Consider the following 68,752-nt stretch of genomic DNA (forward strand, 5'->3'; position numbering starts at 1 on the left):
CTTCCCCCGTCCTCCATGATTTCTCAGAGAGAATAGACAGCGGTTCTGAGAGTTCTTCTGCCAGTTCCTTTATGACTCTAGGATGCAGTTCATCTGGCCCTGGAGATTTGAACTCATTCAAAGTAATGAGGTGTTCCTTGACCATATGCCTGTCGATCTCAAGCTGCAATCCTGCCCCTTCAGCCTGTACTTCGCCTTTGCCAGGGGGGTCATAGACCCTCTTTGGGGAGAAGACTGAGCCAAAGTAGGAATTGAGCACCTCTGCCTTTTCTTTGTCATCTGTTATCGTTTTGCCATCCTTATTTAATAGCTGAACAACCATTTCTTTCCTCTGCCTTTTACTATGAACGTAGCTGAAGAAAGCCTTTTTGTTGTTTTTAGCATCCCTCGCTAACCTCAGCTCATTCTCAGCTTTAGCCTTCCTGACGCCATTCCTGCAATTCTGTGCTATCTGCCTGTACTCTTCCTTTGTTACTTGGCCTTCTTTCCACTTCCTATATGTGTCCTTTTTTGTTTTCAGGTCATCCCTAAGCTTTTTGTGAAGTACAAGCTGGGTTTCGAAGAGGCAGAGGAACTAGAGATCAAATCGCCAACATTCGCTGGATCATGGAGAAAACAAGAGAATTCCAGAAAAGCGTCTATTTCTGCTTCATTGACTGTGCTAAAGCCTTTGATTGTGTGGATCACAACAAACTCTGGCAAATTCTTAAAGTGATGGGAGTACCAGACCACCTTACCTGTCTCCTGAGAAACCTGTACGAGGGTCAAGAAGCAACAGTAAGAACCAGACATGGAACAACCGATTGGTTCAAAATTGGGAAAGGAGTACGACAGGGCTGTATATTGTCACCCTGCTTATTTAACTTATATGCAGAGTACATCATGAGAAATGCCGGGTTGGATGAATCAGAGGTCGGAATTAAGATTGCCGGGAGAATTATCAACAACCTCCGATATGCAGACGATACCACCCTAATGGCAGAAAGCGAAGAGGATCTCAAGAGCCTCTTGTTGAGGGTGAAAGAGGAGAGTGCAAAAGCTGGTTTGAAACTCAACATTAAAAAAACTAAGATCATGGCATCTGGCCCCATCACTTCCTGGCATATAGAAGGGGAAGAAATGGAAGCAGTGACAGATTTTACTTTCTTGGGCTCCAAGATCACCGCAGACGGTGACTGTAGCCATGAAATTAAAAGACGCTTGCTCCTTGGGAGGAAAGCTATGGCCAACCTAGACAGCATAGTAAGAAGCAGAGACATCACCTTGCCGACAAAGGTCCGTCTAATCAAAGCTATGGTTTTCCCAGTAGTAATGTATGGCTGTGAGAGCTGGACTATAAGGAAGGCTGAGCGCCGAAGAATTGATGCCTTCGAAGTGTGGTGCTGGAGAAGACTCTTACGAGTCCCCTGGACTGCAAGGAGGTCAAATCAGTCCATCCTAAAGGAAATCAGCCCTGACTGCTCATTGGAAGGACAGATACTGAAGCTGAAGTATTTTGGCCACCTAATGCGAAGAGAAAACTCCCTGGAAAAGACCCTGATGCTGGGAAAGACTGAAGGCAAAAGGAGAAGGGGACGGCAGAGGATGAGATGGCTAGATAGCATGACCGATGCAATGAATATGAACTTGAGCACACTCTGGGAGAGAACGCAGGACAGGAAGGCCTGGTGTGCTGTGGTCCGTGGGGTTGCGAAGAGTCGGACACGACTGAACAACAACAACGGTTTTAAGGAGTTTAAAAAAAAATGTTTTCTTATGTTTTTATTGGTTTATGAAGTTTGGTTTCTGAATTTTTGTAAACTGCCTTGGTTGGTTGCAGAAAAACAGTACAGAAATATAGTAATAACTGTAGCTGTGCTGGAGCAGAGCAGAGGCCTGGGCCATCCAGCATTCTTTTCACACAGTGGCCACCAGATGCCCAAAGGGAAAGTCCACTAGCGGATCATGAGCACGAAAGCATCCCCCCACCCCCAGTAACTGGCGTTTGGAGGCATACTGCCTCCCAGCAATGGAGGTAGCGGGTACTCGCCGGGACTAGTAGCCACGGCCAGCCTCCTCCTCGGTGAGCCCTTGAGCAGCACGCTGTCACGGGAACCCTTGGCCTCCTGGCGCAGGCTTGACGGAGCGCTCTGCCTCTCAGAATGTTCCTGAAGTTCTACCCGACGTCTAGGAGGGGCAGGGACCACAAGCGGCTCACTCGTCGAGGCAGCCTTTACCGTTCCCGGGAACGAGGGCAGTGGCCACGCGTGTGAGGGCGGGGGCCGGTCTACCTGTCCCCCAGTGTCTGCGGTTAGTGGCGACGGAGCTGCCGCCGCGTGCAGCCCTGGACTTAAAGGGAGGCAAGCCCCGGCAGGAGAAGCTGACTGGCGGGCGCCTGCTGCGCCTGACCCCGGACGGCGCTCCCTGCTCGAGCAGGCACCGCGGGACCAGCGGGCGCTGGAAAACGAGAGGCCGGGCTCGCCCGCGCGGGCCCCCGCGTTCCGACGGGACGAGCGGCGCTCGGGCGCTGGACGAGCCCCCGGGCTTGGAAAGGGAGGGGGCGCGCGCAGGCTGGCGCCCTCGAGTAGCCTGCCCGCCGGGCGCCCTCCAGAGGGCTGGGGCTGCCGCTCCCGGCATTCCTGACCACCGGCCGTGCTGGCCGGGGCTGATGGGAGCTGGAGTCCAGATCATCGGCGGGCACCCGTTGGCGAGGGCCGCCGCGGAGGGAGGCCCGGCCTTCCTGCCGCAGTCCGGCCGCCGGAGCCGCGGGAGGCTGGGCCGGGATCGCTCGCGCAGAGCCGGGGGCGGGGCGGGGCGGGGCGGCCCCGCTCGCCGCTCGCCGCTCGCCGCTCGCCGCTCCGGGCCGCCCGCAAGGCGGGGCAGGGCAGGAGGCGCAGCGCCCCAGGGCCAGGCGCGAGGGGCGCCCGGGAGGAGGCGGCGCGCCAGAGGCGGAGCCGGAGCGCGGCTCGCCCGGCCGCTGGGGGCGCGCGCGGCCGCTCGCGTCTCGCTGGGCGCGGCTGCCTAGAGGGGCCCCGGCCGGAAGCGGGCGGGCGGGCGCGGCCCGCTTCCCGAGCTCCCGCGGCTTCCGGCGCGGCCTGCTTGAGCCCCCGCGGCTGGGGAGGGGGCTGGGCGAGGGCCTCAGGAACGGCCGGAGGATCCCTCAAGGGAGCAGGTGGGGCGCTTCGTTTGGGGAGGGACTCCTGCGGAGGGGTCGCCCGAAGGTCCGGGGGGTCGCGTGCGGGCCTTGGGGGGAGGCGTGCAGAGCGGGCCGTTGCCGTTGCCGTCCCCGCCCGCGACGCTCCCCCTCCAGCAGCCTCTGGGACTCGGAGGAGGCGATTTCCGCAGGCGCCGCTTTTCCCTCCCCAGGTGAGAAGCGGCACCTGCGGAAATTCTCTCCCCAGTCTGCGTCGCCGCGTTGAGCTTTGGCCGCGGGGGGGGGGGCGCTGTTCTGCCCCTGCGTCCTTGGCAGGGGGAAGCTCGTCCGCCAGCAGGCTCTCTGGCCGGGCAGGGGCCCTGCTGCGGCCCCACGCTGGGCTTGGCGGCCCCTCCGGGTGTCCCCCCCGGACAGTTCGTGGCCCTCGGCCCCCATGCTTGTCGAGGCTGTTCTGAGAAACGCCCCTAACAATGCAGAGCACGGCAGCATCTCTGTGGGGCACTTTGGGGCATGTGGCCTTGTTCCTTTGGAAGAGCTGTCGCATGCCCCGAAGCAACACTGAGATCTTGGCCGTTGTCAGAAAAGGGAGCCAAATATCCTTCTAGGGTGTAAATGTGGGTCAGGCCAGGAGGGGGGGGGGGTTGCTGCTGGGGCTGGATGGTAGCAGTCTATTCTTGGTCTCTGAGTCCTGCTGTTGGAATGTCTCCTTTATGACCACAGCTGTTTCATGAGGGTGTTACCTCACTGCAGGTCTTCCGTTGGTCCATCGTGGCTGTCCCTGCCTGTGTCTTCCTGGATTTTCCACAATGGTGTCTGTCACTATGGGTAAGTCTGGCTTTTGTGTAAGTTTGAAAGGGAATCCTGGCAAACAAAACAGAGAAGCCAAACAGCAGGGTGGAGGAGACGGTGTTGGTGTTGCAAAATGTGAGCTTTCTTTGTTTGTGGGTCAATTGGCAAGTTAGCTGAGCTTCAGACAAGTGGCAACAGCTGCAAATTTGAAAAAGGCCTGCCTAGCCAAGGTCCTGGAGTGGTAGTTAGAGCAGGACTGAGAAGCTAGGGAAGGCAGAAATAAATGGCAACCTTCATGCAGACTTCCGGCTCCTGCCAATACATCTGCAGGATAAAAGCAGAGCCCACTTCCTCCAAGTTAAACACAGTTCAGTTGCATTAGGCCTGAAGGCTGCTGAAGAGTTCTGTGTAACTGGAAAATGCTGCACATATGTCGGAGGCCATAAAGACCTGGTTTATATGAAATCAGATTAATGAATCTCTTTATCCCAGTGTTTTTATCCCATTGCCTCTCTGGGCAGGGGTCTTTCCTAGCATTCCTTATCTTCTCCTCTTACTGCTGGGGACCTTTTCCATTCATGTCTTCCCTGAGCTTTTGCTCCTTCTTCCAATGGTGTGTAGAATTCGTCCTGTAGATGCTTATATTCTTGGCTTTGGTACCAGTTCGGTGTTCTCTGGTGTCAGGTGAGCTGACTCTGTCTCTGGGGAAAAAGGAGCGTCCAAGAAGTCTTTTATAAAGACAGGGATAGATCTGGGTTTCCAAATAGTTATTGGTAGGCAGTAGCTTATCGGCACCATCTTGTTCTCCTTGCCGTCCAACGTTGTCTCTTGTTTACATGCTTTTGACCATCTCTCCTCTCTGCAGGATTTCTCTGTGGGTATCTGAAAGCAGTTAGAGGACTAATCAGCTGAGAGCCCTAGCCCTGGCTCAGGCACCTTGTGCTTCTAAGTTAATCTCATTCTTTGTTTGTCAGCTACATCAGAGTGGATTCAGTTCTTCAAAGAAGCTGGGATTCCCCCAGGGCCAGCTGTCAACTATGCTGTCATGTTTGTGGATAACAGGTGAGGCTGTTGAGAGAGGCAGCTGCAGTGGAACAATCCACTATTGAGCTTTCTGTGCAGCATGGGGAGTGGGACGTCTGGATCTTCCCTGCAGTGAAATCCGTGATCCCTAGAACCTGTCTCATGGGTCTCATGGCAGGAAAGCAGCAGCAGCCCTGCTGTCTATGTAACAGGCAGAGCAGAGCGCAGGAAAGAACATTGACACCATCGGCTGCTTTCTGTGCAGCTGTCCAAAAGAGAAGTGGCTGCAAGTGTTCCTTTAGCAGATAGCCTGGTTGGGGTGGCAGGATGGGTTATTAGCCCAGGCACATTACACAGTAGTGCACAAAATCTTTCTGCATGCAGCTCTGAAATGTTAAATTATTTAAATCTTGAAATACAAAATGGTATACAACCCAAGGTAATCTTTCAAATGTTTGCCTTCCTGAGATTAAAAACCCAAGATGTACTGTGTTTCTTAGCATGAATGTGTGAAGATACATGGCTCAACAACACTACAAGTGAGAAGGATCTTGGAATTGTTGTCGATCACAAGCTGAATATGAGCCAACAATGGGATGTGTTTCCATTCCAACAATGGAGAGCCAGTGTGGTGTAGTGGCAAGAGTGTTGGACTAGGAGCTGGGAGATCCGGGTTCTAGTCCCCACTCGGCCATGGAAGCTCACTGGGTGACTTTGGGCCAGTCACAGACTCTCAGCCCAACCCACCTCACAGGGTTGTTGTTGTGAGGATAAAATGGAGAGGAGGAGGATAATGTAAGCCGCCTTGGGTTCCTTGCAAGAGGAAAATAGGCGGGGTATAAATGCAATCAATCAATCAATAAATGTGGCTGCAAAAAAGGCCAATGCTCTTTTGGGCTGCATTCATAGAAGCATAGCTTCCAAATCCCAGGAAGTACTAGTTCCCCTCTACTCAGCACTGGTTAGGCCTCATCTGGAGTACTGTGTCCAGATGCAGACAAAACTGGAGAGGGTTCAGAGGAGGGCAACAGAGATGATCAGGGGACTGGAAACAAAGCCCTATGAAGAGAGACTCAAAGAACTGGGCATGTTTAGCCTTGAGAAGACTGAGGGGAGATAAGATAGCGCTCTTCAAGTCCTTGAAAGGTTGTCACAGAGAGGAAGGCCAGGATCTCTTCTCGATCATCCCAGAGTGCCGGACACGGAATCATGGGCTCAAGTGACAGGAAGCCAGATTCCGGCTGAACATCAGGAAAAACGTCCTGACTGTTAGAGCAATACGACAATGGCACCAATTCCCTAGGGAGGTCATGGGCTCTCCCACCCTGGAGGAGTTCAAGTTGAGGCTGGACAGCCATCTGTCAGGGATGCTCTGACTTGGATTCCTGCATTGAGCAGGGGGTTGGACTCAATGGCCTTGTAGGCCCCTTCCAACCCTACTATTCTATGATTCTATAGGAATATTTTTAAATGTCTTTAGAATTGTAAGTCTGTGCTTAAAGAATAAAGCTGAGTTTGTGTTAATGATATTGGGAAAAATAGATGGTTGAAATCTTTTTCACTCTGAAGTCTTTTAAAAAAGAGAGTTGACCCATTAGCCAGTTCCCTCTTGTGGCAGGAGCCTCTCAGTTCCAAACGCTGCTTCCTTCCCCACCAATGAGCAACCCCACCCCCTTCCTTGTGTCAGGTGGTAGCACACCCTGTTCAGACTGTTTGGGTTTGTAAAGGGTGTAGTCCATGACTTGCCATCATAGACCTTGTCCCCTTCAGGATCCAGAAGAACATGTTGATGGACCTGAACAAGGAGATCATGAACGAGCTGGGCATCACCATTGTCGGGGATATCATTGCTATCCTCAAACATGCCAAAGTGGTGTACAGGCAGGTGGGTGTTCTTGGAGTTGTTCCCTATTTTCTTCCATGATTTAAATTAAAATGGGGTGATGCTGGCCCCTAACGTGTTGCCAGCCTCCTGGCATTCTGGGCAGGATCTTTCGGTCTGTGAGGCAAAAGGATCTCTCTGGGGGAGAGGAGAGCGGTTGGCCAGTAAAACCTCTACTTAAGGAGCTGTCATGAATATTGCTGCAGCTCGGGGAGTTGCTGCGAGCAACTCATGCTTCTGTGGGCAGCAGAGTGGCCCTGGCCCAGTGCGAGGTGGCTGGGCGGAGGGAAGCATGGGAAGACTCTGGGGCCAGCAAAGAGGTCAGTCCCCTTTGCTGATTTAGCTCAGCCATCCGAGGCAAAGGATCTGGCCTGCGTTGTGTGGTGGGACATTCAGAGGATGCAAAGTTCTTCCCCAAGGAGAATGAAGGAGCAGGAAGTCCCAGAGACCCTTGATGATGCCCAGGCCAGATCCCTGTATGAGGAGCTGCAGTTCTCTAGGGCTGGCCCTTCCGGGGTTCATGCTCCAGGGCCCAGCAGCTGAATCTGGTGGTTTGGTGTGTTTCTCAAATCTGGTGGGCCTCTGTGGGCCTGCCATGTTATTTGGTGCATTGGTAGGAAGACAAGTGGCCAAACCAGGGGAATTATCCCCATTTGCTCCTCACCACTGTGTCATGGCGTTCTGTCTCTAGGAAATGTGCAAGGCTGCTACAGAGTCGGTGGCCTCCAGCCAAACCACCCTGCAGTCCGAACTCCGCAGGAACGCCAACAGCGGTGAGTAGGGGTGACGTGACCGGCTGGCTGCTGAGCAGAGGCCGTTGGCGGAGGCTAAGCCTTCCCTCCAGGTTGTCCGTCACGCTGGATGTTCTTCACAGAAGCGTTTTCACTCATGAATAATGTGGTGATGCTAATACACTCAACAATATCTTTATCCTTCCATTCTTTCATATAAAAAAGTAAAATCCACCCATCCCACAATGTAGTTCTTCTACTACGCCTTTGCATTCCTCTGTGGGTCTTGTGAATGATGCTGTGCCCAGGGCCCTGGGGTCAGGCCAGATCCAAGCCTGGTGCCGATGTTGCACAGAGGGTGAGGCAGCTGCCAACAGACAAATCCTTCCTGGAAGGTCTCGTCCTCCATTTTGTACGGTTGTCTGTGTTAGGTGGTGGTTGGAGCGGTAAGAAGCTCATCATCTCACCTTCTGAGGTGGCTGCCAGGAATAGGGGCTTTTCAGTGATGGCCCCTCCGCACTGGGAGTTCTTGCTTGGTGCCAAATCTGGTGATTTTTAGATGCCAGGTAAAACTTATCTCATTCTTTATTGGTTTTTGTTTGTTTATTGAAAACATTTTTATCTGGCTGTTCAGCTGAAAAGCTTCCCAGGGTGGCTTATAGATCAATAAAAAAAGAAGAAAGCCCTGCCCGCAGGCTCAGTCTAAAGATTAAGATAGTTTTTTAGCTCTTATTGTAATTGCTGCTGGTCTTTTAAAAAAACCTATTTGATTCTGAAAAATAAATTCATTTGGCACCTAGGGATTCACTTTTAAGAACTTCTTTATTACAAAATGTGCCATTTTATAATGAAATGCTTCTTAACAGTCAGTGTCAAGGTGCCATAAAACATATTTCTTTTTCTTATAAAAGGCAACATAGCTGTCAAATAATACTGTTCAATTATGTTTTTATTGTTGCTCATAATCTCTGTGTTAGCTTCCTTGAGTATATTGTATTGACAGAAAGATAAAAGTGTGATGAACAGATCAACCCCCATCCCGCAGGCGCAATTTTGCTCTGCTCACCGACTCTGCTTGCTGTCTCTGCAGCTGCCACCCGAATGATTGCAAACAGCCTGAGCCGAGACTCTCCACCTTCTACCCCTGTTCGGAGACCCGACACGAGTGCCTCCAAAATCTCCATTACCGTGTCCAACAAAATGGCGGCAAAGAATGCCAAAGCAGGTGATTGGGGGGGTGAGGACAGTGGCAGGTGTTGGGTCATCTTCTCTGACCATGTTGCACCGCTGTATGCCTTTGTGTGCTTGGTTCAAAGCTGCTGTTCTTTGGTTTTGCTCTCTGCCTTGCCTCAGTGCTGGTTGGGGCTTGACCAAGCTTGGGTGCCACGGTTTTCTTTCTGGAATGTGTGGCTTGCATTTATTTATTTATTTCATTTCTATACTGTGCAATAGCCGAAGCTCTCTGGGCGGTTATGTAGTCTGTGCTTCCCAGCATAGCTCTCAAAATGTATTTATTTTGCACTTACAAAAAAAATGAATATCCCACCATTCTGGTGTTTATGCACCAGTTGGGGTGGTTAACAACAATTAAAACCAATCATAAAATACAATGAAACATGTAGGTGAGCAGAGAAGTAAATGCTGCTGCATCTCCTGGTAGAACTGCCCCAAAGGTAGCAGCGGCAGGGTGCTGAACTGTTCCTCCTCAGCAGGCAAGCCTCCCACAGCAAGTTGTCTCCATGGTGGCGCATATTTTCTCTGTTCCCTGCTGTCTTTTAGATGGAATAAATAGAGTTACTGAAGCCCAATATTTAGGAGCCTGCGGCTTCCCTCTACTTCTGAGGAGCAGAGGTAGCAAAGGCAATATGAATTCTGCCAACTCCTGCAGCTAGTGAGGAGGGGACCAAACACTTGAGAGAAGGAGGGGGGTGAACTTGGGTGAAGCTTCTCAAGTGCCCTGGACAAAGCTACTCCTCATGATCCTCCGTCTTTCATTTGTAAAGGGGGAATATTACCGGTCTACTTTGCAGGAGCAGCGGGACGGTGAATGAGCCAAGAGTTGGAAGCGCTCTGTATGATGAGCGAGAGATGGGTATTGAAAATATTCCTTAACCATCCTTCACGGAAAAGATTCCATGACAGTGCACACAAGATATGAGGTGTACTTATCACGATAATAAGCACTCTCATATGGTGACTTAGAGTATTGGGGTTCAAGGATGCTGAGCGAGTAAAATCTTTTGGAGGTGGATGGAAGGGTGGGGTACACTAACAGCAGCAATGTCGTGTTGCCATCTGCCCTCTTCAAAGCTACAGTAGCTGGAGAAGATGCTCACATTCATTTTGTCTGCTTGCAGGGGCGGTGGGGGGTGGGGAGGAAGTGTGCTTAAAAAATTAAGAATCTGCAAAACTGGCCCATTGGTGGAAATGTGGGAAGAGTCCACTTAAATAAATAAAGAAATGCCCTTGTTTGATGAAATGTCAGAATGAATGGCTCCTTCCCAAGTTCTCCATAGCATTGCTCTTTGCTCCTTCCTAGTGGTTAAATCACTGATGTTGGTATCTGTATTGCTTCTGAATGTGCTTAGTTGGGTTTCTCAACTGGAGGGCTTGGGAACTGAGCACAGGGCTGGGCCCAGCCTCCCTCACATCCACAGTGGGTATGGCAGATGCTGGGAGAGGAAGCTGTCGTTGCTTACCTCTCCTCACCTCTGAAAAGCTGGAAGCCAAAGATTGGTGGGATCAGAAGGGTGCTGCGGCCTTTGCGTTGTCTGGGCTGCAGGCATCTGAGCTGCACAGAGCTCGCCATAAGTGCCACCCCACAGGGCATCCAAGCGCTTGCAGAGTCCTGCTCTATTGTCCTGATAAACATACTTGCTTGGGCTCATGAGCAGTGGATGCGGAAACCCGTTTCTGCAGCACTGCTCTGGTGGGAGAATTTGCCCTGAGCTGTATCTTCTCGCTTTTGCCGCTGTAGCTCTCTGTAGTTCTGAGGTTGAGAATTCCACGGTCCCAGTGAAAAGACGCCGTGTTACAGCAGAGATGGAAGGGAAGTACATTGTCCATATGCCAAAAGGAACCACGCCCAGGACCAAGAAGATCCTGGAGCAGCAGGCGGCAAAAGGTACCTTGTCCGCATCTGGAGTGGGTGGGGGTGGCGTCCTTCAATTACAATTAGGAAAATGGGGGCGGGGGCATCTGGGTGGCTCCTAGCAGACATATGGTCATGGCCATGTAAACTCTGCCCTTGGAGAAAAAATGACGTGTTGAGTAAAAGAGACAAACGGCTCATTCAGCCGGCAGCCAATGTTCTGGCTACAGCTGATCTCGTGGAGCCAGCAGCAGCTCCTCTTTTCGATATCAGCTTCGCTGAGCCCTTTTTCCAGGCCCAGGATTGAAATGTTTAAACTTAAATATTTTAAAATGTTCATGGAGAGAAACAAAATTAGAAATATACAATAACCATTACACTCCCCCAAGCAGTGGAGTTTTTGTTCAGTGCCCACACAACACTTGCAAGATTACCTTTTCAGCCATAATGGGAATAAGCTTGCTTTACCCCTTTAATTAAGAGCTGATATTTTCCGGATGCTAAATCGTGTGTCAGTGATGATAAAGGTAGGAGGGAGGTCATGACTCTACCAGCTGCTCTCTTCCGTTGCCACCACCTCCTCAGGGCTCCTTACACCTGAGACTAGGAGGAACCCCTCAGGTACCCCAACACTCACAGCCACTTATTCTGGTACAGCAGCCCTCTAGATTTAGTACTCGACCCAACCACAAGAACTAGCAGCACGGAATGTTGAGGTAGGAAGTTTATTTACAGGTTCGGGGTAAGGGAAATGGGAAGAGTAATAGAAAGAAATACAGAAAAATACCCAAGAACCAATCCCTTGCTTGGAAACCCAATATAAGCAAAACAATAAAACTACCTGGCTAATGCCTTACTCCTAAGTAGGATTCTGTGTCTTATGCCAGCAACCAAGACACCACCACGCCAGATGGAAAATCTCCAAGCTCTGTAGCAGTTCCCCCAGCTCTCCAATCCCCCCGCCCCCACACACACACACACACCCCGTTCAAGGGAGGAGGTGGCAACTTCACACCCCACCAGCTAAGTCCACCCCCCTGGCCAGCCAAGATGGTTCACGGCCTTGAGTCACAGTGAGCATTCTTGCTGGCGCCAGCAGCCTTGAGAAAGCCCCAGCTCCCTTCCTCCCCAGAGTCCCAAGGTTGCAAACCCTCCCTGCCAGATCCCACTAGGTTGGGCTATGAGGCAATAACATCCTAGCGAAAAGAAACGCCCCCTTCTGTTAACCCTGAGCGCTCTCAGGGATGCGAGCGGAGCAGGGCAGTCTGCCTTGCTGTTCTTCACAGTGATGGGTTCCCGGTCGTGGATGGCGGCACGTGCACCTGCTGCTGTGCTGTGGCTAGGCTTCGGGTTGGGACCGCGCCTCAGTGATGACCCAACAGTCTTGTTCTGAGTGAGACTGGTGCGCTTTGGCCAGAACTCAGCAGCTGCTGGTTCACATGGCATGAGACATCCCAGGCAGGCCAGTCCTTCCTTGCCCAGAGAGCAGCTAAGGTTTTGCTGCCTAAACTGCAGAGGGCGAGGCAGCCTGCTGGGCTTCAGAAGCTTGGTACCGCTGGACCAGGGAGGAGAAGCATTTGGCAACAATGGGCCCCTATGCAGCAGTGTTTTTCATTTTTGTGCCTGTTTTTATTTTTGGATGCTGCTTCAAAGGCTTTTTGGTGAAAGGCATCTTTATAGAAATAATATAGATCTTTGGCCCCTGTCACCTCTTTGAAAACCCCATCCACCATTTTCATTTTGTGCAGTGTCTGATGGAAATCCGCCTGTGTGTTTCCCTCTCCATCTTTGATGACAGGTTTACAGAGAACCTCAGTATTTGACCGGCTTGGTGCAGAAACCAGTGCAGACACCACTACTGGAAGCAAGGTAAGACAGGGATACTGGTGCCTGTTTGCCCTTGGAGCTGTTCTTTTGAGCTTGCACCAGGCCCCACCCACCCCCGCCTTGGATCCCTCAAATGGGGGCCACTTGAAAAGGCAGTGCCAAAGTGTGGTGTTCCCCCACTTACTCTGGCCCATGAGTGAAGGGTGGTGCTGTTCCTTTCCCTGCATGGGGTGGAGGTGTGTAGGGCGGGGGGGGGGGGCACTTTTGTCAAGCAGGCCCGTAGGACTCTGCCTAGGCTAGGCCTCCCTTAGAGTTCACCTGCAGAGTGCAACTGCAGGCAATTCCTCTGGAGGAGGGGCTACAATCCATCTGGCATCTCCATCTGGCTGCCACCTCTCTTCCTTCTCTGGCAGGTCTCTCAGGGCCTGGCCATTCATCTCTTGGCTGTGACTATGGTCTTCTCACAGCTCTGAATGGCAGTCCCTGCCCTTTCCCCCTCACTTGGAGAAAGAGGCAAGTAGCGCCCCAGTGCTTCTGGCAGGAACTGCAATCATTTGGAGGCTGCAGGAGTTCATAGAATCATAGAATAGTAGGGGTGGAAGGGGCCTACAAGGCCATCGAGACCAACCCCTGCTCAATGCAGGAATCCAAGTCAGAGCATCCCTGACAGAGGGCTGTCCAGCCTTGTCTTGAACGCCTCCAGTGTGGGAGAGCCCGCCACCTCCCTAGGGAGTTGGTGCCATTGTCGTATTGATCTAACAGTCAGGAAGTTTTTCCTGATGTTCAGCCGGAATCTGTCTTCCTGTAACTTGAGCCCATTATTCCGTGTCCTGCATTCTGGGATGATCGAGAAGAGATCCTGGCCTTCCTCTCTGTGACAACCTTTCAAGTACTTGAAGAGCGCTATCATATCTCCCCTCAGTCTTCTCTGCTCTAGGCTAAACATGCCCAGTTCTTTCAGTCTCTCCTCATAGGGCTTTGTTTCCAGTCCCCTGATCATCTTTGTTGCCCTCCTCTGAACCCTCTCCAGTTTGACTGCAACCTTCTTAAAGTGCGGTGCCCAGAACTGGACACAGTACTCCATATGAGGCCTAAGCGGTGCTGAGTGGAGGAGAACTAGTACTTCATGTGATTTGGAAGCTATACTTCTATTAATGCAGCCTAAAATAGCATTTGCCTCTTTTGCAGCCACATCACATTGTTGGCTCATGTTCATCTTGTGATCTACCACAATTCCCAGATCCTTCTCGCTTGTAGTGTGGTTGAGCCACATATCCCCCATCTTGTAACTGTGCATTTGGTTTCTTTTTCCTAGGTGCAGAACTTGCCATTTATCCCTATGAAATGTCATTCTGTTGTTTTCTGCTCAGCGCTCCAGTCTATCCAGATCACTTTGATTTTGTTTCTGTCTTCCAAAGTATTAGCTATCCTGCCCAACTTTGTGTCATCTGAAATTTGATCAGCATTCCCTGCACCTCCTCCTCCAAGTCATGAATAAAAATGTTGAAGAGCACTGGGCCCAGAACTGAGCCCTGCGGTACCCCACTTGTTACCTCTCCCCAGTTGGAGAAGATCCCATTGATAAGCACTCTTTGAGTGTGATTCTGTAGCCAACTGTGGATCCACCAGATCGTTGTTTCATCTAGCCCACTTTTAGCTAGTTTGCTCATCGGAATATCATGGGGCACTTGGTCGAAAGTGTTGCTGAAGTCGAGGTATATGATGTCTACAGCATTCCCACAGTCCACAAGGGAGGTTACTTGATCAAAAAATGAGATCAGATTCATTTGGCAGGATTTGTTCTTGACAAATCCATGTTGGCTTTGAATAATCACTGCATTGTTTTCAAGGTGCTTCCAGACAGATTGCTTTATCATGTGCTCCAGAATTTTCCCAGGGATTGATGTCAGACTGACTGGTCTGTAGTTCCCATGTTCCTCCTTTTTGCCCTTTTTGAAGATGGGGACAACATTAGCCTTCCTCCAGTCATCTGGCACTTCCCCCGTCCTCCATGATTTCTCAAAGAGAATAGACAGTGGTTCTGAGAGTTCTTCTGCCAGTTCCTTTATAACTCTAGGATGCAGTTCATCTGGCCCTGGAGATTTGAACTCATTTAAAGTAATTAGGTGTTACTTGACCATATGCCTATCAATCTCAAGCTGTAATCCTGCTCCTTCAGCCTGTACTTTGGCTTTGCTAGCGGGGTCATAAATCCTCTTTCAGGAGAAGACTAAGCCAAAGTAGGAATTGAGCACTTCTGCCTTTTCTTTGTCTTCTGTTTTCATTTTGCCATCCTTATTTGATAGCTGAACCATCATTTCTTTCCTCTGCCTTTTACTGTGCACGTAGCTGAAGAAAACCTTTTTGTTTTTTAGCATCCCTGCTAACCTCAGCCTGTTGTCAGCTTTAGTCTTCCTGATGTCATCCCTGCAATTCTGTGCTACCTGCCTGTACTCTTCCTTTGTTACTTGGCCTTCCTTCCACTTCCTATATGTGTTAGCATATAGTTAGCATGAATTCATAAAATCATAGAATAGTAGGGGTGGAAGGGGCCTGTAGGACCATGGAGTCCAACCCCCTGTTCAATGCAGGAATCCAAGTCAGAGCATCCCTGACAGATGGCTGTCCAGCCTCGTCTTGAACGCCTCCAGTGTGGGAGAGCCCACCACCTCCCTAGGGAATTGGTGCCATTGTCGTCTTGCTCTAACGGTCAGGAAATTTTTCCTGATGTTCAGCCGGAACCTGGCTTCCTGTCACTTGAGCCCATGATTCCATGTCCTGCACTCTGGGATGATCGAGAAGAGATCCTGGTCTTCCTCTCTGTGACAACTTTTCAAGTACTTGAAGAGTGCTACCATATCTCTCCTCAGTCTTCTCAAGGCTAAACATGCCCAGTTCTTTCAGTCTCTCCTCAAACGGCTTTGTTTCCAGACCCCTGATCATCTTTGTTGCCCTCCTCTGAACCCTCTCCAGTTTGTCTGCATCCTTCTTAAAATGCGGTGCCCAGAACTGGACACGGTACTCCAGATGAGGCCTAACCAGTGCTGAGTAGAGGGGAACTAGTACTTCCCGGGATTTGGAAGCTACGCTTCTATGAATGCAGCCCCAAAGAGCATTGGCCTTTTTTGCAGCCACATCCCATTGTTGGCTCATATTCTGCTTGTGATCGACAACAATTCCAGGATCCTTCTCGCTTGCAGTGTCATTGAGCCACGTATCCCCCATCTTGTAAATGTGCATTTGGTTTCTTTTTCCTAGGTGCAGAACTTGGCATTTATCCCTATGAAATGTCATTCTATTGTTTTCTGCCCAGCACTCCAGTCTATCCAGATCACTTTGAATTTTGTTTCTGTCCTCCAAAGTCTTAGCTATCCCACCCCATTTTGTGTCATCTGCAGATTTGATCGGCATTCCCTGCACCTCCTCCTCCAAGTCATTCATAAAAATGTTGAAGAGCACTGGGCCCAGGACTGAGCCCTGCGGTACCCTGCTTGTTACCTCTCCCCAGTTTGAGAAGACCCTATTGATAAGCACTCTTTGAGTCCAGTTCTGTAGCCAACTGTGGATCCACCTGATAGTTGTTTCATCTAGCCCGCTTTTAGCTAGTTTGCTAATTAGGAGATCATGGGGCACTTTGTCGAAAGCTTTGCTGAAATTGAGGTATCTTATGTCCTCTGCATTCCCACAGTCCGCATGGGAGGTTACCTGATCAAAAATGAGATCAGATTTGTCTGGCAGGATTTGTTCTTGACAAATCCATGTTGGCTTTGAATAATCACTGCATTGTTTTCAAGGTGCTTCCAGATAGATTGTTTTGTAATCCGCTCCAGAATTTTCCCAGGGATTGATGTCAGACTGACTGGTCTGTAGTTCCCATGTTCCTTTTTCCCCCTTTTGAAGATGGGGACATTAGCCCTCCTCCAGTTGTATGGGGGGTGGGGGGGGGCAATAGCAAGCCCATCCCCATACAGTCATCTCTGCCATATGCTTTCTCCCCCCACCCCACCCACACAAACATTCTAGATCCATTGTTGTAGCCCCTGTGGATCTTGAGAGAGGCCTGCTTTGCATAGGAGCAGGAGCCCCAGGGCATCCTGCGGTGCCTGCTTCCCCACCTCTGACCTGCTGTGGTGTCTTGGCAGCCCACAGGAGTGTTCAGTCGCCTGGGGGACATGCAGGAGGCTGAGGAGGAGAAAGCGGCTGAGAGCGACGATGGTGATGACAGCTCCGTCCTGCAGTATGCTGGGGTGCTGAAGAAACTCTTCAAGCCCTCCAAGGCAAAGGAGAGCTGCAAAGCTGGGGTGACAGTCAAAGCAAAAGCCACCAGCTCTGAGCCCAAGTTGGTGGTGGCACCCCCTGTTCCAACCCAGCGACTGGGGAGCAAGAGCCCAGCAGGCCCTGTGGCTCCCGTCAAAGGAAAGCGACAGGAGCTGTCCCCGCAAGGCCATGTTGCTAAGAGGCTGGGCAAGCGCTGCCTGCCCATGGAAGCCCAGGACAGCAGCATCACCAGCTCCCGGAACAAGCCTGACTCTGAGTTCCAGGTCACCATAAAGAGAACTTTGGGGAGCACCAAGGTAAGCAGCACCACGGAGGCCCCCAGTGCCCAGATGGACAACACGGGGACAGTCAGTGTTTTTGAGAGGTTGGGCAGAAAGGCCGTGTGAGCCTGGCCCGGCGCATCTTCACAGGCATGCAGGGGACCCTCTTTGGAAGGGGCTCCAGACAACTTGGACTCGTGTTTTTCACACACACCCCTTGCAAGATGAGTGGTTACTGCGCTACTTCTGGGCTGATCGGTCTTGGTGAAGACTGCTTCTGTGAAGCACCTTGTTGGTTATCCCAGCTGTTTTCACAGGTCCACGGGGGGTGAGGTTAGCCCCTTCTGTGCATGCAAGTTGGGTTTCTCGTGTGGCTGGATGATCCATGTCAAAGCAGTAACCGCCAGTGGCTTGGCACCAAACTGAGCAGGGCCCAGGTCGGGGGTGAGAGGACGTGAGGAAAGGACCTTGGCAAGGAAGCGAGGGCTCCTGGGGATTGTTGCAGGTCTTTGGAGCAGCTTGACAGCGCACTGAACACATCTTTCTGTTATTTTCTCTCTGCAGGTCCTTGCTCTTTCCTAGGAAGTAGTGTCTTGAGGGGCTCCATAAAAGAGAGACAGACAGGCACTGGGCTTGAGAGGTGCAGGAGGTTCATTTCCCCTGCTTTCCCTCCCTCCCTCCCTCCCCTCCTTCCTTCCTTCCCTCCCTTTCCTGAGTTTTCATCTGCCGCGTTCTGGTACAACCTGGTACAACCAGGTATCCCGGGAATGGCAATGGAACAGTTACCAGAAATTCCTGTTGCTGGATACTGGAGCCATGCAGTTGACAAGCAGGGTCCCAGTACCACAGTACCACATTTTGTCCCATGCTGAAAGTAGGAGAATTCTAGCTTCTCTTTCGGTTCCAGTTTCCTTGGACTGGCTGAGAAATCCCTTCTTGGCTGGCTTTGGCTGTTGTATGTTGTGAAAGGTGCACTGTTCAGTGTGGTCACAGCTTCACATGTCAGAAAGCCTCCCTGGGTTGCCTCCATTTCTCCTGCTCAGACTCCCAAAACCTGGTGCTCTGTCAGGGTGGGAAGGGGCAGGTGTACTCCTCCCCCCCCTTTTCCTTCTCAGATCAGTTTCAGTCCTTCCCTAAGCAAACCAGCAACACAATTAGATCGGAGTGAACAGCTGTTGTCTTGAGACCCTGGAGAAGAAGGAGCCCCCACCCTGCAGAGGGATGCACATTTTCTGTTTCTAGATTTCTAGCAGCACTGATGGAACAAGGTGGTTGGGATTTTGCACTTAGGTTAGTGGATTCTGCCCAGCCTCTTATCAAATACTTATTAAATAGGACACCCCTTGTCTAAATATCCAAAGTGCTTAAAGCCAGGCATTTGGTGGGAATTGCTGTGGACCTGGCTTTTCAAGCCCTTCACTCTCCCAGTGCCTCAGGCCTGGTGGGCGTGTGCATCGGTGCTTGCATGGTTGGGAACAGAGTCATGTGAGGGTGGGCAGCCTGGAGGGGCCACCCCCCCACCCTCTTACTTGCTTCCGTGAGCCCGGCCTCTGGTCCCCTTTGTCATGGGGCTTCCTACCCGCCAGAGCAGGACACCAATGAAGATCCATCTTGCATGGAACTGTGAGGTGGGGGAACGAGCTTCCTGCCCCATCTGCTGCCCTGTGCTTCTGTTTGGGGGGGCCCTGGTGCCCCATTTCCAAGCTGCCGCCATGCTTCCTATGACGCTGCCCAAATGGACGCATCCGCACGCGCACGTCACTGTGAGGACACTTGGGGCACCGAGAGAGGGAAGGGAAAACGCTCCGCTCAAGGGGCGCCCTACCTCGCTTCTGGGCGCCCTATTCTCGCCCTACCCTCAGCTTGCCTTCAGGCGGTGGGGCAGCAGAAAGGCTGCATTTGGAATCAGGAAGGAGTGCATTACTGGGGGCTTGGTCGGCTGTCACTGGAACCTTGACCTGAAGTTGAGAGGGTCGCATATGTGATTCAAGTGCCTCGGAGGCTCTTGTGATACCTGGGCTGTGTGCTTTTCCTGTAGAAAGATCAGCTGTTGCATCCAGTTGTTTGCCTGTTTTGTCTGGATTGCAGCCTCATTTCCAGAACACCAGTGAAGCCTCCTTTGTGTGCATGCCCCCCCCCTCCCGGGCACTCGGGGAGGGCATCCTCTGGCCACCATGGAATGCCACCAGTGCTGGCTCTACCTGAGTGAAGCGTGTGCAGCCACCCACCTATTAGCACAGATGTGGGGGAGGAGGACACCTGCCCTTTGGGGGAGAGGGAAATGGAGCCTTTCTTGCAGAGGTGGTGAACCAGATGTGGGTCAGGCCTGCAGCCTGTGTAATCCTCCGTGACCAGCAAGAGACATTGGAAGCCCTCGGGGAGATTGGGATGGCATGGGCCAATTGTTCCTGGGGAAGTGTGTGGCCACCCTTTTCCTCTTAGCCCTGGTCTCCCTTGGCTGACGCGCTCTATCTCAGCATGCACTGTTGGGCAGTCTCCCTAGAATTCACCTCTAATTGGCCCCAACCATCAGGCCACTCCATTCCTGCGCCCTGCAGTGCCTTCCTGCTTGTTCCGTGTTCCAAATTGAGCATTTGCTACCATGGAGCGAATTCTGCCATAAACAGTTAAAGGGGATGTGTTTCTTTTCCCCTTAAAAATAAGGCAGCAGCCATGTTGGACTAATATTTTTAAAGAGTTTTATTGACTAAATTTAGGGGGAGCTGGAAGAGTTACACAATGACTGTTAATGGTTTTTAGGTTGAGAAGCCCCTCATAGTAAATGTAAGTTAAGGTAATTTGGGCATAGCCTTGCATTTTGTAGTTTACCATATGATGATGGGTCGGGGGCTTCTCGACACTGTTCTCTTAGCTTGTCAGGGCCCCTCCTGCACATGGAAAGATGTGAGTGTTCTCTTGCAATAAAGCATGTCTCCTCTTAGCTTGTGTTTCAGCTCAAACATCTCTCTTGTGTTCCTCACAAAGGGGGCAGTGGCATCTTTCTTACCCTCACCCAGGGCAAGGCAGCCCTACTCAATATGTTGGCAATAGCATGTGCTTACACCTGGAACTGGAGAAGAAATTCCAAGCCCTGCCACTGTAGATTTACACTGTGTACATTTACACCCACACAAAATAAGGTTGTAAATTGGATGTAACTATTGCAGGAGGCCCATTAAACAGTATTTTCAAGTATTTGTGAGCGACTGAGCGCCGCCATTGAAGGAGGTATGTTGACTGTTCTGGCATAAGCAAGCACAAATAGGCTACAGAGCGCCTTTGGGATATGCTTTCCTCCCTTTTTTTGGTTTCATTGCTTGCAGGACTTCTAGCCCACCTCATTTCTGGGTCTTGACACCGCACATATAAAATACCTGCCAGTGTTTTATATGAGCGTTAAGTTAGGGAGTCGTGGAGTGTGGCTCGGGGCCTCTTGATGAAAGCAGCTTTGCTGAAGTTGGTTGGTGATTGGATAGGAAATAGCCTGGGGTCAGAAATCCTTTTTTGGATGTTGCTTTGAGCTCCTTGGAATAAAAATATAAAATGTTTTATGCATTTCAAAATCTAATAAATGGTATTGTTTATAATACAAATATGGATGAAATCGGAAGGACACTAGCTCAACAGCAAAGGATTTGTACGCAGGAAGCACTGGGTTCAGATAAAGAAAGCAACAAGGTTGGGAAGGACACCCTGCCCCACTGCTGCCCCCTCGGCCTGAGACCTTGGAGAACTGCTTCCACCCAGAACAGAAAGATGGTTTGACTCTACCAAAGATGGCTTCATCGGTGGTCTGCAAATTCATGTGGAGCTGAAGAGGGGTGTGGGGAAGCCTGCTAATAAGCTCTGGGGAGGGTCATCATGCCTGACCTGAGAGCCTTTGACCCAATGTGATGTCAGGACTTCATGCCAAGTAGGGAGAGGGGCAGCATGTTTTGGCTCTCTCCCTTGGCCTGGCCACATGTTTGGATGGCTGAAGGCTCAGCGAGGAAGGTGGCCCAGATTAACTTCATATGAAATTAATCTGGGCCGTCTTCCCTGCTGGGCCAGTCTATAGTGTTCCCCAAAGTGTCTCCCATCTTTATAGAGTCCATCTCTCTTTCTCCCTACTCTGGTCACCAGCTAGTATGATCAAGTGATGTGGTTGAACTTTGGCCAGAGCTTCCAAAATTGAATTTGGAGCTTCATAAATGGGCACAAAACCTGGATGCTTTTCATGCTGGTAACCTTGGTCTAGGTATTGTACTGCTAGCATAGTGAATTGTACTACAGAAGGAGCCATAGCTCACTGGTAGAGCACACGTTTTGCAGGCAGAAGCGCCCCCCCCCCCCCCAGTTAAAGCATCACAGGTAGCTGGGCCAGAAAAGGCCTCTCAGAGGAGGCAATACTGGGCTAGATCTGAGCAGCATCTGCATTTGCACCTCAGGTGTCGTCGTTTCCTCTTTCCAGCATACATTATGTACTAGGTTGGCCTCTGAAAATAAAACCTTTGTATGGGGCACCAGCCTGGCCTAGCTCATAAAGGAGAGCTCTGGCTTTGTGGGTACCAGAAGCAGAGCACTAGGGTGGCTGGGCTGTGATGGCCTCAATTCAGTCTTCACCATAAGCTGAAATGGTGGCCTTGGTTTTACAGCTCTTACCAAGGGAGAGTGTGAGGAGCACCAGGTTCAAGTCCCCACTGGGTGCAGATTTTGGGCAGTTGCTCTCAGCCAAGCCTGCCCTGCCCCAACATCAGGGAAGATAAAAGAGGGCGGGCAGGGGAAGGGATGTGGACCACCACCACTGAGCTCCTTAAAAGAAGGGTGGGATACACATGAAAAATAACTGACAGTAATACTGTTTTGTGTATTCTGTGTTCAAGGACTACTTGGCCAAAATGGGAGTTGTATGTGGGACACGGCACAGCTGCTGTTTTGTTCTCCCAGCAGCCCATGGAGCAACCTGAGTAAGCTGGGCCTAGGTCAGCCTTCCTCAACCCGGTGCTCTCCCAATGTGGCAGATTGCAACTCCCATCATTCCCAGCCAGCACAGCTTGTGCCCGGCCCCTGCTCGATCACTGCACCGCAAAGATCTTGTAGAGCTGAGAAACGGGCAACTAGAGCGATCGCGGGGCTGGCGCAAGTCCTGTGCGGGGAGGCTACGACAGCTGGGCCTGTTCAGCTTAGGAACAGGGCGGGTGAGGGGAGACGAGAGAGGTCGGCAAAACGGCGCGCGGGGCGGGAACGCGGGCAGGGAGCCTTTTTCCTCGCCGCCCGCGACACCAGGATCCGGGGGCCATCCAGGGCGCTCAGCGGGGGAGGCGTGGGCCGACGGACGGGCTCCCCGCCGCGCGCCCTGGGCGGCTTCGGCCGCGTTCCCGGACGAGGCGGCCACCCGCGGCGACCAGGCCTGAGGGGCGGTTGCCGCCGCCAGGGCCCGAGGAGCGGGCGGCGGGAGGGCGCCGCCATCGGGCTCGCGGGCTTCCCGGGTCCAGGCGAGGGGCGCCCCGCGCGAGTCCGGCTGAGCGCGGGCCCCGGCCCCGGCCCCGGCCGGGAAGCTGCGCTTCAGCCACAGCCGTCGCGGCTGCTTCGAAGCGCGGGCCTCGGCGGACGCCTGCGCCGGCAGGCTGGCGCCGCTTCCTCGGCCACGCGCCGGCGAGCCCCGAGCCCGCCTCAGCCCGGGGGCGCCGGCCCTGGCCGGAGGGCGCGGTCGCTCGGCCGCGCACGCGGAGAGGCGGCCTGCCGCCGCCCCCGTTCCGGGGAGCGCTCCGGCGCGCGCCCCGAGCTCCTCCGGGCCTCGTCCCGCGCAGGCGCCGTGATGGCTTCGCGGCGGGCCTGCGCCTGCGCCCTGCGGGTGGTCTCCGCGCCTGCGCACAGGCACCGAGGTGCGGCGGGGTGCTGCTGCTCGTCCCTCCCGCCGCAGACGCGCGGACGCGCCCCGCCCGCCGCGCCGCCGCCGCCCTTCCTGCGTGCGTGGGCCCGGCGGGGCGGGTTTCCGGGAGCGCGGGCGCCGTCGGGCCTGACACGGCGGCCGCGGCGCGGAGGATGGCCCTGCGGGGACGCCGGTAGCAGCGCCCGCGGCAGCGGCAGGTGAGCGGGGAGCGGGCGCGCGGGCGGGCGCTGCGGGAGGCCGCGCGGGAGCTGCAGGCCGGGCGGGGCGCTGCTCGCTCGTTTGCTTCGCCCTCCGCGCGCGGGGAGGCCGCTGCCCCGAGGGGCTCGCGCCAAGCGCCGGTCGCGGGCCCGCCGGGGAAGCGGGCGGCGAGAGGCAGCCGGAGGGCTCCAGGCTGGCGGCCCGGGCGAGCCGGGCCTCTTCCCAGCCTCCCGAGCGCTGGGAGCCGCCGCCTCCCCTCCTCCTCGCGCCCTTCCCCTCCTCCTCCTCCTCCTCGCTGCTTTCCGCTCAGCACGTGCTGCCCTGGCATCACCCGAACGAATGCCCTGCTGAAGGGCTCCGACGCCTCGCATCTCCTGGATCGTGGCCCTCCAGGTTCGTGGCCTACAACTCCCATCAGCATTAGCCAGCAGAGCAAGTGAGGAGGCATTATGGGAGTTGTAGGCCATCGCTGGCCCACCCCTGCCTTATGCCACGATGGATGCTCTTCCTTCCTTCTTCCCACTAAGGCTTGGTTGCAGCCGGCCCGGCCCGGCCATGCCAGGCAGGAAGGTGAGGCGACCTGCTTCTATAGGTGACACTATGAAGGGAAGCGGGGCAGATGAAGCAGAACTTGATGGTGTCTGAATGGTGCTCTTGAGACTTGTTGAAGCATTAAGAACAGAAGAGCAGTCATGCTGGATCAGACCAAGGGGCCATCTAGTCCAGCGTTCTGTTTATAGTGGCCAACCAGCTGCCCATGGGAAGCCCACAAGCAGGACATGTGTGCAACAGCACCCTCCTGCCCATATTCCCCATCAACTGGTGCACATAGACATACTGCCTCTGATACTGGGGGTAGCATACAGCTATCAGGATAGTAGCCATTGATAGCCTTCTTCTCCAGGAATTTGTTTACCCCCTTTTAAAGCCATCCAAATTGGCAGCCATCAGCACGTCTTGTGGTAGCAAATTCCATAGTTTGACTCTGTGATCTCTGAAGAAGGATTTCCTTTTATCAATCCCTGACAGGTGCAGAGCCCCATTTGGTCTCCATTTCAGGCAGTGCTGGGTGCAGTTGGGGACAGGGATTGGTTTGCTTGCCGATGAATAATGTTTGCATCCTGCTGTCCTCCCAAAGTGCTGCCTTTGGCTGCGACTGCACTTGGGAATTGTGTCTATGTCGCCCTCCCAATAACCCTGCAAGGTCAGTGAGAGTGAGCAGACCGGCTGGGCTGTGGCCACCCAGTGACCTCCGTGGCTGAGCGAGGGTCTTTACCCGGGGATTTTGCTCTCTGTCAGCTCATTCATGGGTTCACATGCGTACCTCAGGTGGGGGTGCTGGAGGTGGGGAAAACAGGTGGGCAAAAGAAAACCACTGACCCATACCCTGCTGTTGGCCAGCTGTTTTTGGAAATGGAACAGGAGGCTGGACCAGGGACAGGCAATCTGCAGACCATGACCTAGTGTCAATGATCCTCTGTAAGTGATCAGTTCAGACCTCAGGCAAGAATGACATGCCCTTCCCTGACAGCCTGCTGAGTGTAGATGGAGAGGGAAGGGGGGCAGTAAGGAAGGAAGAGGGGTGGCCCTGCCTACCTTTACTTCTGGTAGGTAGTACTACCTTCTAGTAACTAGTAAAGGTAGTACCTACCTTTACTTCTGGTAGGCTCTTCAAGTACTTGAAAGGTTGTCACAGAGAGGAAGGCCAGGATCTCTTCTTGATCATCCCAGAGCGCAGAACACGGAATCATGGGCTCAAGTGACAGGAAGCCCGATTCCGGCTGAACATCAGGAAAAACGTCCTGACTGTTAGAGCAATACAACAATGGAACCAATTCCCTAGGGAGGTGGTGGGCTCTCCCACCCGGGAGGCGTTCAAGACAAGGCTGGACAGCCATCTGTCAGGGATGCTCTGCCTTGGATTCCTGCATTGAGCAGGGAGTTGGACTCGATGGCCTTGTAGGCCCCTTCCAACCCTATTATTCTATGATTCTATAATTCTGGCCCCACCTACTGCTGGCAGTGCAGCTCTTGATGGACAGCCTCCTGGGTGAGACAGATCCCCTTAGTCTGATCCCGCAAGGTAGTGCTGAGATTTTGTATGAGGAAGTGGATGGGGCCATGCGTACAGGTGGTGGTGATTCTCCCCAGTACTTCCTTCTGTGCCAACATCACGCGAGGAGCTTTACAGCCGTGTATTCAGCTGGTCCTGCCAGATGCTGTGCTTAGTTGGCCTGGTGGGGGAGCTTTTTCTTAGAGTTGCAATTTAGCACCAAGCTATGATGGGGTGAAGCTTTGCTTTGGAAGTGGCTGGCTTCTGTGAGAGTCTTTCTCCCTATGAGCAAACCTCTGTGGGAGCACGGTGCTGCTGTTGCTGGATGCTGGCTGATGCACTAGGTGTGCCACTCTTCCAAGCATCTTGATTTGATGCCTGCCTTTCTCTCACTTGCATCTCCCCCTTGTGCTTTTTCATTCTTTTCCTTTTGGTTTGTTGGCCTTTGGTTGCTCCTCATGGGCCACAGTGTGCAGTTATGACTCATACTGGTTCCGTTCTGGTGTGTCAGCTGCATTTGAACAGAGGTTGCCCGTTTCCAGTATCTAGGCACTATGTTGGCCTTGCATGCTTGTTTGCAGGACAGTCCTGAGATGCTGCAACCTGTTGCTGCAAGATATGTGGTGGTAACAGGGTAGGAAAACTCAGAAGAGGCTCTGGGCAGCAGAGCTGTACACCAGGAAGATGGCTCATTCTGCCCTTTCCAGTGTATGACTGCCTGCTGGACCAGGCAGGATGAGATGGCTTCCTGGTATGCAGCCCTGTCACTCTATGCCTACTTCCCTAGGAGGGCTCTTGTCCCTCTGACTGAAAGCCTTGTTTGGGGGTTAGCCTTGCTTGTGAAGCTGAGCCAGGTGTGCAAAGTGCCCTCCGCTGTGATTGGCTGGCCCTTTGCCGGCTCTTTTTTTGCCTGGCATGGTGGGAGGGCAGTGGGTGTCTATTTCCCCCATGGGTGATCTCTCCAAGTCACACGATCATCATAGCTCTGGCCTTCAAATGGTTGGGAGCAGATGAGTCACTCTGTGCTGGGTCTCTTGCTCTCTCTCTGCACCACTGTGCTTGAGTGCTGCCACTGCCCTTGCAGCTACAGAGCCGGAGCCGGGCTCCCCAATTCTCTGCCAGTTGAGCCCGTTTCTGTCAACCTGACAAGGGCCCCTGAGCAGCCAGCATTTTGGAGCTGCTGTGTGTGCATTTATCTGTCTGTACTGCTGGGACACGTACAGAAAACCACCTGTCTTCCATTCCTGGGACTTGTATCTCTTCATTTGGATCCTTTGGTTGTGGGGTTTGCGTGAAGGAGTTGGGCATTTTTATAATGGCCCACTCCGAGCACTAAAAATAACTCGGAATTGCTGTTCGACATTTAGGAAATGCGCTGGCTGGCAGGCAGGTTTCTTGCTCCGGGATGGCGTGTGTGCACTTCCTCCTTTACGACTGCCCTTGGAATTTCTATGGGATGTAGCAACAGCTAGACTTGAGATTTCACTCTTGGGAGAGATTTTGAATAGGCGGCCATGGGGAGGGGTGAACCATTGGCTTCCAAAGCCTTTTTGGAAAAATGGGCATGGCTGGGGGGAGGGGGACCCTTTCCTCTCTGTAATGGTCTCTTGGCAATAGCCTGCAGAGGTTTGAAGGGGAGTGAAGAAATTAACTCCTTGGGAGCCCCGGGGTTTAGAAAAGGGTTAATTTCACAAGTGCCTTGGCCATCCCTCCCCTTCCCTTGGCCCGCTGGTGTGTTCCTGCAGGATGTGTGGTTCCAGCCCCTGGTGGTCTTTGGAGCGTGAAGATGGCATGTGTGCGGGTGGGGTGGGGGGAGACATAGCTGCTTCCGTTTGGTGCTGGTGGGATCCCGCGGAAGCTCCTCATCGCTTCTCAAGGCCCCATCCTCTGAGGAAATAGCTTTGCCCACTGTGATGAAGCAGTTTAGGTCACTTGTCTCCTCTTCTCAGCTCTTTTCTCTAGATCTTCTTGGAACCTCTGAGCCTCGAGACTCTTTGAAAACTTGTGTCTTCCAGGTAAAACAGTCCAGAGTTTGGGGAGCTTGGAACTCAATCTGCTTTGTTTAAAGTCTGAGCAGGCCCAAGTGCACCCAAAATACAAAAGCTTAAAAAACAAAACAAAAAGTGTTTCCTTTTTGACAGGTCTAAGCCATAGTGTTGGGTTAATGGGGCAGGCAGTGGGCGGTGGTAACAGCATTTCCTAAGTCCAGTTTGCCGCTTGGGAACAACACTGCCATCCCCCAGCCTCCTTGCCGAGGGCTTTCTCCACCCAGTAGTTGCTAGCCGTTAGTCTTTCTTAATAATGGTTCATGACATTTGTGTTTTTAACAGAACATGACTACTGTGTGTGAAAAGCGCAGCCTGTCTTCCTAAACATCTTCCTGATCCATCAGCAGTTTGAGCAGCACTTAATTTCTAAAGCAAGGGGTGTCCTGGGGGCCTTGGAGGGGGCTGTGCGGTGAAGGAAGGGTGCTCTGTCTGCCCTCAAAAGGGTTAACCTCGGCAGAGAAGAATCATCCTGACATGCATTTTTCTGGGAGAAATAGAGTTGGCTGCCATTAGGATCCCGTGTGTGCTTCCCTCTGAGGCTCTGTGATGGCCTTGGTGAGCATCCTTGTGAAAGGGCCAAATCATTTGTGCAGCAAGGGGCTCCTATTCCAAATAGGGGAAAGGTTCACATGCTTCCTTCCATCATCTCTATGGCTGCAGCTATCCCAGGAGATCCTAAAACACTCTGAATCACTCCATGCTCTTTTGAGAAGCTGTGGCAGTCGCCGTTGCCTCCTTCCTGTCTCCTAGTTTTCACAGGGATTATGGTGCTGTGTTGCTGTTTCCCCACCTCAGGAGTGGTGTGAGACTCCCACCTGTAAGGCAGACCCACTTCACAAAAGGCAGCTAAAATGATCAAGGTGTTGGAGGAACTCCCGTATAATGGAAGGTTAAATCAGCTGGGATTGTTTCATTTTGGAAAAAAGGCAAGGAAGGGGAAACATGGTAGAGGTGTACAAAATTATGCATGGTGTGGAGAACGTGGATAGGGAGACATTTTTCTCCCGCTCTCATAATACGAGAACCCACGGTCATCCAATGAAGCTGATGGATGGGAGATTCAGGACAGATAAAAGGAAGGACTTCTTCACACAGCGCATAATTAAACTATGGAATTCTCTACCACAGGATGTGGTGATGGCCACCAGTTTGGATGGCTTTAAAAGCGGGTTAGACAAATTTCTGGAAGAGAAGGCTACCAATGGCTACTAGTCCTGATGGCTCTATGGTACCTCCAGTATCAGAGGCGGTATGCCTATGTACACCAGATGCTGGGGAACATGGGCAGGATGGTGCTGTTGCAGTCATGTCCTGCTTGTGGGTTTCCTGTCAACAGCTGGTTGGCGGCTGTGTAAATGGAATTCTGGATTAGATGGACCCTTGGTCTGATCCAGCATGACTCTTCTTATGTTCACAAAAGAACAGTGACTGGCAGCATTTCTGGCCCCAGGTTGACAGTTTACACAGCATGAGATGGAGATTTCCAGGGCACTGCGGGAAACGGGAGGTGTGACCTGAGACTGTTCCAGGATCTCATGGCAGCTTCTAAATGGCAGCAACAGGCCCCAGAATGGTGGGCCGTGGCTGAAATTGCGTCTTGCAGTTTGTTCCTTTTTTGTTGCTAGCTGTGAGACCTACGTATTGAAGGACAAGTTCTGTTCTTGATGGTGGGGTGTGTGGGGAGAACAGGTGTTGTATTTCTGTCTCTTTTGCAGCAGTGTTTGGGAAGGGTGCAATTTGCAGCAGATAGTCTAGTGTTCTTTATTAGCAGGAAGTGGGAACATGTTTGGATGCTTTCCAGCCTGCGTTCAGGATAGGTTTGGGGACTGAAACAGCCTGGGTCACCTTGGTGGATGACCTATGCTGGGAACTATACAGAAGGAGTGTATGTATCCCTGTTGGTTCTGCTGGACCTCTCAGCAGCATTTGATATCATTAACCATAGTATCCCATTGGGGCCTTTGCCCAGTATGGAACTTGGGTGGACTGTGTTGTAGCCAGATTGCTGCAATGCAGCAGCCAAAATGCTTCTTGTGTATGCTTTGTTGCCCATATTACACCCGTCAACTTCACTGGCTGCCAAACTGTTTCCGGGCACAATTCAAGGTGCCGGGGCTTGCCTATAAAGCCCTAGATGGCTTGGAGCCAGGAGAAAAGGCCATCTCCTCCATTATGAAAAAGGAAAGGTTCCTCCTGTGCAAGCACCGGGTCATTACTGACCCCTAGAGGGATGCCGCTTGCGCTGGCGTTTTCATGGCAAACTGTAGCGGGGTGGTTTGCCATTGCCTTCCCCAGTCGTGACTACCTTTCCCCCAGCAAGCTGGGTACTCATTTTACCGGCCTCGGAAGGGTGGAAGGCTTCCTCCATTATGAACCTCCCTGTAATTTAGATCATCTTTGCATGCCCTTCTGCATGTCCCACCACCAAGAGAGACTCGGTTGCTGTCAGCACAGGATATGGCCTTCTCTGTGGCAGCACCCCGCCTGTGGAACTCTCTTCCAAAGGACATTAGGCTGGCCCCTCCACTGTTCAGTTTTAGGAGGGTAGCTTTTTAGTATTTTCAGCCTCTTGGCTCCACATTCTGTTTTAAAGATTCTCTCCCACTCTCAGTTTCTACTGTTAGTGCTGTTTTCAAGTTGTTTGTAACATCTTTGTAAAAAGTAAATCATTTTAAGTTTTAACTGTAAGCCATGTTGGGGGGTCCCATTTGGGCTGAAAGGAGACTCATACATATACTGATGATGTTGGTGATGATGCTTGGCCCTCCCCTTTTCTGCTCAAACTAAGCCTCTGGTTCACTTGGCGTGATTTCTGTGCGTCAGGCCCTTCTCGATATATGGATCGTAGCTGTGCTGGGGAAAGCACACAGCCAGATTCAGTTTTGGGTTTGTGTTGCACCTCTGGTTCTGCTAGCTGAAGGGGAAGATTGGCCTGTCTCTAAGGTTGTGTGGGATTGTCTGAGTGGGTTAAAGCCTGAGCCCTGGGGAGAGATGTGGTTCAATCCATTTGGTGCAGAGCGTGATTCCCAGGGCTGGCAGCAAAACCGGGGGGAAATCGCCTCCTGGGTGTTCCCCTGAGGCCCCCCGCCCCCTTGCCTTAACGCCACTCAGGGCAGCCTGCCCCTGTGTTTTCTTCCTCCTGGCAACAAGGCCCCCTCCCCACCCGCTCCATAGGGTCACATCCTACAGTGCATAAACAACTGTGCCGCTGGCAGTATCTGAGTCACACATGCTCCACAAGTCAACAAGCTTCCCCCTCTCCCCCCCGCCTGCCTTCCTCCCCCCACGTGGAATGAACGTGCCACTCTTGTGTGTTCAGCCATGCCTCCAGGAGAGGAGTCAGGATTTAGCTGCCTTCTCTCAAGTTGGCAGCTGTCCCCTCGTGGCTTTTGGGGTGGGGAAGTGGCTCGAACGCCTGTGCAATAGGGACAGGTGTACAAATGAGCGGGGGGGGGATGTTATGTTAGTGCCCTTGTGAGAGGCAGGATCAATGCCCCCTGCAGTCCTGTTCAGAGAGAGAGGAGGGAGAGCATGGGCCTTCCTGGGGGAGTGTCACCCAAGTATGTGTGAAGACCCTCAAGGGACCTGGGGGGTACCTACCACCAGCACCACTGTCACTTTCTCACTACTTTTGCTTGGGCAGGCTTTTCCTTCAACAATCAGGAGGGCTACGAGGATGGAGGGGTTTTTTTTACACTCCTGGGGCTGTGGATACATGCCTTGATCTTGTACCAGAGCCATGGATCCCCCCCTGCCACCCTATTGGAGTGTCAAGCCTTTCCCATGCCACTGTGCCGCCTTTGGCCCCTTCCTTCCAGACTTCCATCTCAATGTCTGCGCCATCTAGACAGCCATATCTGGGGGAATTGCAGCTCCCTGGAATGCCAGGTTCCCTCGCCTAGCCCACTTCTCTGTGGCATCCAGAGCCTTGCTTCAGGAGATCTTCCATGACACAGAGTCCATCCCTCTGCAGTTGGCCACCTAAAGCCATTTGGACATTTCCTGGCTTTTGTGCAGCGTTTCCCCCGTTCTAAAAGGCGGAAATGCCTCTCCTGAGGCTTAGTTACTGGCAGGAAGAGCTTGAAGCTGAAATGTGCTGGGGTGGGTGGGTTGCATTTGGCCCTTTTGCCTTTGGGGCCCCCACCATTGGAGTGTGGCCCCCAAGAGCTTTTGGTTCAACACACCTGACTGAAAGAAACTAGCCTAGAAACAGCAGCAGAAATAGACCTGTGATCATCATCATGGCGATCACTCGTGACCAAGTAAGATTGTCTTCCAAGAGTAGAGTCTTAACAATGGGTCCGCAGGTGGCTGTAAAGGCCAATTCTAGTTCTACACAGGCTCCCACAGTGAGGACATCGGTTTCCAGGTGGAAGGCGATCACGATGAGGGTTTGCTTGATGTGCCTTCCGCTGAGCTCGTTTCTCCCTTTCGCCCCGGACTCGTGCTTCTTCAAAGTCCACAGTGCCTTTAATATAGGCTGACCTCCAATTGGAACGCTCATGGGTTAGAGCTTCCCAGTTCTCAATGCCTGTGTTACATTTTTTTTAGATTAGCTTTGAGAACATCTTTAAATCTCTTTTGCTGTCCACCAATATTCCGTTTTCCATTCATAAGTTGGGAATAAAGTAGCTGCTTTGGGAGACGATGATCAGGCATTCAAACAACATGGCCGGTCCAGCGAAGTTGATGTTGGAGAATCATTGTTTCAACGCTGGTGGTCGTTGCTTCTTCCAGTACACTGACATTAGTCCGTCTGTCTTCCCAAGTAATTTGCAGAATTTTTCGAAGGCAGCATTGATGGAATCTTTCGAGAAGTTGGAAGTGGCGTTTAGAGATGGTCCATGTTTCACAGGCGTACAGCAAGGTCGGTAGTACAATGGCTTTGTAAACAAGCATTTTAGTCTCCCTGCGAATGTCCCAATCCTCAAACACTCTACACTTCATTCAGGAGAATGCTACAGTCGCAGAGCTCAGGCAACGCTGAATTTCAGCTTTTGTGGAGAGATGTCTGCCAAGATAAGAAAAGTGATCAACATTTTCCAGCATCACACCATTAAGCTGGATTGATGGCCCTATAGAGGGATTGGTTTGTGCTTGCTGGCAAAGCACTTTGGTTTTTTTGATGTTAAGCGAGAGGCCGAGCTTTTCATATGCTTCTGCAAAGATGTTTAGGATAGTTTGGAGATCTTCCTCTGAATGTGCACAGATTACGTTATCATCAGCATATTGAAGTTCTATGACAGAGGCTGTAATTACCTTACTTTTTGCTTTCAGCCTACTGAGATTAAAAAGTTTTCCATCTGTTCGATATATGATTTCTACACCAATGGGAAGTTTCCCTTCAACAAGGTGTAGAATCATAGCGATAAAGATAACGAATAAGGTTAGAGCTATGACGCATCCCTGTTTAACGCCTGATCCCACTTTGAATGGATCACTTTGAGAGCCATTGTTATCCAAGATTGTTACCGTCATGGAGGAGCCACAAGATGTTCACAGATTTATTAGGGCATCCGGTTTTCAGAAGGATGGTCCAGAGAGCAGTTCGGTTTACAGTGTGGAAGGCGTTAGTCAGATCAATAAACACCATATACAAAGGTTGGTTTTGCTCCCTGCATTTTTCTTGGAGCTGTCGTGCGGTGAAGATCATATCCACTGTCCCCCTGGAGGGGCAGAAGCCATTTTGGGATTCAGGGAGGATATCTTCTGAGATAGATAGAAGGCGGTCTGTGAGGTTCCTTGCCAGGATTTTGCCTGCTGTAGCTAGAAGGGAGATGCCTCAATAGTTTCCACAATCAGTTCTATCACCCTTTTTGAAGAGAGTGATAATAATGGCATCCCTGAAGTCTTCTGGGATCTCCTCCCTCATCCAGATTTTTTCGATGAGCTTGTGAAGCTGTTGTGTAGCTTCAGGCCCACCTTCTTTAAAGACTTCAACAGGGATCCCATCGGGTCCACTAGCTTTGTAATTTTTCATTTGGTTGCTGCCTTTACTGACTTCCTCCAGACTAGGGGATACTGCAGGCTCATCTCTGGTTTGTTTTTGTGGAATTTGCGAGAAAACCTCATCAGCCACAATAGAGTTACGGTTAAGGAGGTTGTGATAATGCTCTTTCCAACGCAGTGCAATAGACTCTTTGTCCTTCAGAAGTTTGGCACCATCTATTGAGCGTAAGGGGTTTGTACCATGATTTGTTGTTCCGTAGATGGCCTATGTGGCATTAAAAAAGCCCCATGCATCATGGACATCTGCAAGATGCTGGATTTCTTGAGCTTTCTTTATCCACCAGGTGTTCTTAAGTTCTCTAGTTCTTCTTTGGACCTCAGCCTTTGCACTGGCGTGGATTTTTTTCTTAGCTGCACAGTTGATGTCTTTTTGCCATATTTGGAAAGCTTTCCTTTTCTTATCAATAATATGTTCAATCTCCCTATCATTCTCATCAAACCAGTCCTGATGTTTCTTAGTTTGGTATCTGATAGTATGTTCACAGGCTGCGATAATGGAGGTCTTCAGTTTATTCCAGTGTTCCTCGACATTTTCAGGGGTTTCCATAGATTGATGTTCCTTGAGAGTTGTTTGAAAGCAGGCTCGCTTAATAGAATCTTGAGGGACTTGGGTGTTGATTTTACGTCTTAGTTTTCTGCCTTGGAGCCTACGCTGAGGGACAATCTTAATGGCCATCGTAGAACGAATTAATCGGTGGTCTGTCCAGCAGTCATCAGCTCTCGTCATGGCTCTAGTGAGGCATCATCACAACGATCTCTGGCACGGACAATTACATAGTCTAAGAGATGCCTGTGCTTCGACCGAGGATGCTTCCATGATATTTTAAATTTATTTTTCTGGCGAAAGAGTGTGTTGGTAATAACAAGATTATGTTCTGCACATTTAGTCAGAAGTAGAATTCCATTCTGGTTGCTATTGCCAACTCCTTCTTTCCCAGTGGTCCCTGGCCACAAATCAAAATCACGCCCAACTCTTGCATTGAAATCGCCCAGGAGGATAATTTTATCCTCCTTAGGTATCTCTGTAGGCCTCTTCAGTTGAAGGGTCTTGGGCAACCACACTGGGAGAGAGAGACCCTTTCCTGGAGAGCTGGGCCTGGGACCTGCTATACAGGAACTATGCTCCTTTCATCCCTTTCCACCTTGCCAGGGGCAGGGGAGTACGTGAAAACTCAGTACTTGAGCATCAGCTGCTCATAGAAAGAGAAGGGGCCCAGGACCGTTGTAGCTGGTAGCGGTTCTGGTTCCTCCGCATTTTGTTGTGCAGGCTGTGTGTTCTTATTTAAATGACACCAAACTCTGCTTTTTATTGTTTAAAGTTACATCTGATAGCTTCATCTGGCGAGCCTTACATCTAGGGAACAGGGAGACAGCGTGTGGCACTCCAGATGTTTTGGCCTACAACTCCCATCAGCCCTAGCCAGCACAGTCAATGCTGAGGAATGATGGGGGTGTAGACCGAAACGTCTGGAGTGTCACTAGCCCCCCTCCCCCCACTCTTCTATGGGATGGGAAGCATCTGCATCTCTCCTCTGCCCGCTTTATCCAGGTGAGTTGTGAGTTCACAGACCAGTCTCCATATCTCTTTGCCCATGTATCTTCACAAGTAAAGACCCCAATGGCCCAGGCCATTGAGCTTTGACACATCACCTCATTCATTTTAAAAAAAAGGTATTGGGAGAAGCAGGGGAGTGCAAAGAACAAGAAAAAAGCGCAGGTCATTTTAAAGGTTTTTTCTCGCCTCCATCTGCTCTCCTTTTCCCTCCTCCCCAGCAGCTCAGCTCCCTTCCCTCGGTCCCACTGTGAGCTTTGTCAGTGTCAATTTCTGGCTTCTTGTGGCCCTTTGGCTTAGTCGTCCCCCATTTGTCTGGCTTTTTGTCGAGGAGCAAAGCAGGGGCAGGGCGGGTGATACTTTTTGTTCTGCCTTGCAGAACTTTGCCCTTTTGCCCAAATCTCTCTGGGCTACCAGAAGCGAAGAGCATCCTGCTGGTTCGGGCATTCTGCCGGGTTCATTTGCATGCTTGCGTAAATGCCTCCAAAGGCCTGTCACAACACCATCGTCATTGTTGGTCTCAGCCTCTGTGGCAACAACAAATGCCATCGCATCTTTGCGCAAGTGTCTTCCTGGGGTAGGTTTTCGTTTGGAAACCCCCAGGGTCGGTAGCCAGGAGAAAACACAAATGGCTTCTCTCACTCTCACTGTGATTTTTCTCAGGCAGCTGGAGAGGTTGCGGGGGCCCCCTGCTCCCCCTGGCCCTCCGCTTGGTTGCTATGCAGGTACTGGAATGGTGACGAGGCCTCTGACCAGTGCTGCTGCTTCACTGTCGCAGGGAAGCTGTGCCTGTCCCATGCTGCTCGGAGGGTTCTAGGGCTCTCTCCATCCAGGGCTTCCTCCATGTGGTAGCGGTAGTCTCCTCCTGCATATGGGATTGTCCAGGGGCAGAAGAACTTCCTTGTGGGATTGGGCCAAAGCCAAGGTCCGCCTAGGCCAGCCGCCCAGCTGTGGGTGGCCAGCTGCCCACAGGCAGCCTGCAGACAGCAGGCCAGGGCAGAGGTGGCCTTTCTTGGTTTGTTTCCGGCATCTGGCCAGGTCGGGATCTTGCCGCCTCCTAGCACACAAGTTCCATCTTCACACAGGCTTGGAGTGCAGGTGGGGCCAATTGTTTCTGCCACTCCAAAGGTCCAGCCTTGCCTTCCCCAACATGCTAGTTCTCTGTGTACAAAGGTAGGGTGAGCCTTTAAACTTGTGATCACCCCCCTCCCCGCACGCGCACACACTTGCATTCCAAAGTGGCACAGACCCCGGAGGGCTGTGCCATGGGATTGTTCTGCGGGTAGCTCAGCTCTCGCCTGTTGTCTGTGACTCCTTAAGGTGTCACACAAAGGCACTCAGCAGGCAGGATGGGGTGGCTTCCTTGCCTCCTCAAGTCTTCCAGTTCTGGGCCTTTCCTACAGGGCAGTCTGTGGGGTGGTAGATAGGCCTGTGAGGTAGCAGCCAGTTAGCTTTGTTCACTGGAACTCTGAGCTTTGCGTGCTCTGTGGAACGCCTTGTGTGTTGATTGACTTTCCCCCACACCACCGTTAGCAAAAAGCAGGATGCTTGAAGCCCACCATGTTACTTCTGGCATAATTCTGCATTGCACCCCCAACTGGCCAGGGAGGCTTGTGGGCAGCTGCTCCTGCCTCTCTGGCTGGCAGTGTCTTTGGGCTAGTCTTTGACACCCCCCCCCCCAGTTAATCCCATCAGGTGCCTGGGATTAATCTTTCTCTAGCTGTTTGTTTTTGCTGCATTGGGTTCTTTGATTCGAGCCTGTGAAGCTCCTTCGAAGGCCCCTTATCTGCTGCTGCTCTGTATCGCTTCTGATAGCAAGGCAAGGCGCCAGGGCAGATAAGGCCCAAAGGGAAATTGGAAACCTTGGGGGGTGGGGGAGCATCTGCCTGGCCTGCCCTGAGATCCAGAAACCTGGGCAGAAGGGGGTGCTGCCTTCTCCACCCTGGTGGGTTGTACTGACGGCCTCTCCCTTTCGGCCCCGTGTCAGGAGGAGTGGCTCCGTAGACATGCTGGGCCCCAGGCTGTGGACTCTGCAAGAGCACTTGGAAGTGGAGAGGCCTGGGGCTGCCATGGAACCTGCCAGTCACTTATCATGGAGGCGTTTGGCCATGGCACAGTTCTTGGTGCGGTGCTCAGGGTGATGTCTGTCTTGGCTCTATCGCAGGATCGGCCATGGCTGGGCATTGAGTTCACCCTGTAGTGCTGAAAATGCCAAAAGCATAGATGGCAGGAGAGGGGCTCTCTTGGGCAAAGGGGGTCACTTGGGGGTCACGCCCAGCTTCTTGGAGCCTCTGCTCTTCCAGTTCCCTGGACAGCCCGTTTTCTCATCTCTCCTGCAGGTCACCAGTCCAGCCCCAGTTCAGCTGGCAGAATCGAGCCCCTGTCAACACCACACTGCCACGGCAACATGAACGAGGTGTCGGTTGTCAAGGAGGGATGGCTGCACAAGAGAGGTGAGCAGGGGGGCACCCCCTCCCAATGGCAGATGGGCTGAGTGGAACATGACAATGTCCTTGCATCCCTGGGAATGGCGCTCCCTTCCCTGAGGTGTCTGTCATGTGCTCTGTGTGGAGGGGCACAGCCTTGTGATGTCTGGAGGCTTCAGCAGGAGCGGTTTGCATGGCAGGTTCTTGCTCTGTGCCTGAGGCCATCGGGTTCTCTTGGAGGACTTCTTTGGGAGCTGGTGTGGCATCTCTTGCCTTCTAAGCCCATGAGTAGAGAGCTGCTTGGTCCTTTCTAGCTACGCGTCTCTAGCCGTACTGAGGGCAGCAAGGAAGTTGGCAGCATGAGTTGGGCTTGTTTGTGACAGACAAGAAGGAGTCCCATGGAATTAACCAGGAGCACACGTCACAGAAGCAGGATAGATGAGAATTCCTTCTTGGCCTGTGTGGTTTTCTTCGGCAGCTACCATGTGCTGTGCACAGCTGGTGGCCTAAACGTCTTCGCTTCTCCTTGTTAGTGTTAGGAGGATACAGGCAGGTAGCCAGTGGGGCAGCTGCCGAATCTGGATGGTCAGTGGCATCCTCCATGTTAGTAATGGGTCAGTTCATAGCAAGAGCTGTGAGTCTTGGCACAAGCCTGTCAGGTCTGAAATACCGCTTTGTCCCGCTGCAGGTCTTTTCTCCCCCCCCCCCCGCCCTGGCAGTCTCAGCTGTCCCTTGCGCCCCCCTTGGGCCGTGGCTCCAACAAATTCCTCTTCCCTGCAGACAAATATAGATGGCAGTTGGTGGTGGCATCTGGCCTGCCTAGAGGCTATTTTGGTACTTGGGGCTGGGCCTGGCTTGGCCATGCGGAGGGAGGCCCCCTTTGCTCTGTGTGTTCTGTGTTGCTGTGAGAATAATTGGGGCTTTGGTGGAGCAAAGATGCCCTGGGAGTCCTGGCATTTGTATGCGGAAGGAGAGCTTGGCTGCGGGAAATCAGCGACTGCGAGAGATCTAAGTCACCTGTGGAACTGTACTTGCCATAAGTCAAGGAAGGCAACAAATCTGGAGCCTTGTGGGGAGGGGGCAGCAGCCTGGCTGGCCCCATGTCCCTGCAAATCCCACCCAGGCCTCTGTAGTTGCTCTGTTGGGATTGCCCATGTGTTTCCAGGCTTCTCTTTCAGAAGCAGAAGATGCAGCTGGGATTCCCAGGAAGGTCCTGTACTGTACCCTGCCTGGATGCTGTACCCTGCCCTGTGGCACAGTTGTGGGCTTCAGGGCTTCCAGATTCCCCACAGCCTTGTGGGTCCCAAACAGTGTTCTTTTGGGGCCTCCTAAATGACCCCCTTGAGGAAGCAGCAAGGTGCGGTAGCAGATGAGCAGAGACCTTAACGTATCCTGTGGGTTGCCGGGTAAGGCCAAGCAAGCTGTGGAAAAGGCACTGCAGCAGCCAAAGGGCTCCCTCCACGCCCGCAGAAGAATGTGCGATTGGTGAATGGAATGGAAACGTCAGCCAGCTGCTTGAATCCTTGTCAAGTCAGGTCTGGCAATGTGGCCTCAATACAGTTTCACCACAAAGCTCTGCTCCTCCCGCCCTGCTAGTGCTTGCAGAACTGCCCGAGGACATAAGCGGGGGGACTGCTTCCAGGTCACTTGCAGAGACCATTATGGTGGGATGCGGATGTCTCAGCCTGTGTTGAACAGTCGCTGAGAGCAGAGCAAGCGACGCTTGCCAGCTGCTGAAGGGTAGTGGTGCAGGGTTGCTCCTGGGGGGTGTTGTGGTTGTGCCAGGGGGCACCAGAGGCAAATTCCAAGCAGAAACCTGGCTTGGTCAGTGGCTGTGCCAAGGGCCATTACAAAGGCAGCCTGTGTGTTGCTCTGGACCCTCTAACTTGACCCTTCTGCTTTCCAGGTGAATACATCAAGACCTGGCGGCCCAGATACTTCCTCCTGAAAAGCGACGGGTCTTTCATTGGGTACAAAGAGAAGCCTGAAATGTCAGACCACAGCCTGCCCCCTTTGAATGACTTCTCTGTGGCAGGTATGTTACATCAGCCTTGAGGCTGTCAGGTGAGGGTCAACAGGTGGTAGGTTGCTTTCCTGGAACTCCAAGCAGCCTGGAATAAGAGCTCCAAGAGATGGGAATTACCCCCTTTCTCTGTCTTCCCATCATGTTGTGCCCAGGGGTGTACCATCTCCACTTTCCTGGGTAGAGGTTGTGTGGTGCTAGAGTGTGGGAAGGGCGAGGAAGGGGCCCCCAGGTGACCATGTGAGTAAGACAGGGAACGTGGGTTTTCAGCCCCGCCCACCCACCTTGGATGCAGAGTTGGATTGCCCCATTGGTTGACATAGCCAGTCCCTCCTGTTTTGCTGGTGCATCTTGGATCTCTCCCTATAAGGGCAATTCAGGGGAGTTGTTACCCATCCAGACTGAATGATGACCTGCCACAGCAAAGGAAGGGCTCTTCTCACCCCTGTGTGCAGCAAGCTAGCTGTGCCTGGTAGGAGTGGGCAGCTGGGAGAGTCGCAAGATCTGCTCTGAGTGTAGCTCCTGAGACGGGATCCTGGGCCAGGCAAGAAGCGTTCTCTTAGAGGAGCCCCAATGCAGATAACCTCTCCTCCTCCCCCGCCTCCCAGAATGCCAGCTGATGAAAGTCGAGCGTCCCCGACCCAACACCTTCATCATCCGCTGTTTGCAATGGACAACAGTCATTGAAAGGACGTTCCATGTGGACTCTCCAGATGAGAGGTGAGTGCACCGAGCGTGGCTTCCAGGTGGCCACTCTCCGGACTCCACTGGCATCTGGTATTTTCCCATTTTGCAACTTGTTTCCACACAAAGATAGCTGGCGTTGTTGGTCTCCAGTATCTGGGAAGCAAAAGGATTTTGTCCCTGAAGTGGAAGCACTCTTGCTTTGCTGATGGGCTACCAGCCATTGACCAACCTGTGGCATTGTCTCAGCTGACTTCTGACAGCCTCTAGGCTAGTGGTGCTGTGAACCCCAGCTGTCATCCACGCTTTGCTTGAATCCTTGTTCTTTGGCTTTTGCCCATAACTGGCCTATGTTGTCCCCAGGGAGGAGTGGATACGAGCCATCCAGATGGTTGCCAACAGCTTAAAGAACCAGGAGCCAGAAGAGGACAGGATGGACTACAAATGTGGCTCCCCCAGTGACAGCATGGGGGCTGAGGAGATGGAGGTGGCAGTGTCTAAGACCCGGGCCAAGGCGGTGAGAACAGGGGATTCTCTTCCAGGAACGGGAGTGGCGGGAGGGAAATTTACAGCTCGTGTCAAGTGGTAACCGGTCTCCTGGTAATGCTGTAAACCCTGGAGGTGGACTCATAATGTTACGTCCTTTTTCATTTTGACTTTGAAGGCTCTGTGTCAACCCCGTCAGCTGACATGAACAAATTTGATCAGTGAACTCTTGTTGTTTTTATTCAAAGACCATGAATGACTTTGACTACTTGAAGCTTCTTGGTAAGGGCACTTTTGGGAAAGTCATCCTTGTGCGGGAGAAGGCCACGGGGCGCTACTATGCTATGAAGATCTTGCGTAAAGAAGTAATTATTGCCAAGGTACGGGGCTGTGCAGTGGCTTCTGGGACCGGGGAGAGGCACATCCTGAGTTGGGTGGGTGTGAATGTAGGATTTATGTTCTCCAAACTAAGAGCAGGTAATCAAAAAGACTCCTCAAAAGATTCCTTTGTGTGAAATGCTGTTGGGATTTCTCCCCACAACTGCAAATACAATGGTGATGGCCTGTAGAGCCAGGACATTCTGAGATTGAACAGGAAATAGCTGCCCGTGTTTAAATGAGTGGTTCTCAAAAGTTTTAAATCAGGGATTGGAGGCTCCCAAATTGAGTGTAGTTCCTGTGTCCTGTAGAGAGAGCAGCACATGCATGCTGAGGCTTCCAAGAACCTCCTTCCCTCTTGCAGCCTCCCCCGTGCCCCAGATTGCCTCTGAATGGTCCTCACTTCCCCAGCTGCCAGTATTTGCTGTGCTGCACACACACACACACACACACACACACACACACACACCCCGCTAGCCACTTAACTAAGACGAATTGTAATTTTTGTACCACTGATGGGCAAGCTGACCGCCCTTTGTGCTTCTCCCGTCTTCTCTCTGTGCTGCCCTACAATTTCAGGTATGCTGATTTAAAGACGGGCCGTTTGCGGGGGATGTGTGCATTGCATAGCTTTCACCTGGAAAGCAGCAGCTTATTGAAAGGTTGATGATCGGGCATCTAGCCTTGGGGGTGGGGGGAGTCTGCATTATATAGCTGGTGACATTTTCATAGTGCAGTTCGGGTGACAGTGCTTCTCTCTTTTGAAGGACGAAGTGGCCCACACGGTCACGGAGAGCCGAGTCCTGCAGAACACGAGGCATCCCTTCCTCACGGTACATACGTTGGGAAGTAGGGGGCTCTTGTCTTGCAAGGAGAAAATGCCTGCCGCTGGCCTTGATCTAGCAGGGGGCAACTCTCAGGCTAGCAGTGTTGCCAGTGAAGGTGGTTTGCTGGGTTCCTCTGAGCACTGAAATCATAGCTGCGGCCAATCCAGTGTTTGTGCCATCTGCATCACGGTTGGCAAAACGGCCCAAAAGGTGTAGAGGTGTTCCTTTCTTTGTCCTGTGCCTCTGCCTCCTGTAAGGCCAGGCAGCCGGAATGGAGCCAAGCATGCCCTCCCTCCTTCTTTTCCACTATGGGTGGGCTACAAAGCACAAGGGGCCGTGAAGCCTGGCTGGTTGGCTGGTGTAGGTCTGTCTGCTAGAATACCTTGATTCCCTTCCTTTGTCTGAGAATAGCTGGCCCGCAGTTCATCTGCATGGGAGCTGCATAGAGTGTGGGGGCTGGTGGGATACCTGCGTGGCTTGCCTGCACTGAGCAGGGGGTTGGACTCGATGGTCGTATAGGCCCCTTCCAACCCTACTATTCTAAGATTCTGTGATGCTCCCTCTTGCCTCTCCTGCTCTTGACAGGGGAGAATCCAGCTGCTGCTTCTCTTAACTTGCATTTCCAGGCACTGAAGTACGCATTCCAGACCAACGACCGTCTCTGCTTTGTCATGGAATATGCCAATGGAGGGGAGGTGAGTGTCGGCTCCAGGGAGGTACCCAGTCCAGCAGTGATCTGGGCAGGTGGATTGCTCTGAATTCCCACAGCATCTTCCCTAACCAAGATCTCCACGGGGAAGAAGGGCTTTTCCCCAAACCATTTGCCTGTAGCGTTGCTCCTTCCTAGCCAAGAATGATAACTTGCCAGAGGGAAGTGGGGGTGAGTTCTGTGTCTTCTGATAGATCACTTGACCACCCTCAGCTGGCAGGAGCCACATGGGCTGAACACAGGTGTGTCGGTAGGCTTGCGGGGCAGGGGGTGAGCACACAGTTGAGCCACGTGGCCACAGCTGCACATTGTTGCTGCCGCTCATGCCTTCCCTCCCTCTCCAGCTGTTTTTCCACCTTTCAAGAGACCGTGTCTTCACTGAGGACCGTGCCCGTTTCTATGGGGCTGAGATTGTTTCTGCCCTGGAGTATCTCCACTCCCGGGATGTCGTTTACCGTGACATCAAGGTAATGCTGCACTGAGCAACCTTTGCCACTTTGCTCATTGACCGATTGTCTGCCTATCTATCTTGAAGCAGTGTGAAGCTGCCATTGCTTCTCAGGTGTTAATGTTCATGTCTCCAGTGTGTCATTCTTAGGCAAGGTGCTGAAGCATGTGATGGTGTCTTAGCTCCAGGTGTTGGCGGTTGAGTGGGTTTTCTAGACTCATTTCAATCCAGCTTCAGGCCTGGTTATGGGATAGAGACTGCTTTGGTTACTTTCACGTATGATCTACACTGGGCACTGGACAGGGGGAGTACATCCCTGTTGATTCTGTTGGACTGCTCTGTGGCTTTCTCTACCAATGACCATGGTATCCTTCTGGACTGCTTTGCTGGGATGGGATTTGGAGCCACCATTTTATGGTCCTTTTTGGAGGGGCAGTTTCAGAAAGGGGTGTTAAATAGTGTGGGAGGAGCCCAAAGCATGGCTGCCAAGTGGTTGAGAACTGATCTCCCAGAACCACCTTCTAGAAAGGGTCCTCCAAGTAGGAATGGAACCCGTGCCGAGGGGTGCCTCCCACACCCAACCTGGACAGCCTATCCAGAAGGATACTGTGGCAATAGTATCAAAGTGCTAAGCGATCAAGGGGGCTGCACTTCCCCTCTCTTGTCTCAACGGCGGTCATCCCATGGGGCTACCAACACAGTTTCCATACCAAGCCAGGCCTGAAACCCGATTGAAATGTGGGTGGATTTGACTGGCCACTGCTCTTGATTCCCTTTGCCCACGAGGGGAATATGAGCACCTGGCCTATAGTTCTTAACATCATCCAGGTTCAGGCTAGGTTTCTTCAAGAGTGGTTGAATGATGGCTTCTTTTAAAGAAGCTGGAACCACTTCCTCAGTGAGGCATTTGCAATCTCCTCCACCCAGAACGGACATCCTCTCCCAGCTAGGTTTAATAAACCGCCAAGGGCAAGGGTCGAGCCAAACAATTGGCCCACATCCTCCGACTCCAATAGCTGAAAGCTGTCCAATGAAACTGGACCAGATGGCAGTCTGGACACCTCCACTAATGACACTACATGGATTGTAGAGGCCCAGTCATGATGGATACAAGTGGCTTTTCCCTCAAAATGTCTTACAAATGCATCACAGCGCTCTACTGATGGTTCTACTACATGACCCCATGCTCCAGCTGGAAAAGCTCTGCTAGATGATACTGAGCGGATGCCATGATGAAGGAAAAGAACCCTTTCTCCACCTCCATCACCACCACAGAGTAGTACCAGTATTGGGCTTCTACTCACATTCAGTCAGACTTGTCATGAGTTTTTATCCACCCAAGTTCCAGCTGTCTTCCCACTTCCTTCATTGGTCTCAGCTCAGGTGTCTACCAGGGAACCACACAGGCTCTCCTCCACAGAAGGGGGTGCTTGGGAGTGCTCATGTCAGGTGCCGAGTGCTCTCTCCATTCCAGAGGGCAGCCAGAGCTTAAACAGAGCACCAACCATACCAGCCGGAAAATCCCTCCAGAGTCCTCAGGAGTACATCAGAATCCAATTGCAGGACCATTTCAATTGGTGCCCCCCCCCCCCCCCAGCCCGCACAGCGGGGTAAAGCCACCAACAGTTCAGTCCTCAAAAGGAAGTGATCCGACCATGGCAAGAGCTGTACTAGATCAGACCAAGAGTCTATCTAGCCCAGCATTCTGTTTGCATAGCGGCTACCCAGATGCCCATAGGAAGCCAGCATCCAGGAGATGGGCACTATTTTAGAACCCTCCTGCTTATGTCCCCCAGAAAGGGTTTAGAGGGGGGCAACAAAGATGATCAGAGGACTGGAAACAAAGCCCTTTGAGGAGAGACTGAAAGAACTGGGCATGTTTAGCCTTGAGAAGAGAAGACTGAGGGGAGACAGGGTAGCGCTCTTCAAGTACTTGACAGGCTGTCACAGAGAGGAAGGCCAGGATCTCTTCTCGATCATCCCAGAGTGCAGGACACGGAATCATGGGCTCAAGTGACAGGAAGCCAGATTCCGGCTGAACATCAGGAAAAACTTCCTAACTGTTACAGCAATTTGACAATGGAACCAGTGACCTAGGGAGGCGGTGGGCTCTCCCATACCGGAGGCATTCAAGACGAGGCTGGACAGCCATCTGTCAGGGATGCTCTGACCTGGATTCCTGCATTGAGCAAGGGTTTGGACTCAATGGCCTTGTAGGCCCCTTCCAACCCTACTATTCTATGATTCTATGATAAGGGGCAGCCAAAATGATCAGGGGGCTGGAGCAGCTCCTTCATGAGGAGAGCTTATGTTTGGAGATGGTTAGCTCAGGAAAAGGTTGAGTAATAGGAGACGTGATAGAGGCTTATAAAATTATGCGTGGTGTGGAGAAAGTGGATAGGGAGACATTTTTCTCCCTCATAATGCTAGAACCCAGTGGAGTCATCCCATGGAGCTGAATAGTGGGAGATTCAGGACAGGCAAAAGGAAGTCCTTCACCCAGTGCATAGTTCAGCTGTGGAGTGTCGTGATGGCCACCAACATGGACGGCTTTAAAAGGGGGTAATACAAGTGCATGGAGGAAGATAAGGCTAGCAATGGCTACTAGTCAGGATGCCTCCCAGTATCAGTTGCTACTCTGATCTAGCTTCAGGGCTCTTCTTGGGTTCTTAATAATAAACATGTTTGGTGGAATAGGCCCATCAGCTACATTCTGCACCCACTGCAGAGTCCAAACTCTTCTTGAAGACAGGCCCTCATAAAGGGTATGGCCATGGTCTAGAGGGGTGTGGTCAAGCAGGGGATGTGTCGCCGCAGCCAGTTCTGCCTTCTGATGCCTGATTGGAGCGTCTTAGATTAGATGAGTGCCAATGTGTTGCTTGCTTACTCATGGGTCGCCTGGAAAGCTGCCCCAGGGACATACAGCCTGCTTGGTCTCTTCAGCCCTTTGGGGCTGGCCAGCCTGCTGCTCCCAGCTGTTTGGAGCGGGTCAGCGTTTCACCTTGGCCCTACAGTGGCCCTGATGGCGGAGGGAGCAGGATGTTATTCTCCCTTCTGTGTCCTTGACGGGCACCTGGCCCACCTTTGTGCCTTCCAGCTGGAGAATCTTATGCTGGATAAAGATGGACACATAAAAATCACGGATTTTGGGTTGTGTAAGGAAGGCATCACTGATGGCGCCACGATGAAGACCTTCTGTGGGACGCCCGAGTACCTGGCCCCTGAGGTATTGCAAACTGCCTACTTCATACGGACTACTTGCTGAAAAGCTTTCATGCCCAAACCGGAAGGGAGGGAAAATGGAGGGCCAGCTCTCCTGGGAAGAGTGAATGCCAAGAGGATGGGACAGGATGGGGCAGGCCAGCCTCTAATCTGCTTCCTTTGGATCAACTACTCACGATAGCTGTCGAGATTCCCATGGGCTACTGGGAAGAAAGGGGAAGACATTGAACATGCCCCAGAAACGAGGCTTCCCTCCTTCCCAAAATGCTGGTCACTCACCTCTTCTTCCTCCCCCCTGGCAGGTGCTGGAGGACAATGACTACGGGCGGGCTGTGGACTGGTGGGGCCTGGGCGTGGTCATGTATGAGATGATGTGCGGCCGCCTCCCCTTCTACAATCAGGACCACGAACGCCTCTTTGAGCTCATTCTCATGGAAGAGATCCGCTTCCCGCGCACTCTCAGCCCTGAAGCCAAGGCCCTGCTGGCTGGCTTGCTCAAGAAGGACCCCAAGCAGAGGTGAGCAGTGCTGGGAGACCCGTGGCTCAATAAGGCAGCTTCAGAGCAAGACATGTCAGCAGTGCTCATGCCTGACAGCTGCCTGCATTCTGCAGTTCAGCAGACTGTCACATCTAGTCAAGTACTGGTTTGGGCTGTAAAGTTTGTTGTGTTGGTTGGAATTTGGAGTGCCTGGCTGGGACTGGGATTCCTTTAGTGGTGGGCATATTCTAAGCAGAGAAGTTGATAGTGCTCTTCAAGTACTTGAAAAGCTGTCACAAAGGGGAAGGCCAAGGATCTCTTCTCGATCATGCCAGAGTGCAGGACACGGAATCATGGGTTCAAGTGGCAGGAAGCCAGATTCCGGCTGAACATCAGGAAAAACTTCCCGACTGATATAGCAGTACGACAATGGAACCAATTCCCTAGGGAGGCAGTGGGCTCTCCCATGCTGGAGGCATTCAGGATGAGGCTGGACAGCCATCTGTCGGGGATGCTCTGACTTGGATTCCTGCGCTGAGCAGGGGGTTGGACTCGACGGTCTTGTAGTTCCCTTCCAGCCCTACTATTCTATGATCTACGTTTGGGAAGGGTATGGACATTGCAGTATAGGTGTGCAAAGGAAGAGGGACAGCAGCTGAATGGAATCCTCACTCCCTTTCTTCTGTTTCAAGTCCTGGCTATTCCTGCATTGGAGTGCTGGAGCTTTCAGCAAGTTGGGCAGAGGCACTCCCTCTTGAATCTTTGGCCCCATAGCGTTCTCTCCCCCATGGCCACTTCACTCAGATTTTCAGGACAGTGGTAACTGAACCCTTTGTGCCCACAGGCTAGGGGGTGGCCCCAACGATGCCAAGGAAGTGATGGAGCACCGTTTCTTTGTTGCCATTAACTGGCAGGATGTGGTTCAAAAAAAGGTAATGTGCAGATGGTTGCATGGTCCTGTGCTGTTCCAGATGTTGCCATTTTGTGGAGCCTCTGCAACTGTCATTTTATCCTTAAGGGTAGGGCAGTGACACTGGGGGGGTGGGGATATGAGTCGTGGGGCTGTTTGTGACCAAGCTGGCCTCTTCCCTCCCAGCTCATCCCACCCTTCAAGCCCCAAGTGACGTCTGAAATTGACACTCGGTACTTCGATGATGAGTTCACGGCACAGTCAATAACCATCACACCGCCTGACCGATGTGAGTAGGATGCCACATGTCCCCCTCCTCCCACCTCCCCCTCTTAAATATGCTGACCTCTGGCACTTAGGGGGGGCGAGGGGTTAATTTTAAAACCGTTCCTCCTTGTCTGGCCCTCAGTGGGGAGTGGGGGAGTGGTCTTGCTCCCCTTTCCTTGCTTTGAAGAATGGAGGCTGACCCACCTCTGCTCCTCTTGCCCACAGATGACAGCATGGACTGCCTCGAGGCTGACCAGAGGACTCACTTCCCCCAGTTCTCCTACTCAGCAAGCATACGGGAATAGGGCAGCAGCCATCCCATGGTGCACCCACAGAAGGAGAGACAGTGGGGTTGCCAGATAGCAGAACTGTATGTCGGGGGGTGGGCCTGGCTGCCCCCCATGCAGCTGCTCCTTCAGCACTCACTGTCCCTGGCCTGCGTCACTCGGCCTCCCACAGCTGGGCAGTGAAGTGGGGCGGGGAGCAGGTGGTCTTGCATTCCCCACCATCTGGAGGCTGCTTTGACCAGTGGAGTCGCTCTTCAGCCCCCAGCAGCCCCCGCCCCGTCCCGCATCCTGGCTCCAAGCCACACAGCGTCTAAATGCAAATGGACGTAGGCACGTCAGAATAGCTCACAACAGATCGGCGCTCCACCATGGGGCTGTTTGGGGATGTTTGCTTGAAAAGCCCGTGGGCAGGAGGGATCGTGCCAGTGCCAGGACATTTGTGGAGCATTGTGAGGGAGAGCACAAACGTGGGACTGAACAAGCTCTTTACAGCAGCAAACTGACAGCGCAGCATCGCAAGGCCCGCTCTGTCTACAGCTTAGTCATGCTACACACACCCTGCGCCTGCTGAGCATGGAGCAGCCGCCTCTCCTCTGCCGGCCTCGTGCAACGCTCAAGAGGGCAAGCCCTGGATCACAGCGTCCTGAGCCTTCTTCGCCTGGCCTTGCGCAGCGGAGACGGGCCAGCTCAGCAGAGCTTCCATGTTTGCCGTGGGGTCGGGGGGCCTCTTCCTTTCTCCTGTTCCCCCCTCGCGTGCAGAGGCTGCCAGGTGGGGAGGATGCCTGCTGCTGCTGCATCTGGCCACCAGAGCAATAATGGCTTCCTTCCTGACTGCCTTAATGCAAGGGCAGCACACCCTCAGGGCCGTGCCCTTTCCTTGGGCCCAAGTCACCACTGGCATCCGTGTTCTGCGGGGCAGTTGGCCAGCAGGCCTGGGCCTCCAATGCCTCGTGGTGGCCAGGGCCACACAACAGGTGCTTTGTGGCAGTGGTGGCTGCAGGGAGCTGCCACGTGCCTGCTGTCCTCCACCACCTCCTCTGCCACTCGTGGCATGACGTGGCTGCCTGTCTCATGTGAGTGGTGATGTAGCTGCCATCGGCAGGGAGAGGCTCCTGGTGTCCTGGGAACAGCCCATGGTGGGGCGGGAGACTGGAACAGGCTCCACAGGGTGCATCTGCAGCACTTGGCCTGTGCTGCGTTCTCTCCCCTGGGAGCTGTTGGCGGCCCAGCTGGGTCTCTCGGGGGCAGCACCCTCCTGCCTTGGCCGCTGGTGCTGCGATTTGTCTACCATGCGGTGGCTGCTGCCTCTCAGGGCAGAGAAGGTGCTCTCTGGATGGCAGGCAGAAGGCTGCCTCCCCTGAGCCTTGGCAAATGGGGGGATCCGGCCAAGCGCTGTTGTGCTGGGCCTCTGGCTGCCACCCCCACCCCCCGCAGGCCTGTTCCCCACTCCTGCACTCAGCCGGCGTTTCCCCTTACGCGTCTCCCCTGGGATTGGCGCGGGGCAGCTGGCGTGCTGGGCTCTTCGGGAGCCCCAGCTCTCCCTCCTTCCCAGGCAAGGCCCTCTCCCTCTTGGCCGGGAGGGGGCAGGGCCTCCTGCTGCAGCGGCTCCCCTCCTCCCATGGGCTGTTCCCACCCAGCGTTCGAGGCTGTACGTGAGCACAGCAGGGCCTTTCCCGCCGCTGGTGTGCTGCCGCCTGTCTTGCCGTGCTGCTCCTCTTCTCTGGCTGGGCTGGGGTGGCGCGGGGTGGCTCCTGGTGCTGGGCCTGCTGAGCTCAGCTGTCATGGAGGATTCAGGAAGTCACGCCGCTAGCAGCACACACTGAGCAACGTTCCCAGGGTGCCAAGCCAAGTGAAGAGGCCCGCCGCCCGCCAGCACTTCAGGTGGTGTGGGAGAATTGCTTCTCTTCCCGCCCCGCCCTGGTTGCTTGTTCTTTCTGTCCCCTACCCTTCTCGGCCCCAGCTGTTCAAGGTTTACACACACACACACACACACACCCCAGCCATGCATGCGTTGCAAGAGAGTCGTCCGGCCTAGTGTTATGCATGTTGAGTGACGAGCGACTTCCCCCAAGCTTCAGGGGGCTTTTCCTGTATAGCGGCTGGGTTGCGGCCCAGCTTTGCAGTCTGTCTGGGGCGGGGGTGGGGGCAGTTGGCCCTCTGGCCCTCAGCAAAGACACTGCTCTGGCAGCAGCTACCTGAGAGCCGGAACAGCACCCAGGCCTTCACCAGGATCCCCTCCGCTGCTGAGAACAGGAGCGTCTCCTCTCCTTCCGCCCTGGGGAGGGAGCAGGGACTGGGGGGGGGGGGGCTCGGCCATCTCCGCGTGGCTGTGGCAGGGTGGTGCTGGCTTCTGCATGCACGTGGCTGGGCTGTGCTGGAGTCGGACCTCCCTCCCTCTCCCACTGCGACATGGGCTGTGTGGAGTGCGAGGTCTCTGCCCGGGACCAATGCCGCACGTGAGAGGAAGCTGCGCCGAGTGGGAGCATCTTGCCTGCAAGGATGCCAGTCAGGTTGCATTTCCCTTGGAGAGCCTGAGCCCCCGACGCTGGCTCCGCACATGGCCTCCCTCCCCATGATGTGTGGGAGGGGTGTGTCGCAGTCCCCTCTGCCAGAGTGGGGCTGGGGGGCTGCCACAGCATCTGCCGCTTGGTCTGGCAGGCGCTTTGAAGGGAATGGTTCCTCCAAGATGCTTTGACCACATGTGGCTGTGGCAGCTCCCTGCTGCGAGGAGCTTGCCATGGCGGGGAAGGGGCACTAGGATGTACACACACACACACCCCGTTCCTGTGACCTTGCTGGAAACTGAAGCAAAAACAGGCCAGATGCACGGGGGGCAGCGGTGAGCTGCCACCTCATGTTCTTGATGCCTTTTCGATCACTGACCGGAATCATACGAAAAGCTCTGTGGGGACTGGGGTGCCTCCTTGGGAGCTTTCCTGGTGATGCAAACAGCCGGTGTGTCAGGACCCAGTGTGGGAGGGCTGGTGCGCAAACGTCTGGTGAGTGGGAAGCCAGAGTCTCCACCCTGTGTGGTTGCCCTCCTCTGCGCTGCTCCAAGGACCTGCTGGGGCGGAAGCGAGGCATCCCAGCCATCGCAGGGGCCAGCTGCAGACCGAGGGCTCCTGGCCTCGCCAAGAGGGCTGCAGAGGCTGACCACACGACGCCCTGGTTGGTGGCGAGAGGCCGTGGCCGCCTTGTGCTCCAGGCAGCGTCTGGAACATGGAGCTGCCCGTTCTTCCCAGCACCGGGGCTGGTGTGTTCAGAGAAGCCCCAGCCCACCCCGGCTGGCTAGTGCTGCACAGCCTGGCCATGGCCTTGGCAGCTTGTCTTGGGTGGCCAGAGCAGCCGCCAAAGCACCTGGTGCTGCACATGGTGCTGGGTGCTCTGTGCAGCACAGCACGCTCTCCAGTGCCTGGGCAGAGGCTCCCACAGCTGCTGTGCCTATATGGGATGCTGCAGAATGCTCCAGTGGCGTGAGGAGGCGGCTGTGCCAGCCTGGCTCAGGGAGGGGGACAAAGGCAGCGCTAACGGGGCTGTGTTGGGGGGGGGGAGCGGCCTGCTGGTTTATTGGTCCCAGCTCCCTCCCGCGGGAGCGCAGCTGCCTTTCTGGGGTCCAGCTCCACTGCTGGCCATTTCGCCTCTACCTCCCCCTCCCCTCTTCCAGCTTTTACGGGAAACATTCCTGGGCTACTCTCGGCAGGGTCCTGGAGATCCTGGCTGGGAATCCCGCACCCTGATCTCACGCCCCGTGGCAGCGATCCGCAGAGCTCAGAGAGCTGCTGTCGCCCTTTTGGCTGTGGACCTCGGCGCGCTTCTTCCTTTTCCTGTGTCAGGAATGCAAGTGGGGAGATGCCCATCCAGATGTAAACTCTCCTCTGGCCACTCGCTCAGACACACAGGCGTGTGGCTCTAAGGGAGGCCTCAGGTGCTGGCCAGGTGGCCGCCCTTCCTGGGCTGCAGTGTGAGCTCAGGCCAGCCGTCCCACCACCCCCAGTGTGGCCCATAGGTTAGGAACCAAGGGGGAGCTGGTCTCTGGCGTGGCGCCAGCATGGGATGGCCTCCACAGCCAGCAGCCCTTGGCTATGCCTTATTGTTACAGCCTCTCCAAAGAGCAGGGTGTGCCTGGCCACGTCAGAAGCGTTTCCCACTTCCATCCCTAACCAGCCTCGCCTACCAGTGTGCCCGGCCAGGCAGAGAAGCCTGGCCTGGATTGTGAGGTTTCTCCCCGCTGGGTTCTCAGGCAGCAGGCTGCCTGCGCCTGCCCCTGCTGCTGCAGGGAGTGCCCATCGTGGGCCCCAGGGTGGCCCAGCTTCCTCGTAGGCCACCCTGCCCTGGGAAACAGGCACGTTGGGACCCCCTACCTAGGGGCTTTTAGTTCGGGTGGGCGCAGGCTGCAGCTGGCCCCAGAGCTCTGCGTGGCAATGCCGCCATCCTCTCCCAGTGGGGAGGGGGTGTGCTGAGCACAGCTGCCCAGGCCTTTGCCTGCCCGGCCTTGTGCCACACTCTCCCTTGGCCTTCCATTTCAACGCGCGCCTTCGATGCTCCTCTGGCTCCCAGGCCAGCAGTCCTAGCACTTCCGTTAGGCGCTTTATGGTTTTTATGACTCTTCAGCAGCTTTCACTCATCAGGAAACAACTTTTGGATTGTAACTACAATATATAGGAATTCTCTGATCCTAGTCCACACATTGTGAATTCAGGGGAAACCTGGATCCTTTCTTCTTTTTTTAAACACATGCACGGTGGGGGCGGGGGGTTAATAAAAGTTTTTTTTTCACCTAGTTTCTGTAGTTATGATAGCTGAGGTTTATGAACTTAACGCTGACCCTTGTTTAGCAGCTTTAGATGGAAGCTTCCTCTGCTGTGCTGTGTTTTTTGTTTTCTCTCCACCGCAGAAAACCCAAACCAACGGCACTTCTGGCCAGGGCCGGCCTTTTGTAGGCACTTGCCCAAGATCATCAATTCAGTTTGTAAAATGGGGTTTGCTTGAGAGGCGAGTACTCCAGAGCATTTTTTGTAAGTGTGGCTGATGAGCTCGAAGCCCAGAATGCTTGGTTTTTGTAATCCTCGGAGGTGCCTTCCTCTGCCTTTGGATTTGTACGGTACAAGCAATAAAAGGTTTTGTTTTCTTTCTAGGATGTGCTCTGCGGTTCTTGCTGTGATGTGCTGCTCTTTTTAAGTATATATCTTGGAAACAATAATTCACAATTTCCAAAAACAAGACAAAGCCCAAGCCCTTTAGAGCCCTTGTTAATTCTATATATCTTGTGTGTATATAATTCAGCCCCATTTAATCTTGCAATGAAGTTTGCTTTGCTTACATTTGCAACTTTCCCCAACCTGAGGCCTTCCAGATGTCCAACTCCTGTGAGCATGTGCAGAGCTCAGGAATGCTGGGAGTTGTAGTCAAAAGCATCTGGAGGGCACCAGGATGGGGAAGGCTGGTTGTGTGTCCTACATCAACTGCCTCTACACTGTATGCCTCATGCTTTGTTCTGATGAGACGCAGATGGGGGGGGCCTCCTTCAGGAGGCTATGAGCAGGATCAATGTTGCATGAAAGGAGTCTGAGCCAGTGTGGTACTTCTACTGCAATACTGAGAATTTCTGTTCTCCCCTACCCCCAAATGAAACCCGCTTCCCATCACTTTAGTTCTGCCTTCTCTAAACCTCTTAAGTTTAAAATTGCTGCCTTCCTAAGGGTGGGAAGAGGTCAGAGAGGCCTGGTGGGCTGGCCCAAACCATTGGGGACCAGCCTTTGCCTTCCTGGTGCATGCTGGAGGGTAACTCAGGTTCTCCCTGCCCCCCCAAATTGCCTTGCTGCAGTCTGTGGGTTGCTTTCCTTTTGCCCCAGGGTGGCTCATTGTGATGCATGTAGTCAGGGCTGACTGGTGGGGGCGGGGGGGGGGTGTTCCATGGGTCTGCCCTGAGAGAATGGCATGCTAGCCCTGGAGCAAACGTTGGTGCTGCCTGCCTGCATGTGATAGCTCCAAAGGGAGCGTCTTGCCTTTCTGAACCACAGCATGGCAGGGAAAGGGCCTGAGAGCAGAAGCCGGCACCAGCAGCCTGGGCTGGGCCTGCTGCTACAAGAGGAAGAGGAGGCCGTCGATGGCTGTTCCTGGGGTGGCGCGAGTGGGGGCAGCGGTGTGCCACTCGCATGCAGGTGGGTATGGTTGTGCTCGTGTCCTGCTGGTGGCCTTCCGTTGGGCATGTGATTGGCCACTGGGAACAGGATGCTGGGCTGGAGAGGCGCCTGGGCCAGATCCAGCCTTAGGACACAACTTAGATTCCAGGTAGAGAAGATAGATGTGCGTAAGTCTCCAGCATCTCCATCTGCTTTCCCCCTGAGTCCAGGGAAGGAAAAGAGCAAAATGTTTTACCAAAGCCTCATCTTTTGTGGCTGTGAAGGTGGGTGGAGGCCTGCTTTTCCAAAGGGCTAGTCACTGTAGTAGTTGTTCAGTCGTTCAGTCATGTCTGACTCTTCGTGACCCCATGGACCATAGCACGCCAGGCCTTCCTGTCCTGCGCTCTCTCCCGGAGCGTGCTCAAGTCCATATCCATTGCATCGGTGATGCTATCTCGCCATCTCATCCTCTGTTGTCCCCTTCTCCTTTCGCCTTCAATCTTTCCCAGCATCAGGGACTTTTCCAGAGAGTTTTCTCTTCGCATTAAGTGGCCAAAATATTTGAGCTTCAGCTTCAGTATCTGTCCTTCCAATGAGCAGTCAGGGTTGATTTCCTTTAGGATGGACTGATTTGACCTCCTGGCAGTCCAGGGGACTCGTAAGAGTCTTCTCCAGCATCACAGTTCGAGGGCATCAATTCCTCAGCGCTCAGCCTTCCTTATAGTCCAGCTCTCACAGCCATACATTACTACTGGGAAAACCATAGCTTTGATTAGACGGACCTTTGTCGGCAAGGTGATGTCTCTGCTTCTTACTGTGCTGTCAAGGTGTGCCATAGCTTTCCGCTCAAGGAGCAAGCGTCTTTTAATTTCATGGCTACAGTCACCGTCTGCGGTGATCTTGGAGCCCAAGAAAATTAAATCTGTCACAGCTTCCATTTCTTCCCCTTCTATATGCCAGGAAGTGATGGGGCCAGATGCCATGAGTTTTTTAATGTTGAGTTTCAAACCAGCTTTTGCACTCTCCACTTTCACCCTCAACAAGAGGCTCTTTAGATCCTCTTCGCTTTCTGCCATTAGGGTGGTATCGTCTGCATATCGGAGGTTCTTGATAATTCTCCTGGCAATCTTAATTCCGACCTGTGATTCATCCAACCCGGCGTTTCTCATGATATACTCTGCATATAAGTTAAATAAACAGGGCGACAATATGCAGCCTTGTCGTACTCCTTTCCCAATTTTGAACCACTCGGTTGTTCCATGTCTGGTTCTTACTGTTGCTTCTTGACCCTCGTACAGGTTTCTCAGGAGACAGGTAAGGTGGTCTGGTACTCCCATCACTTTAAGAATTTGCCAGAGTTTGTTGTGATCCACACAATCAAAGGCTTTAGCGTAGTCAATGAAGCAGAAATAGACGTTTTTCTGGAATTCTCTTGCTTTCTCCATTATCCAGCGAATGTTGGCGATTTGATCTCTAGTTCCTCTGCCTCTTCGAAACCCAGCTTGTACTTCTGGTAGTTCTTGGTTCGCATACTGCTGAAGCCTAGCTTGTAGGATTTTGAGCATCACCTTGCTGGCATGTGAAATGAGCGCAATTGTGCAGTAGTTTGAACACTCTTTGGCGTTCCCTTCTTTGGAATGGGAAGACCTTTTCCAGTCTTGCGGCCACTGTTGAGTGTTCCAAATTTGTTGGCATATTGAGTGCAGCACTTTAACAGCATCATCTTTTAGGATTTTAAATAGCTCAGCTGGAATACTGTCATCTCCGCTAGCTTTGTTGTTACTAATGCTTCCTAAGGCCCACTTGACTTCACTCTCGAGGATGTCCGGCTCAAGTTCAGTGACTGCATTATCATGGCTATCGGGGACATTAGAATCATAGAATAGTAGGGTTGGAAGGGGCCTACAAGGCCATCGAGTCCAACCCCCTGCTCAATGCAGGAATCCAAGTCAGAGCATCCCTGACAGGTGGCTGTCCAGCCTCGTCTTGAAGGCCTCCAGTGTGGGAGAGCCCACCACCTCCCCAGGTAATTGGTTCCATTGCCGTATTGCTCTTACAGTCAGGAAGTTTTTCCTGATGTTCAGCCGGAATCTGGCTTCCTGTCACTTGAGCCCATGATTCCGTGTCCTGCACTCTGGGATGATCAAGAAGAGATCCTGGCCTTCTTCTCTGTGACAACCTTTCAAGTACTTGAAGAGTGCTATCATATCTCCCCTCAGTCTTCTCTTCTCAAGGCTAAACATGCCCAGTTCTTTCAGTCTCCTGATCATCTTTGTTGCCCTCCTCTGAACCCTCTCCAGTGTGTCTGCATCCTTCTTAAAGTGTGGGGCCCAGGACTGGACACAGTACTCCAGATGAGGCCTAACCAGTGCTGAGTAGAGGGGAACTAGTACTTCCCGGGATTTGGAAGCGATGCTTCTATGAATGCAGCCCAAAATAGCATTTGCCTTTTTTGCAGCCACATCACATTGTTGGCTCATATTCAGCTTGTGATCGACAACAATTCCAAGATCCTTCTCGCTTGTAGTGTGGTTGAGCCACGTATCCCCCATCTTGTAAGTGTGCATTTGGTTTCTTTTTCCTAGGTGCAGAACTTGGCATTTGTCCCTATTAAATGCCATTCTGTTGTTTTCTGCCCAGCGCTCCAGTCTATCCAGATCACTTTGAATTTTGTTTCTGTCTTCCAAAGTATTAGCTATCCCGCCCAATTTTGTGTCATCTGCAAATTTGATCAGCATTCCCTGCACCTCCTCCTCCAAGTCATTCATAAAAATGTTGAAGAGCACTGAGCCCAGGAATGAGCCCTGCGGTACCCCACTCATTACCTCTCCCCAGTTGGAGAAGGTCCCATTGATAAGCACTCTTTGAGTCCGATTCTGTAGCCAACTGTGGATCCACCGGATCGTTGTTTCATCTAGCCCACTTTGAACTAGTTTGCTCATCAGGATATCATGGGGCACTTTGTCAAAAGCTTTGCTGAAGTCGAGGTATATGATGTCTACAGCATTCCCACGGTCTACAAGGGAGGTTACTTGATCAAAAAATGAGATCAGATTTGTCTGGCAGGACTTGTTTTTGACAAATCCATGTTGGCTTCGAGTAATCACGGCATTGTTGTCAAGGTGCTTCCAGATGGATTGCTTGATCATCTGCTCCAGAATTTTCCCAGGGATTGATGTCAGACTGACTGGTCTGTAGTTCCCAGGTTCCTCCTTTTTACCCTTTTTGAAGATAGGGACAACGTTAGCCCTCCTCCAGTCATCTGGCACTTCCCCCGTCCTCCATGATTTCTCAAAGAGAATAGACAGCGGTTCTGAGAGTTCTGCCAGTTCCTTTATGACTCTAGGATGCAGTTCATCTGGCCCTGGAGATTTGAACTCTTTCAAAGTAATGAGGTGTTCCTTGACCATATGCCTGTCGATCTCAAGCTGCAATCCTGCCCCTTCAGCCTGTACTTCCCCTTTGCCAGGGGGGTCATAGACCCTCTTTTGGGAGAAGACTGAGCCAAAGTAGGAATTGAGCACCTCTGCCTTTTCTTTGTCATCTGTTATCGTTTTGCCATCCTTATTTAATAGCTGAACCACCATTTCTTTCCTCTGCCTTTTGCTATGCACGGAGCTGAAGAAAGCCTTTTTGTTGTTTTTAACATCCCTCGCTAACCTCAGCTCATTCTCAGCTTTAGCCTTCCTGACGCCATCCCTGCAATTCTGTGCTACCTGCCTGTACTCTTCCTTTGTTACTTGGCCTTCTTTCCACTTCCTATATGTGTCCTTTTTTGTTTTCAGGTCATCCCTAAGCTTTTTGTGAAGCCACAATGGCTTCTTCTGTTGTCTTCCACCTTTTCTTCTTGTTGGAATTGCTTGTGATTGTGCCTTGAGAATTTCCTTTTTTAAAAGTTCCCACCCATCTTGGACTCCTTTTCTCGCTAGCATCGCTTGCCTTGGGACCTTACTGATCATTGTTCTGAGTTTATGAAAATCAGCTTTCCTAAAATCCAGGGTACGCGTTTGACTACACTCGGCTTTTGCTTCCCTTAGAACCAAGAACTCAAGTACAACATGGTCGCTTTCCCCCAGAGTTCCTGTAACTGCTACTTTATCCACTAAGTCATCTCTGTTGGTTAGGATCAAGTCAAGGATAGCCGATCCTCTAGTTCCTTCCTCTACTTTCTGTAGGAGGAAGTGATCCGCCACACAAGTCAGGAATTTCCTGGAGGGGCCATGTTTTGCAGAATTTGTCTCCCAACAAATATCGGGGAAATTGAAGTCCCCCATTACTACTACATCATGCTTCCTTAAAACATTGGCTATTTGCTTTTCAAAAGTTTCATCCTTGTCTTCTCCTTGGTTGGGTGGCCGGTAGTAGACTCCGACCACCAGGTTCCTTTTATTCTTTGCTCCATTGATTTTGATCCAGATGCTCTCGATGGGGCTACCAAGCTCCTCCTCCTGTATTTCTGTGCAGAGATATGTCTTTTTCACATACAGTGCAACCCCACCTCCCTTTCTGTTCCTCCTGTTCTTTTGGAACAAGTTATATCATTCAATTGCTGTATTCCAGTCATGAGTGTCATCCCACCAAGTCTCAGTTATACCGATCCGGTCATAATTTCCCTCTTGTATTAAGAGTTCAAGTTGGTTCTGTTTGTTTCCCATAGTCTGGGCATTAGTATATAGACATCGAAGACCATGTGCTTCATAGTCTGGCTTTCTTCCTACGTGTGTCTGAAGACTATTATTGGGCGCTATTAGAGCTGTTCTCTCCATTGCGGTGCATGAGCCTACGTCCATCTCCCTTCCCCGTAGATTCAGTTTAAAGCCCTCCTGATGAAGTTCTTCATGCTGTGGCCAAACACATTCTTCCCCTCCTTTGTGAGGTGCAACCCATCCCTAGCCAACAGCCCATCTTCCAGGAAGTATAGCCCGTGGTCCCAGAATCCAAATCTCTCTCGTCGGCACCACCTTCGTAGCCAGTCATTCACCTGGATATTTTTCGTTCCCTTTCTATCCCTCTTCTAACTACTGGAAGGATGGATGAGAAAACTATCTGGGCCCCAAAGTTCTTGAGTTTCCTTCCCAAAGCTTCAAAATCTGACGTGATCTCTTCGTAGCTCCGCTTGGCGGTATCATTTGTTCCCACATGGATGAGAAGAAAGGGATACCTGTCAGTGGGCTTTATGAGTGCAGGCAACCTTTCAGTCACGTCTCTAATCCGTCCTCCCGGGAGACAACATACGTGGCGAGTCCACGGGTCTTCGCGACATACTTGGGTCTCAATCACACGCAGCAAGGAGTCTCCCACTACTACCACTCTTCTTCTTCTTGTCGGCCTGGGTTTCATCGCCTCTGTTTGACTGATCTTCAGCGTCTTGCTCACTCTCATGCAGGTTCCCCTGTGATTCTTCCTCTGCAGGCTGAACTCCAGTCTCATCCGCAAGTACCTGGAATCGGTTCCACAGCTCCACTGCTTCCACTGGTGCAGAGTGGCGTCTAGTTCTTCTTCCCCTAACTGTCACCCTTTTCCAAGGAGTATCCTCTATTCCATTTTTCTTCTCAGCATTTCCCACTGCCTCATCTTGCTGTTGCTCTTCAAGCTTCTGGTCTGCCCTTTGCTGCTGTAGTTCCCCCATTCTGTCCAAGAACGCTTCGTGTTCTCTTATTCCCCGGAGGGTTGACAGTCGCCGCTCCAGTCCACTTTTTCCTCCAGCAGCGTGATCAACTTGCACTTGTTGCAGGTGTAGACCATGTTGTTCTCAGGCAAGAAAACAAACATGGCACACACCTTGCAGGTCACCACCACTGGAGAGTCCTGTCCTTCCATTGCCTCTTTTCCCTTTTTGTGTCTAGCCTTGTGATTGTTCTAGACTAGCCTGTGCCTGCTCCTCTACTCCCTAGAGGTTAAAAGCAGAATCCCACTGGTGTGGAAGTGTGTGTTACAAGACAAATAAATGGAAAAAAAGTTAGTTAAAATAAAAAAATAAAAACAAATGTTAGGTGCCTCCCCCGCCGAACTCCCCTGGCCAACTCCTGTTTGCTCCCCCTGGTCGCTCGCTCTGTTCGCTCGCTCTCTGGGAGCTTGCCTGCTTCTGTAGTCCCTGGACCAGCTGGAGCAGCTTGCTCTGCTCTGCTCTGCTCAGCTGGGAGGTGGGAAACAGACAGGGAAACAGATTAAGATCTTTCCTGTATAGTTCTTCCGTGTATTCTTTCCACCTCTTCTTAATCTCATCTGCTTCTGTTAAGTCCCTGCCTTCTTTGTCCTTTATCATGCCCGTCTTTGCACAAAACATTCCCTTGAGATCTCCGATTTTCTTGAAGAGATCTCTAGTCTTTCCCATTCTGTTGTTTTCCTCAATTTCTTTGCATTGTTCATTTAAGAAGGCCTTCTTGTCTCTCCTTGCTATTCTCTGGAACTCTGATTTCAGTTGGATATATCTTCCCCTTTCTCCCTTGCTTTTTGCTTCCCTTCTTTCCTCAGCTACTTGTAAAGCCTCCTCAGACAGCCACTTTGCTTTCTTGCATTTCTTTTTCTTGGGGATGGATTGAGTTGCTGCCTCCTGAACAATGTTACAGACCATAGTTACAGTCCATAGTTCCTCAGGCACTCTGTCTATCAGGTCTAATCCCTTAAATCTATTCCGCACCTCCACTGTATATTCACAAGGGATATGATTGAGGTCATACCTGAATGGTTTAGTGGTTTTTCCTACGTTCTTCAATTTAAGCCGAAATTTTGGAACAAGAAGCTCATGATCTGAGCCACAGTCAGCTCCAGGTCTTGTTTTGACTGACTGTATAGAGCTTCTCCATCTTTGGCTGCAAAGGACATAATCAATCTGATTTCGATATTGACCATCTGGTGATGTCCATGTGTAGAGTCATCTCTTGTGCTGTTGGAAAAGAGTGTTTGCTATGATCAGCGTGTTCTCTTGGCAAAACTCTATTAGCTTTTGTCCTGCTTCATTTTGTACACCAAGGCCATGCCTGCCTGTTATCCTGGTGATTTCTTGACTTCCTACTTTAGCATTCCAATCCCCTATGATGAAAAGGACATCTTTTTTTGGTGTTAGTTCTAGAAGGTGTTGTAGGTCTTCATAGAACTGATCAACCTCAGGTTCTTCGGCATCAGTGGTTGGGGCATAGACTTGAATTACTGTGATGTTGAATGGTTTGCCTTGGATTCGTACGGAGATCATTCTATCATTTTTGAGATTGTACCCCAGTACTGCTTTTCCCACCCTTTTGTTGACTGTGAGTGCTACTCCATTGCTTCTAAGGGATTCTTGCCCACAGTAGTAGATATGATGGTCACCTGAATTAAATTCGCCCATGCCTGTCCATTTTAGTTCGCTGATTCCCAAGATGTCGATGTTCAGTCTTGCCATCTCATGTTTGACCACCTCCAGCTTACCTTGGTTCACTGAACTGACATTCCAGGTTCCTAAACAATATTGTTCTTTACAGCATCGGATTTTCTTTTCACCACCAGACACATCCACAGCTGAGTGTCCTTTCGGCTTTGGCCTAGCCGCTTCACTCTTTCTGGCGCTACTTGGAAATACCCTCTGCTCTTCCCCAGTAGTATATTGGACACCTTCCGACCTGAGGGGCTCATCTTCCAGCGTCATCTCTTTTAGCCTTGTGATACGTTCCATGGGGTTTTCTTGGCAAGAATACTGGAGCGGGTTGCCATTTCCTTCTCCAGTGGACCACATTTTGTCAGAACTCTCCGCCATGACCTGTCCGTCTTGGGTGGCCCTGCAAGGCATAGCTTATGGCTTCACTGAGTTACGCAAGTCCCTTTGCCACAACAAGGCAGTGATCCATGAAGGGATCCCAAATCTCTCACAGACCCTGCCACTGCACTTCAGAAAGGTTACAGTAGAGCAAGGAAGGGCAAACCCTGTGACCGAGGTGCTGAAGTCGTTCCCCAGGAGAAAAGGTCGCAGTGTTTGGTGCATTTTCACTTCTGGTTAAACCATGGGAGTCACTCCTACAAGATCAGAGGTTGGCCACCAATTCTGATGGCTTTAGATGGCTTCATGGAGGAGCGGGCCACCGAGGGCTGCTGGCCGTGACGGCTGTGCTCACCTCCAGCGTTGGAGGCAGCGTGCCTCTCAGCCCCAGTTGCTGGCAGGTGGGGCGGGTGGCTATTGTGCTCATGCCCTGCTGCGGACCTTCTGGGAACTGGCTGGCCACTGGGAAACGGGAGACTAGAGAAAGTTGGCCTGCCATGCTCTGATCCAGCTATGGAGCTCCCCCGATGCTCTTACGTGTGCCAGAAGCCAATTTGTGTCAGCTCAAGCCCGAAGCAGCACACAAGTGTTACAGTGCTAGTTTGCCATGGTGTGCAAGGAAGCACCCGGTGACTCAGTTGTCCAGTTCTTCTGGTTAAGTGTCCAGGGAAATATCCCCACACTTGGGGGAGCTATTCAACTGGATCACTGATCCTGAGGATCAAGGACCGACATTGTGCATGAATGAAAGTTGTCCAAGGTTAGACCCCAGAGGGAACTTCCATGGCTTTTCAGACAAAATACTTTTCAGTGGGGGTTTGGGGAACACGCATGTGAGAAGGAACCCAGGGCTGGCCCACCTGGGACTGTATGCCACTTGGGCAGTCATAGGATAGTAGGGTTGGAAGGGTCCTATAAGACCCTCTAGTCCAACCCCCAAGGAGGAGGAGGAGGAGTTGTTCATCCTGTCCTCTGGTGTCCGACAGTGGGCACTTTCATGTTTGCATAGGGGCCCCTATAACTGGAGGGGCAGAATGCAGCCCAGGCTCTGCCTAAGCAAGTTGCTCTCTGCAAATCCTGCCTCAAAGGAGCCTGGTCTGGTGTGAAGAATGCTGGAAACCTGAAACTAGTAGATGATGGTATCTGCATAATTTCTTCCAGCCTTGCAAAGAAGCCTGTGACTGTTTATAACAGCCCGCCCATACAGACCAACATGCCTCATTTGTGGCACAAGGATGGCCTAGACATGTTTTAAATATATGAAGAAAGGAGCTCTCTCTTCCAATTGACAAAAGTGTCCTGCCTGGTCACCTGGGCCCCATCTACATAGCACCACTTTCACCCTCCATCCCATCGCAACTGCACAGCAATGCAGCTTCGAACTAGCATCCCCTGTGATACACTCGCAATTTACTGCGGGCTTCCCTCACAGACTCCGCCATGCCCTCTTTTTTTGCCATTATACTTTAATGCGCAGCTGTGCAGTCCCGTGAGCATGGGGGTGCAACACTTCATTGGCTGTTTTGTATTTTAGGGGTTCTGTTGTGTCTTTCCCTCCCTCGTCAGTTAAAAATTAGTTCTGTGTTCCTTCATTTCCACACCATCTGTTTGTCAGTTCCCCAGCCCGAGACACTCGTGATGGTCTGCACTCACATGCGTGAGTGGTATGTGCCTACCTGTTGCTCTGGAATGGTGGCCGGAGCAAAGATGGTCCTCCCCAAGACCCCTGCCCCCCTGTCCTTGGGCACCGAGTCCAAAAGCAACTGTTGCAAAGAAACGAAGCTGCCAAAATGTATGAAAGTGTGATTAAATAACTGAAAATGCCTTTCTGTGCCTCAACTGCGCAGCTGCAAAGGGATGGGGGGGAGTAAAGAGTGACGCAAGCACTATGCACACCTACAACACAAGGCAGGACACTTATGCTGTAGACATCATATACCTCGACTTCAGCAAAGCTTTCGACAAAGTGCCCCATGATATCCTGATGAGCAAACTAGCTCAAAGTGGGCTAGATGAAACAATGATCCGGTGGATCCACAGTTGGCTACAGAGTAGGACTCAAAGAGTGCTTATCAATGGGACCTTCTCAAACTGGGGAGAGGTAACGAGTGGGGTACCACAGGGCTCAGTCCTGGGCCCAGTGCTCTTCAAAATTTTTATTAATGACTTGGAGGAGGAGGTGCAGGGAATGCTGATCAAATTTGCAGATGTCACCAAATTGGGCAGGATAGCTAAGACTTTGGAAGACAGAAACAAAATTCAAAGTGATCTGGATAGACTGGAGCGCTGGGCAGAAAACAACAGAATGACATTTAATAGGGATAAATGCCAAGTTCTGCACCTAGGAAAAAGAAACCAAATGCACAGTTACTTGAAAGGTTGTCACAGAGGGGAAGGCCAGGATCTCTTCTCAATCATCCCAGAATGCAGGGCAGGGAATCATGGGCTCAAGTGACAGGAAGCTGGATTCTGGCTGAACATCAAGAAAAATGTCCTGACTATTAGAGCAAGACGACAATGGAACCAATTCCCTAAGGAGGTGGTGGGCGGTGGGCTCTCCCACACTGGAGGCGTTCAAGACGAGGCTGGACAGCCATCTGTCAGGGATGCTCTGACTTGGATTCCTGCATTGAGCAGGAGGTTGGACTCGATGGTCTTGTGGCCCCTTCCAACCCTTCTATGATTCTATGATTCTACATCCACCGCAAAATGCTAAGTTGGTTTGGGGAAGGGACAGACAGCTCACAACCATGGGGAAACCTGCAGCAAGCCCAAAAAATTGCAGAAAAATGCCAACTCGGAAATCCGCAGTTTCCAGGAGAAAACCACAGATGGCTGCCAAGTGGTGACTATGTCATCTGTCCCGAGGGATCTTGACTTGCAGCCGCCCTGGAGTAAAAGGCTTGTGTAGATGGGGCCCTGGAGGTGATTCTTGCTTGCCCAAGGAGAGCAAGGATTTTTTAAGCCCCATTTATTCTTCTAGTTATGGGGGGGAGGGAAAAAAGGCTGGTTACTGATCACCCCGCCCCCTTACTGGAACTCTCCCCTGCCCTCACACACATACGCTGAGCTTTGGAGGTTTCATCTGCCATTGTCTGGATGCTTTCACCAGAGTGGTTTGTTTGTTGTGTTTGTTTTTAAAACGAAAGCTGTGAAATTCTGCCCTTGAGCAGCTGTGGAATCCCAGATGACATGCAGCAGCCCTGCCTCCAGCTGAAGCACTCACCAGGATGCTCCTTGAGCCCTTTCATGCAGACCTCTGGGAAAGGACCAGCACCTAGTTTCATTGTGACCTCCTGTGCACAGTGGTCATCCTTCTTCCCAGTATGGGTCAAGTGGAGCTGGCCACCCATGGCTGTCAGGAGCGCCTTAGCTGCCTCTTGCAGTCCCCTCCAATAGCCAACCCAGGACACAGAAGAAAGGGATTCTTTCCAAGGCTTTATTCCATTAAAACTTAATGACTCTTTCAGATGCTAATCACCAGCGACTAAGCAAGGAAATGCACTGGGGTAGTTAGCAGAGTAGCCTAAGCTCCAGGTAAGGCAGTTGGTCCCCATTGGAAGAGGAAGAGCGGGAAGAGTCTGAACTTATGGGCTATGGAGAGGTCCTCCCTCTTACCCGAGGATCCTCGGGACGCGACCGTTGTTTTAGCGCCAAGCGGGCAGAGCGCTGCCTCTCAGCACCCTCCATCAGGCGCCACTCCCTCCGTCTCCGCCAAGCATCAAGCAAGATCCCATCCCCTGCTCTCTCACTGCTAGGGTCACTATCTCTCTCAGGAATGCAGGCAGGAGGAATCTCTCCCTGCCGCTGTGCCTGTGAGAGATGAGCGAGCTCCTCTCCCACGGGTGGTTGGTCCTCCTCAGAATCAGAACTACTCTGGGGCTCTATGGGCTCAGTATCCACCCTGACACTGGCCCTGCTGAGTCAGACCAAAGGGCTGTCCAGCCGCTGATTTGCCCCAGTGTGACCAGCCAGATGCATGAGGGGCATGACTTAGACAGCAGCTCCCTCATTCTAATGAGGGGCAGACTGCCTGTGAACCTGGAGGCTCCACTTCACTCTCATGGCCAACAGATGGGCTATGGGAGACCTAAGTATCAACTGGTGCCAACAGCTTACTTGATATGCAGGGGGCAATTTCCAAGGGGGACGATTTCTGGGGAGGGGTCGCCCTGTCCTGCCCTACCTGCTGCAATGGAAACTACAGAATCGGCTACAGAACTGGACTCGAAGAGTGCTTATCAATGGGCTCTCACACTGAGGAGAGGTAACAAGCAGGGTACTGCAGGGCTCAATCCTGGGCCCAGTGCTCTTCAACGTTTTTATTAATGTTGAAGGCAATACAGGCAGGTAGCACAGAATTGCAGGGATGGCGGCAGGAAGGCTAAAGCTGAGAACGAGCCGAGGTTAGCCAGGGATGCTAAAAGCAACAAAAAGGCTTTCTTCAGCTACATGCACAGTAAAAGGCAGAGGAAAGAAATGGTGGTTCATCTATTAAATAAGGATGGCAAAATGATAACAGAGGACAAAGAAAAGGCAGAGGTGCTCAATTCCTACTTTGGCTCAGTCTTCTCCCAAAAGAGGGTCTGTGACCCCCCCGGCAAAGGTGAAGTACAGGCTGAAGGAGCAGGATTGCAGCTTGAGATCGATAGGCATATAGTCAAGGAACACCTCATTACTTTGAATGAGTTCAAATCTCCAGGGCCAGATGAACTGCACCCTAGACTAATAAAGGAACCGGCAGAAGAACTCTCAGAACCGCTGTCTCTTCTCTTTGAGAAATCATGGAGGACGGGGGAAGTGCCAGATGACTGGAGGAGGGCTAATGTTGTCCCTATCTTCAAAAAGGGTAAAAAGGAGGAACCTGGGAACTACAGACCAGTCAGTCTGACATCAATCCCTGGGAAAATTCTGGAGCAGATGATCAAGCAATCCATCTGGAAGCACCTTGAAAACAATGCCGTGATTACTCAAAACCAACATGAATTTGTCAAAAACAAGTCCTGCCAGACAAATCTGATCTCATTTTTTTGATCAAATAACCTCCCTTGTGGACCGTGGGAATGCTGTGGACATCATATACCTCGACTTCAGCAAAGCTTTCGACAAAGTGCCCCATGATCTCCTGATGAGCAAACTAGCTCAAAGTGGGCTAGATGAAACAATGATCCGGTGGATCCACAGTTGGCTACAGAATTGGACTCAAAGGGTGCTTATCAATGGGATCTTCTCCAACTGGGGAGAGGTAGTGAGCAGGGTACCGCAGGGCTCAGTCCTGGGCCCAGTGCTCTTCAACATTTTTATGAATGACTTGGAGGAGGAGGTGCAGGGAATGCTGATCAAATTTGCAGATGACACCAAATTGGCGGGCTAGCTAATACCCTGGAAGACAGAAACGAAATTCAAAGTGATCTTGATAGACTGGAGCGCTGGGCAGAAAACAACAGAATGACATTTCATAGGGATAAATGCCAAGTTCTGCACCTAGGAAAAAGAAACCAAATGCACAGTTACAAGATGGGGGATACGTGGTTCAACAACACTACAAGTGAGAAGGATCTTGGAATTGTGGTAGATCAGAAGCTGAATATGAGCCAACAATGTGATGTGGCTGCAAAAAAGGCAAATTCTATTTATACTATCTGCATTAATAGAAGTATAGCTTCCAAATCACGTGAAGTACTAGTTCCCTTCTACACAGCACTGCTTAGGCCTCATCTAGACTACTGTGTTCAGTTCTGGGCCCCACACTTGAAGAAGGATGCAGACACTCTGGAGATGGTTCAAAGGAGGGCAAGGAAGATGATCAGGGGACTGGAAACAAAGCCCTATGAGGAGAGACTGAAAGAACTGGACATGTGTAGCCTTGAGAAGAGAAGACTGAGGGAGATATGATAGCGCTCTTCAAGTACTTGAAAGGCTGTCACAGAGAGGAAGGCCAGGATCTCTTCTCGATCATCCCAGAGTGCATGACATGGAATAATGGATTCAAGTTACAGGAAGCTAGATTCCGGCTGAACATCAGGAAAAACTTCCTGACTGTCAGAGCAATATGACAATGAAACCGATTACTTGGGGAGGCAATGGGCTCTCCCACACTGGAGGCATTCAAGACAAGCCTGGACAACCATCTGTCAGGGATGCTCTGACTTGGATTCCTGCACTGAGCAGGGGGTTGGACGCGATGGTCTCAGAGGCCCCTTCCAATGCTGCTAGTCTATGATTCTATGAACTACTGATCTGGGATTGTCTTGGGAAGGGTAGAAATTAATGGAAGAATTTTATTGAAGGTGATTTGGATGAGAAATTAATTGGCTGATTTTGCCTTCTGTGAAATTTCATAGAATCATTTAAATCAATCCTAGTAATTATTATAAATTATAATATATATTGGTCTTTGCAAATCTTATGCAGATTTGAATCCTATGGGCCTGTGCCCTGAATCTTTTAAGTGCCTAGCAATACCCCTGCCAACAGCCATTATGAGATTGTTTATTTAGAATATCACCCTCCTTGAAGGGTCTAATTGTTTTTGAAAGCCATCTAAGCTCATGTTTATCACCACATCCCGCAATAGTGAGTTCCCTGATTTAACATAGGAACATCCGAGACTTTGCATCTTCCAGGAAGTGGACCAGTTGTGTCTAAGACCTAACCACTGACTGCTGGTTTTGCTAATGAGTCCTGATTAAGCCAACCTGTGTGCTGGGTGGGGGCTCAGTTTGGTGTTGCTCTCTGGGCCAAGCTGCAGTCTGAGCTCCCTGCCCTGGGGACCATGTGGGCTGGCGTGATGGGCAAGCCTACAGCATATCTCGAGATGAGACCTTGGCCAGTACTGCAGAGAGGGGTATGGAGGGCAGGGAGCTGAGATTATTGCAGGGGGATACCATGGATGCTAACGCTATTTGTGGAGTGCTGGGGACCAGCATCTGCAGCAGAATTCTTACAAAAGCCTTGGGGAAGGGGAGGATTCCCTGCTTCCTTTCTAAGGGAGGGGTCTTTACTTG

General features: G+C 52.1%; 3 protein-coding genes across 5 annotated transcripts in view; all 3 read left to right on the plus strand.

The window, feature by feature from the left end:
* The first annotated feature begins 3,027 nt into the window (after nucleotides 1-3,027).
* On the plus strand, nucleotides 3,028-17,233 carry C10H19orf47 (chromosome 10 C19orf47 homolog). Its single transcript, XM_084814492.1, has 9 exons — nucleotides 3,028-3,151; nucleotides 3,884-3,958; nucleotides 4,897-4,984; nucleotides 6,716-6,830; nucleotides 7,519-7,600; nucleotides 8,649-8,783; nucleotides 10,536-10,682; nucleotides 12,448-12,518; nucleotides 16,619-17,233. The coding sequence occupies exons 2-9, from the start codon at nucleotides 3,940-3,942 to the stop codon at nucleotides 17,138-17,140; spliced, it is 1,179 nt and encodes a 392-aa protein (XP_084670618.1). The 5' UTR covers nucleotides 3,028-3,151; nucleotides 3,884-3,939; the 3' UTR covers nucleotides 17,141-17,233.
* On the plus strand, nucleotides 16,997-48,778 carry AKT2 (AKT serine/threonine kinase 2). 3 transcript variants are annotated; one of them, XM_084814491.1, is made up of 14 exons: nucleotides 16,997-17,050; nucleotides 37,086-37,199; nucleotides 39,079-39,207; nucleotides 39,804-39,915; nucleotides 40,243-40,396; nucleotides 40,614-40,745; nucleotides 41,511-41,576; nucleotides 42,197-42,265; nucleotides 42,624-42,746; nucleotides 45,825-45,953; nucleotides 46,252-46,466; nucleotides 47,272-47,359; nucleotides 47,524-47,626; nucleotides 47,830-48,778. In XM_084814491.1, exons 2-14 carry the CDS (start codon nucleotides 37,154-37,156, stop codon nucleotides 47,907-47,909), a joined length of 1,446 nt encoding a protein of 481 aa, XP_084670617.1. In that variant the 5' UTR covers nucleotides 16,997-17,050; nucleotides 37,086-37,153; the 3' UTR covers nucleotides 47,910-48,778. The 3 variants fall into 3 exon arrangements, 2 of the variants coding, with proteins under 2 accessions (XP_084670617.1, XP_084670616.1); XM_084814490.1 differs by lacking the exon at nucleotides 16,997-17,050 and adding an exon at nucleotides 22,863-23,083; XR_014784953.1 differs by lacking the exons at nucleotides 16,997-17,050; nucleotides 39,079-39,207; nucleotides 39,804-39,915; ... (8 more) ...; nucleotides 47,524-47,626; nucleotides 47,830-48,778 and adding exons at nucleotides 21,174-23,083; nucleotides 27,087-27,152 and having other exon boundaries at nucleotides 37,086-37,163.
* A 19,644-nt stretch (nucleotides 48,779-68,422) lies between these two features.
* The window catches only part of CCNP (cyclin P), a 12,686-nt gene continuing 12,356 nt past the window's right edge, over nucleotides 68,423-68,752 (plus strand). Inside the window, exon 1 of the mRNA XM_084814292.1 lies at nucleotides 68,423-68,592. Coding sequence (XP_084670418.1) covers nucleotides 68,521-68,592 — 72 coding nt within the window. The 5' untranslated portion in view covers nucleotides 68,423-68,520. The remainder of the gene's footprint in view (nucleotides 68,593-68,752) is intronic.

Source organism: Heloderma suspectum, chromosome 10, assembly GCF_057233095.1.
Source record: "Heloderma suspectum isolate Gila_16-S chromosome 10, 16-S_ref, whole genome shotgun sequence".
Classification (NCBI taxonomy): Eukaryota; Metazoa; Chordata; class Lepidosauria; order Squamata; family Helodermatidae; genus Heloderma; species Heloderma suspectum.

Bases quoted from the DNA above. Each gene is read 5' to 3' on its own strand.
- C10H19orf47 (XM_084814492.1), top strand. The intron at 8,784-10,535 runs GTGATTGGGGGG...TTGCCGCTGTAG, and splicing joins GGCAAAGAATGCCAAAGCAG to CTCTCTGTAGTTCTGAGGTT. The intron at 10,683-12,447 runs GTACCTTGTCCG...CTTTGATGACAG, and splicing joins GGAGCAGCAGGCGGCAAAAG to GTTTACAGAGAACCTCAGTA.
- AKT2 (XM_084814491.1), top strand. From the start codon at position 37,154: ATGAACGAGGTGTCGGTTGTCAAGGAGGGATGGCTGCACAAGAGAG. The intron at 40,746-41,510 runs GTACGGGGCTGT...TCTCTTTTGAAG, and splicing joins AAGAAGTAATTATTGCCAAG to GACGAAGTGGCCCACACGGT. The intron at 42,266-42,623 runs GTGAGTGTCGGC...CTCCCTCTCCAG, and splicing joins AATATGCCAATGGAGGGGAG to CTGTTTTTCCACCTTTCAAG.